General features: G+C 51.0%; 1 protein-coding gene across 1 annotated transcript; it reads left to right on the forward strand.

Annotated features, from left to right (window-relative positions):
* The first annotated feature begins 7555 nt into the window (after positions 1–7555).
* SFRP1 (secreted frizzled related protein 1) lies at positions 7556–51887 on the forward strand. Its single transcript, XM_060136260.1, has 3 exons — positions 7556–8093; positions 13247–13324; positions 48677–51887. Exons 1-3 carry the CDS (start codon positions 7568–7570, stop codon positions 48997–48999), a joined length of 927 nt encoding a protein of 308 aa, XP_059992243.1. The 5' UTR covers positions 7556–7567; the 3' UTR covers positions 49000–51887.
* Positions 51888–70671: the final 18784 nt, after the last annotated feature.

A 70671-nucleotide genomic window follows, 5' to 3' on the forward strand; every position in this document is an offset into this window, starting at 1 on the left:
CAAAGCGCATGTGTGGTCACCACACCTGACGGTGCTCACTCATCCTCTCCCCGCACCTCGTTTATACCAAACTCATGAGAAAGGCGGCTCGCGGCTCCTTGGGGAATGTGTCCCCGTTGGCCTTCCCCACCCCATCCTCGGAAGCAATCCCAGCGATTTACGGGCCTCCGAAGCCTGTGTCACTTCACTTTCACTGCCTGGATCACCGGAGGGGGGCTTTCCTAAAGAACCATTTTCCCTGCTCTGTGATGTCCAAGCAAAGCCCGGGGCTCTGAGCCAGGACCTGGCATTAGGTCCCACCCTGCGGAGCCCTCTCCAGCTTCTCTTTGCCCCTTCTCCACTCCCAGGTGCTGTCAGAGGCTCTCAGGAACCCCGGCCTTCTGGGTACCAGACCCTGTTTTTTTTTTTTTTTTTTTTTTTTTTTTTTAGCGGTACGCGGGCCTCTCCCTATTGTGGCCTCTCCCGTTGCGGAGCACAGGCTCCGGACGCGCAGGCTCAGTGGCCATGGCTCACGGGCCCAGCCACTCCGCGGCATGTGGGATCTTCCCGGACCGGGACACGAACCCATGTCCCCTGTATCGGCAGGCGGACTCCCAACCACTGCGCCACCAGGGAAGCCCCAAGACCCTGTTTTTAACAGGGTTGTGTTAGGGTCAGTGCCCACGCAGGATTTGCAGGAAGTTCTGTTCTCCGGAAATCGGCCAGTACATTCACCAACTTGCCCACCTTCCATGCCCATCTGCAACTGAGCAGCCTACTTGGTGCAGGCCCTGGGGAGAGGTGAGTTGGATACGTGTCTGTCCCCAAGGCCGGATGTGAGGATCAAAAGGATGCAGGAGAAAGGCTCAACCCGCCATTGCTGGCTCTGAGGATGGAGGAGACGACCTGGAGCCAAGGTATGTGGGCAGCGTCCAGAAGCTGGAAACGGCGGAGAATCCCAGAGCCTCCCGGAGGGAAGCAGCCCTGCTACCACCTTGATTGTAGCCCAGAGAGGCTTCTGACCTCCCAAGCTGTAAGATGATAATACATCTTACAACAGTCCCACACTCTGTTTACAGTCTTTGTATAAGGCGCTGAGGATCAGTTCCTCTGCAGACGGAGAAAACCATGTGAGTTATTCATTCTTACTTACTGCCTTGGTTCTCAGGAAACACAGTGTAAAATCGACGCTCAAGGGCATACCTCTCTTAGCCTGGGTCTTTCACACATCTGCCTCTCTCTACTGCATATTTATGCATTTATTGGGGAGTGCAGAGCCTTATTGAGCACTTACTGTATGCCTGGCACCATGCTAGATGCTGGGGATGCAAGGATAAAGGAGACAAAATAAGATCCTCCAAGAGCTCCCAGTTGTGTAAAAGACACCCCAAAGCAAGTAGTTATAAAAGGTCAACAGGAGGAGAGAGAGGTTAATCCGACTGGGGTGAAGGAGGGAGGTGATGGGCCGAGAGGGAGTCAGACAAGCCTGCTGGGGAGAAGCAATGCTAGAAAGATGAACAGGTGGGTTTGCCACATAAAATACAGGATGCCGATTTCAATTTAAATTTCAGATATACAAGAAATAATGTATAGTATAAGTATATTCCATGCAATATTTGGGATATACTTATACTAAAAAATTTTTTTCTTGTTCATTTGAAATTCAAGTTTTATGGGGGCATCCTATAGTTTCATTTGCTAAACCTGGGAAGTTTATGAGCTGGAGTTTGTACGAAGGTGAAGGAGGGTGTTACTGACAAAACAACATGTGTAAGAGGGAGGGACTGGAGGGACATTGGAGGGCAAGATCTTGATATTCTTCTGGAGTCTGGGCTTTTTCCTGTGGACAATCAAAAAGTCTGTGAGGGTTTTAATCAGAAAACCAGCCCATTAGAGATTTTAAAAAGTTATGTTAAAAATGTGTATTTTCGTTCCTTCTTTTCTGGAAGGTGGTACATAAATTCTACAATGTATATATCTATAAATAAGGTAGTATATTCAAAATTGAATACAAATTGCCAAGCCCAGTTTGACAATGCCTCTTCTGGGGAGAGAGAGGTGGGTCTATCTGAGCAGTGGGGCAGGCAGGGGCTGTGTGTCCGTGGCCTTGAGGTAGATTAGGGTGGACACTAATGCTTGGGTGGCCTAGGGAGGAGAAATTACAGGGAGCAGAATTTCCCTTCAGGAAAGGAAGAACATTCTCATGAAGTTGCCTGAACCTGGTGGCTGTGTCCCCAAGAAGTGAAAGGGTCCAGTGGTGGTGGCTTGGTGCTCAGCCAGCCCCCATCAAGAATGGTGCAGAGGTTCGGGGACTTCCCTGGTGGTGCAGTGGTTAAGAATCCACCTGCCAATGCAGGGGACATGGGTTCAAGCCCTGGTCCGGGAAGATCCCACATGCGGCGGAGCAACTAAACCCGTGCACCACAAATACTGAGCCTGTGAGCCACAACTACTGAGCCTGCGCTCTAGAGCCCGCGAGCCACAGCTACTGAAGCCCGCGTGCCTAGAGCCCGTGCTCTGCAACAAGAGAAGCCACTGCAACGAGAAGCCCGCGCGCCGCAATGAGGAGTAGCCCCTGCTTGCCGCAACTAGAGGAAGCCCGCGCGCAGCAGCGAAGACCCAGCACAGCCATAGATAAATAAATAAATAAATTTATTTTTTAAAAAATGGTGCAGAGGTTCACCAATACTGTATTGGACACTTAAGAATGCATTTGGAGGGTAGCTCTTATGTTAAGTGTTCTTAGCACAGTAAAAAATGAATAAAAAGAAAGATGCAGAGGGGTGCTTGCCTGGGAGGAGGTGGAGCTGGACTATGCCTTTAACTCCAAATGTTTATGATTCTTCCCAGACATTCCCAATCCCAGACAGCAGGTCAGGCCAATTCTTTTTTTTTTTTTTTTTTTTTTTTTTTTGCGGTACGCGGGCCTCTCACTGTTGTGGCCTCTCCCGTTGCGGAGCACAGGCTCCGGACGCGCAGGCTCAGCGGCCATGGCTCACGGGCCCAGCTGCTCCGCGGCATGTGGGATCTTCCCGGACCAGGGCATGAACCCGTGACCCCTGCATCGGCAGGCGGACTCCCAACCACTGCGCCACCAGGGAAGTCCCTAGGTCAGGCCAATTCTTGAGTCAGAGGGGATTGGGAACCTCCGGGCATTTGCACCTCCGCAGAGGCGGAGCGGAAAAGAAGCTCATCCAAGTGAGAACATTTCCGTGCTTTGTGGTATCTCGTATGGAATGCCATTTTAAACGCTGCAGACTGTAGAACACAGTTAGGACTGTGTGCCTCCCTGACACTGGATGTTGAGAATCCACATATTTTATTTCCTGAGGTAGCAGGGCAGGCATGAATAGCCCTGATCTACAGATGAGAGCTCAGCGCAGAGAGTCAGGTGTGAGTCATCCAGCCTGTAAGGAGCAGAACTGGGGCCATACTCCGTATATCCTGGGTCTGAACGCAGACCCAGCACCACCCAGCCACAGGCAGGAGACCCTCCGCCCTGCACACTCGCTCCAGGATCATGGAGAGAATGCTGAGTGTACCTCTGGAGAGTGTCATCAACATCACTGATGATATGACAGTGAAACAGAATGGGAGAAACCGGTCGGAAAGGTTCACCCCGCAACCCTTGTTTTTTTGGAAGACGGCAGGATGGAGCTCTGTGTGTAGGCGCCGGGGAGGCCCCGCAGTGACCCTGTGTAGCCTGACATTCAGCTTTCGGCGACCCGGGAGACTGAAGAATGCCTCCTTAAGCTGGGGCTATGAAGCAACAGGGAACATGCTTCCACGTTTTTTTTTAAATAAATTTATATATTTATTTTTGTCTGCGTTGGCTCTTCGCTGCTGCGCGCGGGCTTTCTCTAGTTGCGGCGAGCGGGAGCTACTCTTTGTTGTGGTGCGCAGGCTTCTCATTGCGGTGGCTTCTCTTGTTGCGGAGCACGGGCTCTGGGCACGCGGGCTCAGTAGCTGTGGCGCATGGGCCTAGTTGCTCTGCGGCATGTGGGATCCTCCCAGACCAGGGCTCGAACCCGTGTCCCCTGCATTGGCAGGCGGATTCTTAACCACCGTGCCACCAGGGAAGTCCCACTTCCACTTTTTTGAAACGAAAACCACAAGTTTAAAGGTGTATTTTGCCCCTGTTCATTCAAGAAGGAAAGATGTGCCTGGCTCACAACTCCCATACTGGAGACCCCTGGTTTCTGAGAGCTCTGTCATGTCAATAACATGTTTAAAGAACCTTTGTTCTAGAACTTTCTCCTCCACACACACACATTCTTGCCATTAGGGAAGGGAGACTGGGCTTTGAAGTGCAAAGTTTTGACAATATGACAAAGCACACACACAAACCCAACAGCTGCATATGCACCTCTAAAATATGAAGTGTTCAGGCTGTTCTGCCTGGCGCTGTTCTGGGGAGGGGGGAGGAGGAGAAAGAAGAGATTGTGTTTATTCTTAAAAAGCAGTAGGTCAACTTAGGGTAAATATTCAGGTATCAAAAACAATGGCTAGGGCTTCCCTGGCGGCACAGTGGTTGAGAGTCCGCCTGCCGACGCAGGGGACACGGGTTCGTGCCCCGGTCCGGGAAGATCCTACACTCCGCGGAGCGGCTGGGCCTGTGAGCCATGGCCGCTGAGCCTGCGCGTCCGGAGCCTGTGCTCCGCAACGGGAGGGGCCACAGCAGTGAGAGGCCCGCGTACCGGAAAAAAGAAAACAAACAAAAACAATAGCTAAAGTGTTTAAAATTTATTAGATTAACAAACTTGCTCAATTATATTATTTGATTTAATTTAAAATTTATTAACTGATAGCTGTTCCACATATTATTTTAGAATTTATAATATTTGTACTGTTTCAGTAAATTTTCACCAGAGTTGTCTGCTCAGAGCTAATCATTTATTCAATTTTCCACTTACCCTCTGAATATCTGGATTTAGAAATCATTACATCTCTTGTTATATATGAGATGACCTTATAAAAATTAGTGCTAGCTTCCTCCTCAATTTCAAGAAAATCAAGACATTTTCTTTAAAAACATTTTAAAAGATGACCTGGGCAGTCACGCTCAGTGCAGTTCCAAGCTCCATGGGCACTGATTGGTGGTGGGCATTCTCCAAAATCCTAGGTGTGAGTTAAAGTCTGTCAGTGGGACAGACTTGAGCCTTTCCTTTCCAGCTGGGCCTTGAGAGGAGCCAGAAATGTACTGAGTTTAGGATTCTGGGGTCTTACATCCACACTCCCTGTATTTCTCAGGACAGTCATGTCCCTGGCTTGCCCCAAGAGGCCTCTCGCTAAGGCCATTTGTGGGTGATCAATGAGAAACAGCAAGACCTAGGCTAGGCCCTCCCATGAACGGATTTGTGAGATTTACTCCAGACTCGAGACCCCCCCCACCCCCCCACCCCACCCCCGCCCCAGGACTGGTGGAGGTGTAGTCACTTGGACTAGTTTCCAGAATTCTCATGGTGGGCAGACCCAAGTCCTCCCACCATTTGGGGAAACAGTGCAAACATGAGTGAGAGCTGGGCAAAGCCTGGATCCAGAGGTGACAGGATGTTATCTGCTAACACAACTCTTTGCAATGAGTACGTAAACAGACACATTTGTCTTGGGACTGAGGGCCTGCCTGGAGGAGAGAAAAGGACCCCTACCAAACTGCATTTTTCTCTAACTGCCCCTTGAATCGAGTCACAGTTGCCTGGTTTCCTGAGGTCTATTCTGTGTCTGTGAAGAATGTCTTCCCCAGCTTCTGGGGCTGAGCATTACCAATTGTTTAGGGATTAACCCTTCGCCACCCAAAGTCTTGCTCTCCCGCCATCTCTTCGCCTCCACGCTGCCCCTCTCGTGTTAATGCACCTTTCATTGGCTTAGAAATGACAGGGAAGGTGACCATTGGCAGTTGCTTCCTGTGTGCACAGTGGAATCACCATCTCGTTAGGGGCACCAGGGCTTTAAGAAAATAGCCTCGCTTCTTCAGAAACTCTAGTCGTTTGACTTGGAATGTGTCCATCAAGAAATTTGGTCTGCAGAATCTAAAGCAAGCTTCCCCAGAGCTTTACAAACAAGCTGGCCCAGCAAGGCAGCGCCTCCTCCGGTGTCTGCCTTGAGCCCGGAGCTCTGTGGCCATTTGCCACCTGGGGAGGTGCCACACTGCTCAGATGTGGTCTGCAGCGTTCTTGGCCGCCCTCCACCCCACATTTCAGGACACAAGCAGTGTGGAGACCCAGTTAACCTCAGGAACTGCTGTTGCTGTCTTCTGCCCCTGGGGTCAGTTGTGGTCACACTTCAGGTCCCTGAAGCTTGAGCCTCCCTCTCAGGGTCCCGTTTGAAACATACAAAGAATCCCCAGGAACTCTGAGGTGGCAGTGGCAGAGGGACTTCATTTCCCGGGGGGCTGGATGGGAAGGATGGGCTGTTTCTGCTAAGACTTCCCTCTTGCCTCCTGCTTTAACGGAACCCCTGGTTTTTGACTTGAAGTTCCTGGGCCAGCTCTGAATGTAGCATGTGTGCCTGAGTGATGGACTTGATATTTACACAAGCCACGCTGATAAGTGCACATGTGTTTTTAATGTTTTGGCTTTCTAGACCACAAACATGTCAATGTGCATATGCGTGCACACACAGACGTGCTCTTGGGCTGGGCCTTGAGTAGGGCTCTTTTTTTTTCTTCTTCTTTTTCTTTTTTTAAACTGTTCTCGCAGAGTTAACACCTTTGTTAGCACCCTTTCCTGCCTCACTGCCTCCGGGTTGTCGGAGGGCCGTCATTCGGTTATCCCACCTGGAAAGGCGCTGCCTTTTTAAGCCAGCAAACAGCCTGACGACACCTTCGCCTGGCCCTTGCGGGAGCCGAGCCCCACGGGCTGGGGATTGAAAAGCAGACCTCCTTCGCCGCAGCCTTCCTGAGCCCCGGTCTGTCGGAAACGGCCCATCTTCGTCTGCAGCCACAGAGAACAACACCGAGGAGGTGGGCTGCTGCATAAAGTTAGGGAAAACTGTTTGCAAAAAAAAAAAAAAAAAAGTCTTGATTATCTCATGGACTTGCAAGTACTGTTAAGCTTCCTTACTTTCCTGCCATCTGACTCAAGTTAACAGCAGCATTAAACATCGTCTTTACCCACCGCACGCTTCTCTTCGTCCTCACTCTCTCTTCCTTTTTTTTTTTCTTCTTATTCTCGTTTCCCCCCCTTCTTCCTTCCTTTATTTATTTTTTGGTTTTGTTTTTAAGGGGTGTTGACCTGCGCTGAGTTCTAGGGAGCCGACCCCTCCCGCCCGCGAGCCGATTGGCCGGCCACGCGGGTGACTGACGGGCGGGCCCGGAGCGCTCGCGGCGGCCGGCGCTGATTGGCCGGCGCGGCTCGGAGGGCTCGGCCGCGGGAGCGCCGGACACTCGGGTCCCGCCGCCTCGGGAGCCGGGCCGCACTCGGGCCGCGCGCTCGCCTCCCCGCGCGAGCTCCCCAGGGTCGCCCCGCCAGCGCCTGGCGCGGGTGCGGACGGCGCCTTTTGTGCCCGGGGGCTCCTGGAAGTTCGCGGCGGGACGCGCGCGGGGAGGTGGCTGAGGACGCCCCGCGTCGCAGGGGCCGGGGCGCCGAGCATGGGCGGCGGGCGCTGGGCCGCGGCGGGCGCGCTGCTGGCGCTGGCCGCCGGGCTCCTGGCCGCGGGCTCGGCCAGCGAGTACGACTACGTGAGCTTCCAGTCGGACGTCGGCGCGTACCAGAGCGGGCGTTTCTACACCAAGCCGCCGCAGTGCGTGGACATCCCGGTGGACCTGCGGCTGTGCCACACCGTGGGCTACAAGAGGATGGTGCTGCCCAACCTGCTGGAGCACGAGACCATGGCCGAGGTGAAGCAGCAGGCCAGCAGCTGGGTGCCCCTGCTCAACAAGAACTGCCACATCGGCACCCAGGTCTTCCTCTGTTCGCTCTTCGCGCCCGTCTGCCTGGACCGGCCCATCTACCCGTGCCGCTGGCTCTGCGAGGCCGTGCGAGACTCGTGCGAGCCCGTCATGCAGTTCTTCGGCTTCTACTGGCCCGAGATGCTCAAGTGCGACAAGTTCCCCGAGGGCGACGTCTGCATCGCCATGACCCCGCCCAACGCCACCGAGGCCTCCAAGCCCCAAGGTGAGGCGGGGGGTTCCCGGGGCTGTCCGCGCTGCGCCCCGGGACCGGGGACGTGCTCTCGGCCGTGCCCGACCGCCTTGAGAGCTACCGGCCCGTCCGAGGTGGTGCCCGGCGGGGCGAGCCCCGCGCGCACCCGGTCCGGGTCCTGGAGCCGCTGTCCTGGGATCCAGTCAACGGTGAAACAAAGCCTTAGCTCTGGCTCCCAGAAGAGCGCTTCTGTCCCTCGCGAGGGAACCGAGTCCCTATCGGAGTTTTGAACCCCCCAGACGGGATGCGCCGGGGGAAAAAAAAAAAAAAAGCCTAAACCCCAGATCTGGGAAGCTCAGAAAGGCCGAGCAAATGCTAAGGTGCAGCTTTGTTTATTTTCTTAGGTTTGAGGAGGATTTTTTTTTTTTTTAAACGCTTTCCTTAGCTAGTCATTCAGCCAAGTAGCTCCAGGACTGGTTCAGAACTGGCCGAGAAAAAAAGTTCAGAAGTTGCGAGGCTTTCTGTTTCTCTACCCCTTTCAGTTAACAGCTTCGGGAAGGTTTGGGCGGGGGCGGGATGGAAAGGCTCTTCTCCCTCATTCTTGCATACCCCCTGCTTCTCTCATTTACACAAATCCTCAGGTAATTAGAAAGATAAAATTGTCATTAGCTCATGGCTCAGCTCCCCTTGGGGAGCGAGGCTCCGCAGATTGGAGGCTTTCCTAACAGCCCCAGGGATGAGCCGGAGGTACTTCTCTGAAACCCCTTCCACTTAAAGGGCAGTTCTTGGTGGGGGTGAGGGGGAGGAAAAACCATCCCGGGGAGGCAACAAAACAGAACGAAACAAGTTAACAAGCAAATAAACCAAAACAAAACCCCACAGAACAAACAAGCCAACGAAAACAGCCCAGCACTGTGGCCTGACTTTTAGAGGAGGGAATTCAACCCCAAATTCTTCGGAAGCGGAGTTGAGGCTCAAAGAGGTGGAGGTCCATACCCAGGGCGCCGAGCAGAGCGGTCCGCATCCCAGGGGCTTTTGAGGAACGGGTTTAGGGTGGGGGGAACCTGCTCATTGCTGACTCAGTTCATCTCCAAGGGATGCCAAAGCACAAAGGTCCCCCGAGGGGCGTACTCCCCAGAGTGAGGGCGGGGTAGTCCCGGGAAAGGGCACCCCGAACTTTGAATGCCTTGGCTTATTCCAGGGAAGGAGGAGGTGGTCCAGAAGGGCGGGTGTGGGGTGGCAGGTCTGGCGGGTGGGCAGGGCAGCGGCCCGCCTGCGGGGGCAAGGTCTGGGTCCCGCTGCTCCCCTTTCCTGGGGGTCTGCACAGAGTTCACCTTCGGGGAGGCGCAGCCCTTTGAGAACGGGAGCCGAGCCGTTACCTGGAGCGGACAAAGCGCTTTGTGTTCTGTCCGCGTGGAACCCACGGGATTTTCCTTCTCCCCGTCGGCACTGCCGGCGGGCAGACTAGCCCAGCCCTGCCCCCGGAGGCCGCGGCCAGCTCTGCTGGGGCTGAGTGCACCCCCCAAGTGCCCCTTTCTGGTACAATCAGCGACAGAACACTTCTGAGGGGGAAGCCCTTCTGACGGGAAGGTAGGGGTGCTGGCTGGGCTGCCTACTTGTGAAGGGATGAGCATCCTCCACCTCGATGCCCCAAAGGCAGGGGTGGCAGAGTGGTGGTAGGGGGACCAAACCCGGGCTCTCTTCTTGGAGGCTTTGACTCCTTGGCTGTGTCCCACTGGGCTGCTCCCGAAGTCTGCCCTTTGCACCATCTCCTCTCCTCCCTCCATCCCAGGAGTGCTCAGGTCGTCACCCTCCTGAGACCAGCTGCACACAGAGAACAGTTATGAAGGGACCAGTCCCGTGTGGGACTTGGGACCCGGTTGTCCCCACCGAGTCTTTGGTGACAGGCTCTGGGGGAGGCTCCGCTCCTGCCCAGGACTGCGGCCCCTCAGTGGGAGGGACCCCCTATAGGAGTCAGTCCTCTGGGGCCGAGAGGCCACTGACTGTCAGCTGAGCCCGGAGGTGGGAGGGCTGTGTGTGTGTGTGTGTGTGTGTGTAGGGCAGGTGGAGACTGGTCCTCGTAGCCTTACGGCTGGTGGCTGCAGCATCAGAACTGGTACTTTGGAGGAGACCAAGTATACATGCCCTACTTTTATTCTTTATTTCTTTTTATTCTGTAAACTTAAAATGGAATTTTCAAAGCAGCGGCACATCTCTGCATGCCGCAGGCTGGTTTCTGTTCACATACTTGGACAAGCGCCGTTTGGGGGTATTGGGCAGGCCTTTGGGGCCGCATGTTATCAAAGATAAACTTGATAATGAGACTGAGTCAAAAGACACCCCCCCCACCCCCAAAAGGCTGATGCCCAAGCTGCTTCAGCATCTGTTATGGGAGAGGAAAAGTGTGTGTTTGTTTGTTTTCAGGAAAGTTATTTCTAAATCTTGCCCTTGCATTAGACCTGTACATTCCCAGGCCGATAAATTGTCGTTCCTCCTCCCAGCCAGGTTTCACTGATTCAAGCTCTGCGAACGAGCACATACCTTTAGTTTTATTTTGTTGTTGATTAGGCATGTTGTGCGTTAAAACAGCCTGGCTGTTTTAGTCACAGATTGCAGAGGCCACGGTGCACTCATCCTTCTCGGGAGCCTTCCTTAGGGTCCCTTCCCTGTATTGAAGAGCTGGCCAGGGAAGACCTGCTCTGTGTGTGTGTGGGGTGTGTGTGTGTGTGTGTGCTGTGTGTGTGCGCGTGTGTGTGTGCTGTGTGTGTGCGTGCTGTGTGTGTGTGCATGTGTATGTGTGTGCGCTGTGTGGGGGTGTGTGCTGTGTGGGGATGTGTGTGCCGTGTGCATGTGTGTGTGTGCTGTGTGTGTGTGCGTGTGTGTGCGTGTGTGTGTGCTGTGTGTGCGTGTGTGTACGTGTGTGTGTGTGCTGTGTGAGTGTGTTCTCTGTGTGTATGTGTGTGTGTGCTGTGTGGGGGTGTGTGCCGTGTGCATTGATTTTTAAAAATCCACTTACTCTTGATTCCAGTGTTGGACTTTCCCATCCTCTCCCTTAACTACTGATGAAACACAAAACCTTTTGGTTTTTGGTTCTTTTGCTTTAAACATTATTTTAAATACACCTTAAAACAGCCATTTAGTTCTGCCGCTCTGATGGATGACTGGGTGGATTTCTCCTGCTCGGGCCGCTCGCAGGGCCCCCCAGCACGATCCAGAGAGGCCGCAGATTAATAGCGCCCTACACAGTCTAGAGCTGCTCCACAGTCGGCTGTGGGTGGGGGCAAGCCGCGCGAACGCGCAGAACTCACTGCAGCCAGCTCCTGCCCGCCTGGGAGACGCTGAGGGCCAAACGTAGCTGAGCCCGGGCCGCCAGTCGGATCGGGGAACTCAGAGCGTTCAGACAAGGTGATGTGAGCGAACCAGGGGAATCCGGTGTTTGTATTCAGATAGTCCTGCCCTGCAGGTTGTTTGGTCAAGGTCACATTCATAGAACTATGCAACGTGATAACTTCCACTGAAAAAAAATAACCCAAACAAGGAAAGCCCCAAAGCACAGTCCACACTCCCGAAGTAGATACCACGGCCCTTCCCACGTTGCGGGATTTCCTTGCCGTTTTTCTCCCCGTGGAAGCAAGAACCATGATGCAAAATTCTGGGTGAGTTTTTCCCTTTGGTCAGAAACACAACCTCTGGAATCCGATCTTAAGTTCTGGCTGAAAAGCACATTTTCAGCATCCGGGCCAAAATATAGCCCCATGGTCTCCTGCTCGGGGCGTGGCTGTGGTTCTTGCTGCAGGACTCTGGATGGAGTGCGGCCCTGGGCACAAAGTAAAGGTGGGACAGGGATCTGTCAGTAAAGACTAAGGTGTACGGCCTCTGCTGCGCCTCGCAGGGACCCTGCTTGGAAGTGGGGCAGGGGGGTCGCGCATCACCTCCCCGGAGCTGGGGACCAGCTGCGTCCTGGGGGCGGCACTGGCCACGGAGGGCTGTACAGCTCCCTTCTCACCCACCGTGGGAGGCTCTGCCTGTTTCTCTGAGCCATAGAAGTGCTCGAAGGTGAAGGAGATGCCGCCAGAGGAGCCACGAAGACGGAGGGGGAGGAAGAGGATGAAGAGCCTGAGTCGGAGCGAAGGTCACTCAGCGCCCCGTCCTCCCTGGGGGTGACTGCCCCCCCCCCAGCGTGGCCGGGCATGGCCTCCACCAGTGCTGCCGAGGTGGAGGACCCTTAGAATGTGCTCGTGCTTTCCCGCATCATGGATAAAACTCCAAGTTGTCTGATAGATGATGGAGGTGACGGTGGGATGGCGGCGGTGGTGCCAAGCCACCTTCCCTTCTGGCGATCCCACTGGGCCGCTCTCTCCCTGCCCTTCCACAGAGCCCCCTTACCTCCCAGGGGTCTCTCCAGCATCAGCAGCATTTGGCTGGGAGGACCCGCTGGCCCTGGCCTCCGAGGCCTCCCCCTCCCCCGGGGCCTCAGCTGCCCCCGGTGGCCCCCATCCCTCAGCACACACACCTCCTCTTCAAAGCCCTTCACAGTGTGAAAACGCCTCCAGAGGGTCTCTCCCATGTCTCGCCAAGTCCTTCCCTTGGGCAGCAGGGCTGGTGCCATTCCCAGCCCCCACCAGCTTCTCCTGCTTCCCGCCCCTGGCAGGAGCTTGCTGCAATAGCCCTTCTGGGGAGGGGTGTTCAGGGCCTGTGGTTGGAGTTTGTGAGTCGGGCTGATTTTCTTTCTTGGCTCCTGGAGAGCTGGTCGGACGGATCGGTCGTCTTTTGGGGAGTTTGGGAACAGGAAGTGGGCAGGAATCAGAGGGGGGTATTTCAAGGAGAGGGGAGAAAGAACCGGGGGCAAACAACTGGGGTAGAAGTGTTTGGTTACAAGTCAGCTTCTCCTAGGGACCCACCACATCCATCAAGCCACGACTCAGGACCCGCCCCATCCAGCCCCACATCATGTTGGTTTTCATAGTTGTACCATATTCAACAGCTCTAGTCCCCAGATTTTCAAGAAACTATGCATCTGTTTTGGTCTCCAGGACTCGTCTTTTCTCAAGTTGCCCTATCAGGAATTCCAGAAGACCTTTAACTCCTTCCAGCCTGGTCCCTGGGCTGATCCGGGCCCCAGGGGCAGGTCCTCCCCGCGTTCCACCGCAGTCACTCAGCTCCTGTTCTCCCCTTGCCCTTCCTAGGCACGACGGTGTGTCCTCCCTGTGACAACGAGCTGAAATCTGAAGCCATAATCGAGCATCTCTGTGCCAGCGAGTTTGGTAAGAAAGCGCCCCTGGCCGCCTCCGGGAGGTTGGGCATCCCTGGCTGCTCCCATTCTGCATCCGTGGTGCAGAGCCTGTGGGAGCATCTTTTTGGAGATGTGTATTCTCTCCCTCCATCCTCCCCGGACGGCTGCTGTTCTCAGGCAGATGGAAGGCCAGATAGGATGGGGAACCGGCCGGTTTTTATGAAAGTCAAACTTGGCTTCTGTTCTTCCGTGTGTGGGATCACTTGGCGGGTTTGGGGGGACCTTCTCGAGGAGTGGAGGGAGGCAGGCTTGGGGAGAGCTGTAGAGGAGCTGGGGGAAAGCAGGCGGCTTGGGCTGGCCTCTCGGCACAGCTCTTCTTCCATCCACCCCTAGGTGTCAGCACCACTCTGCCCAGGATCTGGGAGGGGAGTCTCCATGCGCTTAGGGCATTGCCGGGGCGGGCGGGTAGTGGGTGCGGCGGCTCTCAGGTCCTTCCAGGCCAGGAAACTGACAATCCCACAGTGAGGGGTTTTCCTTCCCTTCTTCGCAAATCACTCCGGGCTAAAAGGCAATTCTGGATGAGCACTTGTAGCCCTAGGAGAAGGGCTGGATGTGGCCCCGGGGGCTGATCTCAGGGAGCCTCTCAGGGACGGTCCCCGGTAGTCTGCCCTGCAGAAGACCGAGCTTCACACACCGTGGGCGGCTGTCCTCCGGAAAAGTAGACGTGAACTGCATCCTTTTGAAGGGCCGACTCCCTCCAGCCTCTATTGTATATGGATGCTGAGAAGTGCCTGCCGCCAGGCCTGCTTTGCCAAGGACAGGTTCTCACGATTCTGGCCATTGTGTCCCGAGGCTGGATTTCTTACAGAATTCCTCCCAGGGAAAGCATGATGGTAGGTAACGTGAGTGTTTACGTCCATCCAGGGCTACCTACTCCGGGTTTTCACTAACCAAGCATAATAAAGTACGTGAAAGGGCCTCGTGCTGGCAAAGTGCCGTGTTGGAGAGCTGCACACGTGTATGTGCGCACTTGTAAGCTGAAGGAAATGGTACATGTGACAGGTGTAGTCTCAGGTATTTGTCATTGTGACTGAAGGCGGGAAGTGGCGAATTCTGACCCTTTGCCACAGAGAGCTTCTTGAGAATGCACACGTTTTTTAGTGCCTTATTTCTGCATTGAGTATCTCTGCCTGCCTTCTTGGTTCTTGGTGAATGACCGCTGGGACGATTTCGTCTCCCAAGCATTCCACTGCTTGTGTTTGAGTCACATCCTTTGTTCTGGTTGCCATTTTAAATGAACTCAGATAAATTGTAGAGGGACCTGCAGCAATGTTCCCAAACTCTGATGACCCTTCCGTCTGACGGCGGTGACACTTGCTTGTTGACGCTCACACCCTTGCTCCATCAAGGGGAGCCCAACGCCCGGGCGAGGCTGGCGGGTCTCTGCGGCAGAGTCTGCGCGGCCCCAGCCTGTCCGAGTCACAAGCTTTCCTTCCGCAAACGGCGCGAGATTCCTTCCCAAAGAGGCATTTGGGCATCGAGAAAAAGGCCAGAAATAAAATCTCTCAGAAGTCCTGATGAGAAGCCTTTTGCTGCGTGATTGGGGGGGGGTGAGGGGGTGGCAGGAAGAATCTGCTCGGATGTGGCTGTTATCCCGAAGCATCCTTCCTTGCGGGGGGCCGGAGGCAGTGTGGATAATACTCAGGGGCCGCCTTTAGATTTCACTGACCCTCTTCCGATAGTGTATAAATCACCACACTCACTTTTAGAAGTCGACTCCCTGACGTTTCAGCAACTCCAGGCAATCGTATTAGAGCCCACTCTGAAAGGTAATATATTAGCTGATGTTCTACGTTCAGATGACTTCTCCCGGGATGACTTCTCCCGGGACTGCGTGTGCGGAGGACGCGACTCAGATTCAATGTGTCCAGTCATTGACTGAGCCACGCGTCCAGTCGGTCACTCAACATTTCTTGAGTGCAGAGCTCTGTGCTAGATACCGTGTCCTCAAATACGGACCTAGAATAGACGAAAATTTCATTAAAGAAATTTCTTCACCCCGACCAAGCACGAATCGGTGATTTCCTAGAGAATCGTGGTGTCATAGAACTCACCGCCTGAAGGGGGCGCCGTGGAGACTCCAGGCGAAGGATGTTCGGCAGCCCTGAGAAGAGAATCTGCACCTTCTCGTTCAGATTCTCAGTAACCCACCAATCTGCTTTTGTTGGGGGCTTTAGTGGCAACTTGTTAAACTAGAGCCGTTCGCTAGACATGGGCTGAAGAAGCAAACCTTGGGAAAGAATTTGAGTGTGAAGGTTGACCTTTGGGTGAAGGGGAAAGGTGTGGAGGGGGCTGCGGTAAGCCTACTGGGGAGGGACATCCTCTCCCGCGGCAGTGGCTCCCTGCGTGCAGGCGCCAGGGGTGTATCTTATTTTAATAACCAGCCAGGGCCTGGGCAATCTGATTGGCTGTTTGGGACTGTGTTCCTTTCACCGGGAGATTATCTCCTTCTTGAGTTCCTAGAACTTTTGAATTCTCCTGGATCCTCCAGGTCATCCTATCAAGTCCACTTATTTCACAAATAAGGCGTCTGACTTGCCCCACTGGAGTTCTTTTACTCGCTGTCACGCTGCCTTCCCCCCTTAGGAGAAGATGAACAGCCGCTGGGCTCCCTCCTGGAGGCATTTATCTCCTCCTTGCTTGGGTGTCCTGGACGCCAGGCTTCTTTATCTGAATGCAGGAGAGACTTTTATGGGTTTTCTGTGTGTCATGGTCTCATAAGGCAGTAAATAGGATTTTTTTTTCCTCTCTCTCTGTCTCTCTGCAGGGGCTGAGCTCAGCTCTGCCCTTCTCGGCACCCTGGAGAATGCAGCCTTGTTGAGAAACTTGTTTCCTAGCTCAGCTCATTTCAAGTAAGGGAGGTAGTCAGCCACGCTGATGGGATTCAGTTAAGAGACAAAGAAATGCAGCAGGGCAAGCTGACACACAACAGAGAAGAAAAAGAATGCTTTACTCCCTACTCCAGGGATCAAACTTTGCTTTAAGCGGCCCTGACATCCCCTGTGGGAAGACATCAGGTTGTTGGAAGGCTCCCTGGGAACTCCAGGAACAAGGGGTGCTTTCCTTCTGGGTCAGCACGCCCTCGCCCTCTCCTGCCAGTGCGTCCTCAGACCCCTGCCGCCCCCGTAGAGCTGGGCCTGCCCGGTCTATCACCGGCTCCCCGGGCGGCACAATTTTTTAAAAAATTATTTATTTATTTTTGGCCGTGTTGGGTCTTCGTTGCTGCGTGTGGGCTTTCTCCTAGTTGCAGTTAGCGGGGGCTACTCTTCTATGCGGTGCATGGGCTTCTCATTGCGGTGGCTTCTCTTGTTGCAGAGCACGGGCTCTAGGCGCGTGGGCTTCAGTAGTTGTGGCACGAGGGCTCAGTAGTTGTGGCGCACGGGCTTAGTTGCTCCGCAACATGTGGGATCTTTCCGGACCAGGGCTCGACCCCGTGTCCCCTGCATTGGCAGGCGGGTTCTTAACCACTGCGCCGGGCGGTGCATTTTTAACTCTCTGGCAGGTCTGCTTGGTTCTCTCCACCCCTGCACTGTACCTCCTCAGTTCAGAGCACATATTCTGCCCCCAGCAGGGAAAAGCCTCAGTAGAAACACCTGTGGGCTGATGCTCAGGAATGCAGCTGGATCAGCCTGGATCAAGCACCAGATGTGTGACGGCCAGAAGTTAGACGGTGCAAAGTCTGTGGATTCAACATGGCGGCCAGGCTGCCTGCTGGGCTTCAATGAGAACACCGGCCCTGCTGCTTGTTTTCTCGCTGCTTTTCCTGCTCCATGACAGCAGGATGCTGCTGTTCTCCCTTCGACGGGTCAATATATTATTTGCAAGCTGCCACACTAATAATCCTGCTGTTAACAACTCAGCACCCATAACTGTCTTTCCTTCAGCTCAGCTTATCCCAGGGATGGGGGATCTGATTTATAATGGCTGTGCGGTTAGGATCCTGCCTCTGGCCACTCTCTAGCTTCTGGATCTGTAAACACCCTTGAGCTTTCCTGGTAGAAATGTGTGGGATAATATACTTCTGCTAAGACAGTTCAGAGCTTCCTCTTGTACTGGCTTCTCCTCTTTTTTTTTTTTTTTTGAAAGTTCAGGTTCTCCTTTTTTTTTTTTTTTTTTTTGAGTTCAAGTGGCCACTTCTTTAGCCCAGTATTTTCTGGTTGTGGAAAAAGATTTCTTGGCCCCTAGAAATTTTCCTTGCCTTCTGGAAGTATTTTTTCCCCCGTTTATATGTTTCCTCATAAAGAGTAAAACTGTACACTGCAACACTAAACTGAGGCAAAGAGGAAAGAGAAAAAAATTGGCTCTCACCATTAGTGTTTGGGAGTATTTCCTAGAAGAAGCATTCTCGGCGGTTTCTGGACCTTCACTAATTTGTTCTCACTCTGGCTCACTCTGCTTTCAAGGTGTTTTGGCTGGGCTGCTGTTTGGAGGTGCATTGTTTGATTTCTTGCAAAAAGGAGGCTCAGCCTTTCCAAACTAAACCTTGGGTTTCCTCCCACAGAGGAGGAGACGGTAGCTGCCAGCGCGGTAATTGCAACATCTGTAAGCTGCTTGAGAGCAGAATCTGTCTCTGATACCATATTTTACCTAACGGTAAGACACCCATTGATCGCGGGATACACCATCCATCACGGGAGATGCCCCGCCCACAGAGAAAACATACTTCACATTAAAATGTGAAGAGAATCTGTGTCTTAGAATGAACAAAACAAGGCCTGTGTGTAGTTAAATCGTCCTTGGTATGGTGTCTTATCCGCGGTAGGCATAAAATGAAAGTTCGTTGGACGTGTGTGTGAATGACAGTGTGTGGGCAAGGTAGGGAGATGGAAATTCGCCTTTTTTTTTTTTTTTTGAGTGGTTTAATTTCCAGTTTATTTTCTGTTAAAGTAACTACAACCTGGTTTTATGTTGCATCATCTTAAAATTCACAAAGATGAATAATATAGGAATTTTTAAATCCAAAAATATTATAATAGTACGCATCTGGGTACAAATCCTAGATTTTCTACAGTGTGCGTGGAAATGCCTTTCCTTAATGTTCGCAGTTGTTAAATGGGAACGAGTACATTTATATCACAAGATCAGGTTGTATTTAAGTGAGAAAAACAATGTAAAAATTATGTAATATTAAAATGTTCCCAGATGACTAGCAATTGGGATAATTTAGACTTACCTTTTAACTTATTGTACGGGTCGCCTTTTTTTGACCTAACCATTGTATATCCTCCTTTTTCACTATTATCCCATTCCACTAGTACTTATGGAAAACCGGTGAATAGACGATATTATTCTGGCAGTAGATGCACCTTGTAGGCAAAAAGTAACAGAGCACTGGTTTTATTTTGTTTTCCAGTTTTCTTTTTTTTTTTTTAAATGAAGTATAGTTGATTTACAATGTTGTGTTAATTTTGGCTGTACAGCAAAATGATCCCGTTATATATATACATCTTTTAATATTCTTTTCCGTTATGGTTTATTATAGGATATTAAATATAGCTCTCTGTGCTATACAGTAGGACCTTGTTGTTTATGGCTTTCCTTTTTTGTAAAAGGAGAAAACTTCTTTCCAGACGAGTATGTGTAACTTGTTTATTAAATTCGAGGGAAACTGCATCCCTGTTTTGGGTGACTGAGTGTATATGTTAAAAAAAAAAAAAAAAGCCCTAATATCTAGAAATCTAGTTCAGTCAAAGTAAAATTAAATAGACATAGAGGAAGGAACTGTAACCCCGGGGTGGAGTTGGTAGGCTGAAAACAACTGGTTTTTATTGTCAGTGAAGGTCTCTAAAATACACAGCCCATCCACAGATCTGGAAATAGTTGGAAGGAGCTGTATGGCATTTCCCATTCAGGGAAACACGGGGTCAGAGCTTTAGGTGCCCTGGAAATGCCACTCCCAGCTCGTGGCCTGTGGCCCATCCTAAATCCTTTGCCCGTGATGGGGGGGGCTTGTTCCGTGCAGAGACCACTGCTGAACCCTTGAGGGCCTTTGAAGCCCTCCAATGGGCTGGGTGGGTCATGGTGGCGATTCCACGGCCTCCCAGTGGAGAGCTGGGGGCCTGGCTGGGGGAATCAAGCCCCGGGCAGTTTGGGCCGAGATCCCATGGGGACCACTCTGCGCTCTGAAGCCATGTTGAGGCTCCGCGAGGAAAAGCTGGGAAAAGAGCCAAGTTTCCCCCTCTGGTGAGCACTCTGCGCATTTAATTCTCTCTTGGCTGTACCTGGCAGGAGGATTCTTAGATAAGGCAAATGTCAATAGGAGCACTTTGCTTTAGCATATTTGGCCCTGAGAAAGTATATTGAAATGAGAAAGGACCCAGAAACCCAGGATCCACGGGTGGAGGCGGCTCCCCTGGAGCTGAGTTCATTTCTCCCTCTGCCCCTATACGTACGCCGGGCAACACTGGGAAATCTCAGAACCTCTCCAGGCCTCGGTTTCCCTGCGAGGTGACATTAATACCCAGCATCGGTTTTAGTGAGGAGCAGATGAGCTGGTGTAAGGAGCCCAGCCCTGGGCCCCGCACACCCGCTGGACTCACTACCTGTTCATCCTGGGGGGGTCTTGGCAAGGACGGGTGGCCCAGCCCTCTGTTCCCAGCAGACGAGGCCTCCCTTCACTAGAGGAGCCGGGTGCGCAGCTCCAAGGCTCTCAGTTGACACCTCTCCCGAGCCGAATCCTGTTTCCAGCCCTTCCCGGTCTCACATCCTGCTGGAGTCGTTGCTTTCTTTGACCCAAGACACGTGGCGGGGTGGGGTGGGGGGGCATGTGACTGCTCCCTCTTTGTCGATGAGTCCAGCTCCGAAGAGGTTATTCCTTGGGACGGTCAGTTGCCAGACCGCGGGGTTTGGGTGCCCTTTGAGGCGCCCTCCAACCTGCCATTCCGTGATTCTCCTGTTGAGGGGCCCCGCCTCACTGCCTTCCCCTCCTTTTTTAAAAAAAACTTATTGTGATGAAATATACATGACATAAGATGTACCCTTTTTTTTTTTTTTTTTGAGGTACGCAGGCCTCTCACTGCTGTGGCCTCTCCGGTTGCGGAGCACAGGCTCCGGACGCGCAGGCTCAGCGACCATGGCTCACGGGCCCAGCCGCTCCGCGGCATGTGGGATCCTCCCTGACCGGGGCACGAACCCGTGTTCGCTGCATCGGCAGGCGGACTCTCAACCACTGCGCCACCAGGGAAGCCCAGATGCACCCTTTTAATCCTTTTTAGGTGTACAGCTCAGTGACATTAAGCGCTTTCACACTGTTGTGCCGCCATCGGCACCATCCATCTTTGGCGATTTTTCTTCATCCCAAACTGAAGCCCTGCACCCAAACGCTAACTGCCCTTCTCCTTCCCCCCAGTTCCCAGGAACCGCCACTGTACTCTCTGTCTCTGACTTTGACTATTCCAGGTACCGCGTGTAAGTGGAAGCCTGCACTGTTTGTCCTTTTGTGTCTGGCTTATTTCACTTAGCATCATGTCCTCCTTATCATTTGATGTGTATATAAACGGTCATGGAGAAGGGAAGCCAAGGGAAGGGTTTACCCTCAAGTTCACCTCTGTTCCCTGGAGGCTTTCTGGGGGTGGGTGGAGAAGGAGGGGCGTAGAGGATGAGCTGAGACAAGGGGGGCTGCTCGCGCATTTCTCTGGGCGCTGCTTTGCTCCTCCATACCCCTTTGTCATTCTGAAGATCTGCTGAGCTGGATGGGACCTCAAAGATCAGCCAGTGCAGGGCGCTCAGCTTACAGATGGAGGAAAATAAGACTCAGATAAAGGAGTTAGTCATCAGATTGCCCAAGGCCACTCTCTGCCTGGCATCCCTTACCGGTTTTGTTCCCAGCAGCTCTTAGCTGGGTAGCCAGTCTGGATTCCACACCCTTCTTCCTTCATGTCGCCTCATGCCCATCACGTTCCTATCCTGCCAGGAATGGGAGACGAGGCTCTCTGGGAAGGGGCACTGGATGCTCTCAGAGTTTGCCGGGTATAAATGGACTGATGCCTGTGCCTGACACAGGGAAAGAGCTCGGCGATCGTTGGTTTCTTTGTGGAGGGGCAGGCGGTGCTGTTGCATAGAAAGAACATAGGCTTCAGGCCAGACAGACTTGGATGAAATCCCACCCTTATAAGCTGAGCGGCCACGAGAAAGTCTCTTAACCTCTCTGAGCCTGTCTCCATCACCTGTGGATGGTGATTCCTGTGTGACTGTGTTGGGAGGAGAATTGGGTCAGTCAAGCATGTTCCTGGAGAATTGGGTCAGTCAAGCATGTTCCTGGAACATGGCGCCTGCTCCAGCCATAACCATTATTATCTCTTCTTATTGGAAAGAATTGTTTCAGGATAGAAATTGGCCTCGGTAGGAGGATGCAAGCACTAATAAAACCAGCTTGCTTGGCACAAAATGTTAGGAAATGGAATGGAATGTCCTGATGAATTTCTGGTTAGTAGAGGATTAAACTGGAGAAATCTTTTACAAACCCCACTGGGGAAAACTTTAAAAGGTTGATGCGGCTTCAAGGTGCTGAAGTTCACAAAACCAAAACCAAACCAAAACCAAACCAAAAGCAACCCTATAAATACCAGAAGTGAGACAGTCCGGGCTTTAGTGAAATGACACCCTAAAGTCACTGTAAAAACTGGAAGTCATCGGACAGTGATGACCACAGAATACGTAGAGCTTGGATTGAGTATTTGCTGATTCTAGGACACGTCCACTGAACTTTGTTCTTTTGTTTTTGAGTGATTTTTAGAAACCTTATTCCTGATATGAGTTTTTCTGCTCATGATTTATCGGGTCTAAGAGAGACCTTAGAGCCCTCCGTGTTGTCCCCTTCTCCCAAGCACTGACTCTGGGGCAGTTTTCACGTTTTTTCCAGCAGCTGTGATATCTGTGATATGCACTCCCGTGAGCCAAAGAAATAGGCCATATTCAGAAGCAAGTGAGCATTTAAGTATTGGCAGGTTTCTTCCAGTTTTTCAGAAATGAGCCAGAAACTCCAATCTGTATTTATTTTTCAAAGGAGAGCAAATGGCCAAAGAGATGTCAGGCCCTCGCCCTGCCCCAGCCTGCGTGGAGCAGCCAATTAAACATGCATTAGCTTTGGAAGGCTTCTCAAAGCCCTATAGATTGCACTTGAAATCTTTGTTTAGTCTTTCAGGAACACTGTCACATGGATGATTTATCAAAGAAAGTTGTTTATCTGCCAGTAAAATAAACTCTGGGCCTGTTCAGACGAAGATTTCCCGTGAATTTCTACCAAGGTAAACACTGGTAACTGGCAGATTGCAAATTCTGTGTGAAAGCCAGACGCATACAATAAATATTTGAGCTACAGATTTGCTGTGTCAGAGGCCCGGCCTGTCACCAGCACTGTCACTCCCGCCGTGCCCTGGAAGACCTGGCCCTGCAGCCGGGCCGGTGGGCTGCCAGGCCCAAGGACTGGCAGGGCCCCTGTGTGCCGGAGCTGCCCCTGCTGCGTGGGCCTCCCTGGGCTCGAGTGCCACTGAGTGTGGCACAGGGAACTTCCTGGTTCAGAGGGGGCAAGCCTCAGTCCGGCTTCCCTCTGCATCACACCGACAGCCCGTCCAAAAGTGGCCACCTTAGTTTTCTTTGCAAATAGACATTTGTTGAACCAAATTGGCAGGAGGCTGGGGCGTGTTGAATGATTTGGGAGCTGGGGCCGGGGCATGGTGGTCGGGGGTGAAATCACCTTGAAGATTCTGCTGAGTTTGAAGGATGGGGGCAGAGGGCTGAGATGCTTTCCCAGGGTCTCTGGCTCTGCTCGTTGGGGGTTGTGAGAGCTCCATTTAGGAATAAAGGGGGAAGATCCAGCCCTGTGAGGGCGGCACAGGCACGTGTGCCCAGGACCTGTCTGAGGGAGGGAGGGAATGAACGGATGAATGGTGATGATGGAATGAGAGGAAATGGAGCCTTCTAGGTCTTTCTGAGGGAGACAGTACAGCGGCTATCTAGAGTGGCTTTTCAGGGAGGGGCTGCTGGGTTATATACTGCCTGTTCCCAGACAGCCCTGGAGTCTGGAGTTTCTGGGTCACCCTGGTCTTGGGGTCCTCATGGAAGGCTGCGTTTGAAGGGGTTTGTGGGTACCACCTCTTATTTAGGCACCATCCTGGGTCCTGCTCATCCTGATTTCCTTGGTGGGTCAGGGAGGGGAAGCAAGGACCCTAGAAGAGATGATGTCACCTGCGAGGGCTTTGGGGGTCAGGGTCAGGGCTCACGTTTGAGGATGGAGAGGAAACGGTGCTGGTCTTTCACGGCTGGAGGAGCCGTGGGTGTGTAAGGCCCGGCGTCCGGACAGCTCCTCAGGGATTTATGTGCAGGTACTGGGTGCTTGCTGGCCTGCGGGTATTTAGGGGAATAAAGGAGTATTTCTTCAGGGCAGGAATTGAGGGAAATCCTTTACAACAGATTCTGAAAGGATGTCTGTGAGTTGCAAAGAGATGCCGAAATAGGACTTTGGCAGAGGGAAAATTAGGAACCAGCTTCCCTAAACGACGCTCTGTCTCATTCAGGCAGGAGAACCAAGAGGGATTTTCTTCCGTCAGCATTTTCCCTGGGACGTTTCCTCTGGGAGTTCCTCAGACGTGCTCTCTGCTCTTTGTGAGCCCTTTGAAAATGAGTTCACACTGGTGTGTCTCTCACTGCAAATCCAGCTGGCTTCTGGAGGCGGCTTTAGGGCTGAAGGAAGTCCCCACCGCCGTGGCTATGGCCGCAGAGCTAGAATCGGGGCCTGGAATAAGCACGTGAAACCCTTCAGGCTCCACTGGGGCCTCTTGGACCCAGGTCTGTGTCTGTGGCAGGGACGGCCTGTGCTCCTTCCTGTGGCCTCAGCTCCACATCAAGTCCTGAACAGATCTGAGGGCCTGGAGGATGAGGCAGGCCGGAGCCAGGCTTGTCAGTCCCTGTTCTCTTGCTTTAGTGCCGGGTTCCAGCTCTCAGGCCTGTCGGAGGGCAGGGTCTCCCGTGGGGGTTGGATACATCCAGGGCGGCTCCCTAGAGTAGATGAAGGTTAATGGAGAAATTCAGGGAAGGCATCCTGGTGTCAGGAGGTGAGGGCTGGGAAAGGAGTTAAGACTCAAAACAAATAGTACTTCAAAAAAATTTTTTTTAAATTTATTTTATTGAAGTATAGTTGATTTACAATGTTGTGTTAATTTCTGCTGGACAGCAAAGGGACTCAGTTGTACATATATATACGTTCTTTTTCATATTCCTTTCCATTATGGTTTATCACAGGATATTGAATACAGTTCGCTGTGCTCTACAGTAGGACCTTGTTGCCCATCCATTCTCTATATAATAGTTTGCATCTGCTAATCCCAAACTCCCACTCCATCCCTCCCCCACCCCCTCCCCCTTGGCAACCGTAAGTCTGTTCTCTGTGTCTGTGAGTCTGTTTCTGTTTCATGGATACGTTCATTTGTGTCATATTTTAGATTCCACATATAAGCGAGATCATATGGTATCAAATAATACTTCTTAAGTTGACAAAACCCGATTCAGGTAAATCCGCACAGGTAGAGAAGGTCATCTGTTGGTTCAGGCAGCTGACTCGGCGTCCTGTTAGGACTCGCTTCGGCCGAAACCCAGGGACTCAAGGGCTGAGTTGAGGTGTGAGGAAGGAGGTGGTCTTTCTGATTCCAGGTTCCCCGCTGGTAGGATGCTGGGGCCCCAGAGGGAGCAACAGCCGGAGTGAGCAGGTGTGTTCCAGGGGTGACCCAACCAGCATGTCTGTGGGTCCGAGTCAGGGATCCTGCCAGCGGGGCATGGCTGCAGGGGGAGTGTGGCAGTCTGCCCTGGGCGACTGAGCCTACGAAGACAGCCTCTAACTTCATGTCAACTACAGCGGCTTCCACGAAAGGGAGGGGGCTGACTAGAGAGTCATGGCCTGGCCTTTGTTCTGAGATGCGGAGGCTCAGATGCCCACAGCGTGCCAGGTGCCAGCTAGCACCCAGCCTCTAGGGTGACAGCTCCTTTACTCTTGGCATGCATTCGTTTAAAAACAGGCATATGACGTGTGCGCGTGTTTTCTTTTGAAAAGTCTAACGATCGCAGAAGGTGGGCAGTCTTGCACAGATTTGATCCTACGGACGATTGTTGGGCTTCTGCTGAGGACACGGCCCTGCTTATACTTTAAGCTACGTATGCTGACTTTGGGATCGACAGACATCCAGAGACAGGAGTGTTTGTACTGTTTCTTCCCAGAGCCTGGGAGGAGGGGGGTCCGCACAGTCAAAGCCAAAGAGAGCGGCTGTCTCCTCTCTGCAGGTGCTCTGCCCTTGGCGAGGAAGGTCAGACCTCAGGCAGAAGATAGCTTTTACCTGTGCACATCAGGGGAGCTTTGTAGTGGGGGCAGTTCCGTCCATCCTTTCGTGTGCAGCCTTTCAAACTGCATTCTCAGTGAGAAGGCCTGCACTGAGCTGCCTTGAGGGGGCGAGTGGCCCACGTTATCAGGCCTCCATCCAGACGTGGTGGAGGTGGAGGGGGGTGTGGTGTGTTCGGGGGGCGGGGTTCTCTAGGTGACCTCATAGGAAGACCAGGGCCCCTCACCCTCCCTCTTCCTGGAGCCAGCTTGAGGCCAAAGCTTCATCTGGGGGCTTCCCCATGGGGCTTGTGTTCTGCCTCTCGGGACCTGGCACCCGCCAGTTCTGTACCAGTCCATATGGTGTTCCCTGCCCTTGAGAGGGAAGTGAGTGGTTGACCCAGTCCCGCACTTGCGTTAGAGATGTCATAAATGCCGGCGGAATTGAAGGCTGTATCACGTGCAGACTCAGGAGCAGTGAGTGCGCACGACAGCGGTGTGCTTTCTACCTTCAGAAGGCTTATGGTCTGGAGGAGACAGAGGGGAGAAAACAGGCAAGTATGAGATCACGTCGTCAATGCTGAAATCCCTGTAACAGGTAAGCACTGGGGCCATGGGAGCACAGGAGAGGGAGCAGGTCTTCCTGGGGAGGGGTCGGGACAGCTCCAGAGAGGAGGCGCCTTGTGCTGTCCACTGAAGGATTGGTTGGAGTTTCTCACCAAAAAGATGGACATAGGAAGAATATTCTAAGTGGTAGACCCCTCAGAGACCAGGACACATAGGCATGACGTCCTCTGTATATGGGGGAGTGGTGATTCTCTTTGTGGACGGCTTATAAGGCGTATGGGGGCGGGTATCTAGAAATGAGATTGACAGCGTAGTCAAAAGTCAGCTCAGGGCCTTGAATGCCATGCTGAAGAAAGGAACATTTGTCTTGTTGGCAATGAGGGGCCAGGAGCCTATTTTAAAGTGAAGGGCTTGGGTGGAGAGCAGAGAGAGGAGGGGGGAGGGGGAGGAGGGAGAGGAGGAAGGGAGGAGGGGAGAAGAGGAAGGGGAGGAGGGACTGGGGTAGGGTGAGGATGAGGGGAGGGGAGGGGGGAGGAAGGGGGAGGAGGGAGAGGAGGGGAGAAGGGGAGGAGGAGGAGAGGGAGGGGCTAGGGGAGGGTTAGGAGGAGGAGGAGGGGAGGAGGGGCTGGGGAGGGGGAGGAGGAGAGGGAGGGGGAAGAGGAGGGAGAAGAGGAGGGAGAGGAGGAGGGAGGAGGGGCTGGGGGAGGGGGAGGGGGAAGAGGAGGAGGGGAGGGGGAAGGAGGGGGAGGAGAGGGGAAGGAGGGAGAGGAGGGGAGTAGAAGGGGAGGAGGAGGAGGAGGGAGAGGAGGGACTGGGGAGGGGGAGGGGAGGAGGGAGATGGGAGGAAGAGGGGGAGGAGGGGGAGGAGGGTCTGGGGAGGGGGAGGGGAGAGGGAAGGGGGAGGAAGAGGGGGAGGAGGAAAACTGAAGGAGGAGGTGCTCATTCATCCAAAGCAATGATGTGCAGAGCCTCAGGTGTCAGGGGTGAGAGGTTTGGGACAAGAGGGCCTGTGGGCTCAGGGCAGCGCCGGCCGGTGCCGGGCCACCCACTGGAAGGCGCCGCTGGCGGCCGTTCTGATGAGGTTGGCACGCGGCTCGGGCAGCCGGGCAGGCCGTCTGCTGCGGTCAGGGCCCCGGGAGACCTCCGTTGGGGTGCGCGGGGCAGGAGCCCGAGAGTGTCATCAGCCCACACGCGGGTCACCGCCGAGCCGGTCATTCCCGAGAGCGGCGGTCGTTAGGAGCCGAGCCGATGTAAACTGCACACTTGCTCTCCAGACGTCGTTAGCGGCCGGGCGGGCGGCACGCTTGGCGCCCGTGGAGCCAGGCCTGTGATGGTGGGGCCGAGTCACCCCGGGGGTCTGGGGCCTCCTGGAGGGGGAGGCAAGAGGGGCTGTGGCCACACGGGGGCGGGGGCGGGGGAGGCCTCGGCTGGGGTGCGAGTGTGGTTTGTGTGTGTGCGCGCGCGTCTGAGCGTGTGGGTAGGTCTGAGCGCGCTGATCTGTGCACAGCGTGTCTGCCTGGTGAGCGTGGGTTCCAGTCACCCCTCCGGGGGCTGAGTTTCCACGGCCGAGGTCAGGGGCCTCCTCCTTTCCCCGTCGCTCCAGAGAGACGCCTTCCAGAACCCGCCACCGATTCCCCAGACTCGGGAGGGCTCTGGAGCCTGGCAGGGATTTCTGGGCAGCAGGCGCGCCCAGGGCCATCTCTGCGGGTCGGCGAGCCCTCCTCCAGTCCCCGTGTTTTGTTTATTCCTCCAGATGCCAGCCGGGCTGATTCTGTTAGGTTTCAGTGTTTGCAGCAAGTCCACTTAGAACCGCTGCTTCTCTGGGCGAGAGCCACCTCCTCGGCAGATCCCAGCGGTTCGCAGGGGTTGTTGGGAAGGGCATGGTGTAATCCCTGGGATATGAAGAATCCATCCGGAGAAACAGGCACGGCCTGAGGTGTCATACAGGCCTGAGTTCAAGGCCTGGTCCCACCACCTACTGTGTCAGCTTGGGCAAGCCGCTTCACTGCTCCATGACTCAGTTTACCCACCTGTACACAAAACGCAACAATAAAACAAACTTAAAAACTTCTGTGCGAGGAGATAGTGGGATGTGACAGACAATCGCCCCAATCCTGGAGTCCTGCGATGTGACCCAGCGCTGCCACTCGGCCAGTCGGTGACGTCTCTGAGCCTGTTTCCTTAAGCAAGTTGAAGGGGTCACCCTGGGTGACCTCTAAGGCTCCTTGCAGCTCTGAAATCTTATGGTTTTGCTCCGCAAAACTCTGTGACTTGGTTTCTTGATAAATATCTCTGCTGGCACCTCCCTGCTTGCTGGGGACCTGGGTCTCCATTCTCAGGCGCGCGTGGAAGAGCTGAGCAGTGAGTGGGAGGCCGTCGCGGAGGAGCTGGGTTGCGGTGCAGCTGTGGGACCCGCAGCCTGGGAGCGGCACTGGTCCACGGCAGGTCCGCATCCCCTGACGGGGCCTGGCTGGCTGCTGGGCACCCCGACCTCAGCCCCTCTCCTGGACGTGTCCCCCCATGCTTCCTCAGAAACCCAGGGACAGTGGGGACCCTCTCCACCTGTGCGGGGAAGACAGCCTGATGGGAGACCAATTTGCAGGCACGGTGCGGGTGATTTCCAGGGAGGACTTTCCAAACCTCAGAACCGATTTTCTATTCCAGCCCCATGATTTGTCAACCACGAGACTCTGGCCAGCTCCAGTTCTCTGGGCCTCAGTTTTCTCACCTGCCAAATCGGGATAATTGTGTATACTTCTCAGAACTGGTGGATAGACCCCATGAGATTGTACCGATGTGTCCTGGAAAGGACACACTGCAAATCCACCCCAAGCCCGTGACCTTGGCCGCGGTCCCACGTGCCATCTTACAGCTCTGCTGGGCAACCCCGCGTGGCCGCTCTTCCCTAAAGCATTTCTAACCTAAGCCACACACTTGGCTTTCCTTAAAAAAGAAAAAATAAAATGAATGCATTTTACAGATAGACCAGATCTGAACCAGGATACTTAATGGTGATGCTTTTCTCAGAGGAGCTTCACAGTAATTTTAGAGGTTATTAAAATACACACAGACTTCACCCCCCAGACATCTCTGGGGTCACAAGGGGAGCAAATCTTACCTGAAGACTAAAGTTCAAAGCATCAGGTGGAGAGGATACTCAGAACATCTGGGACGGAGACTTTGCGTCAGTCTTGTCCCCGAGAGGGGCCAGTGGCCATGGCAAGCCGGGTGCAGACAGGGCACCTCTGGGAGCCTCTGTCCCTCAGTGGCCATGGCAAGCCAGGTGCAGACAGGGCACCTCTGGGAGCCTCTGTCCCTCAGTGGCCATGGCAAGCCGGGTGCAGACAGGGCACCTCTGGGAGCCTCTGTCCCTCAGTGGCAAGTGACCCGGGGCTTTTACTGACACCCTCTGCACTGACGCCGGCGTGTGGAGTGAGCACCCAACAGCCCTTTGGCACTGGTCCTCTGCACCGATGCCGGCGTGTGGAATGAGCACCCAACATCCCTTTGGCACTGGTCCTCTGCACTGACGCCGGCGTGTGGAGTGAGCACCCAACAGCCCTTTGGCACTGGTCCTCTGCACTGACGCTGGCGTGTGGAGTGAGCACCCAACATCCCTTTGGCACTGGTCCTCTGCACTGATGCTGGCGTGTGGAATGAGCACCCAACAGCCCTTTGGCCCGTGGTGGCCAATGCTGGATACTTCGTGTGGGCAGCAGCTTGAAGTGTCAGCAGGTAGGTTGTGAGCATCACACCTAGGTGCTACAGGGTCAAAGTTGGGTGTTTCCCGCTTTCTCTGGGGCCTGGTGATTCCCTTCCCACTTCCTCCTTCAAACGACAAGGCTGTGTTTGCCCCTCAGGACCACAAGTGCCAGGAGGACAGTGGCTGAGAGAACTGGGACTGGCTTGTCCAGCCAAGGGAAGTCGTGTGCTGTGTAGCTCAGGTAGAACCCGGCTTGCTGAGGAAACAAAACCTTGAGCGACAAGGTGGTGGGGTCCCCCCTCCCCAGGGAGCCGTTCACAGACGGGATGGCCTCTTGCCTGCGGACCCGAGAGGGCTGCATCTGGCAGGAAGCGGGAGGATGACTTCTCCGGTCCTTCCAGCCCCACAGAGTCCGTGGTCCTCAGGGCACCTGCTGGCGGCACTCCTGCTGGTGGCTTCCCCAGGAAGGTGGCTGTGTCGGAGGGCGAACCTTCCTTCTCGGGAGGACCTCGCCTGATTTTCCAGAGGAAGGTGGAGGGACAGCCTGCGGCCTGGTCAAGTCACCCAGCAACCTGGGATGCCAGCCTCGAGTCCCCGCCCTCACGCGTAGACCCTTCAGGAGGGAAAGGCCGGCTCCGGTGTGCACAGTAGAACCTCGAAGCTGGTCCGAGTTGCGTGTCTTTGTGGCGAAGACCAGACGGCTTGGAGCCCCTGACTCCCGGGGACCGGTCCTCTGGTTGCCAGGGAGGAGGCCGACAGACCTGGAATGAAGTGCAGGCCCGGGCGGGCCTCCCTCCTGCCCTTTCCTTCATGCCGGCGGGACATCTGGTCCACCCCCCGCTCCGGGTATCAGCTTTCCTGGGGACTTGGCTTTCCCAGTTGTGTAACTGTGTGTGAGGGTGTGTGTGCGAGGCGCTGGGGGCAGCGGAGCCCGGGACCGGCTTCTCTGGAAGGACGGGGCTCCGTGGCTGGTGTGGGTTTGCTCGTGACTGACAGCTCTTCGCCTGCAGCCTTCTTTCCTTACAGACCTAATGTGTCTTCTGGCAGGTTTCCTTGTTTGAATTACTCAGGCCCCGCAGAGCACCGGTGCTTTCCTTTTCTTCTGCTCACCACCCCAATCTTGGTCCCCCCTTCCCGAGCGGGTTGGGGGGTGGAATCCGGTCTGGACCAGCTGAGAACTCTCTGTGCTCCTGCCTGGCCCCGGGGCCTTAGAATGAGGAACCCCAGCCAGAGTTGAGAAGCTTCCTGTTCCTCCCTGGGAGCCCTCAGCGTGGAAATTCCAGGCGGGCCCACACCCCAAAAAGCTCTGGCTCAGGAAACCGACACGCAGCTCCTTGTGCAGTGGCCTGGAGGGTCCCTGGCGTTCCCCCGGGTCTGGCTGTCACGGGGGTGTGAGGCCTGAGAGCCCATTTCCCGGGCGGCTCTCTAATGAGGGTACGCATGGGAGTGCAGCCTGCCGTCCAAGCCGCTGACTCACCCCCAAAGGCCTCCAGAGGAAGGCAGGTCTGGGACTCACGAGGACAGGCCCCAGGATGGCTCAGTAAGAGTTTCCAGGACCGGAGGGGATAGAGTGCTGGGCCGCAGCCTGCTGTTCTGCCTGATGGGTGGTCCTGGGTCAGAGTGAGGGGCCAGGCTCTCCTTGAAGTGGTGGGGGGACTGGCAGAGGGACCTCTGGCCCCGGCTTTCCTCCTCCACTGCAGCCACGTTTCTTGGAGGAAGTGACAGATGTGAGAGCGAGCCGGGGTTGTCCTCAGCCCGGCTGCAGCTTGGTTTTCCGGTTTGGGGCATCTTGTTCTGGCCTTGGAGCAGGGGGAGGGTTGTTCGCATTCGGAGAGGAGGGAAGGGGACTGTGTGATTACATGCGGTGGGAGCCCGAGGGGCTGGGGGTCCTCTTTCCGAGACGGAGTGTGTGTTGAAGGACAGTGCTTGGGGCTCGAGGCGGGGGGCAGTGGGGGTCCTGGTTCCAGCTCTTGATGAGCCGGGTCCTTGTTTCCTCTCAGCCCCGTTCACTGATCTCTGGAAGAAGGCTTTGGCTGGATGGCCTCTTAAATCCCACGTCGCTCTCAGCATGTGCTATGTCCTAACGTGGTGTTCTGTAAACACACACACCACGAAGCGGAACCTTTCTTCAAAGGAAATCTCACCCTGACTTCATCATAGAAACTGGTCCACGGGGGCCTCTACGCTGGAGGAGGGGGGCCTGGACCTGGGTTGGCCTGGGCACTTCTTACTCGCGGCGCATGACTGACCCTTACTCTTTTAAGAGGTTCCTGGGCGTGTGGAAGGGTGTCTGACCTCAAGGAAGAGGGGCTGTGATTATCTGATGAGACACTCGCTGTGTACTTTCTTCCTGGACGGACATTGGGGCCTTTACCCAGTGTCCCCTGGCCTGTCCCCTGTGGGTATGGACGATGACATTGCCGCCCACAGCGTGTGGCCCTGCCAGCCTGCACTTGCTGGGGTCCACCTGCTCACCAAAGGCGGGGTGCTCTCCAGGGGACGCTCTGGGGAGGCTCTGCTCCAGGGCCCTCTCCTGGCTTCTGTTGGCTGCCGGCAATCCCGGCATCCCTTGACTCATGGCTCCAGTCTCCGCTCTGTCTCCACGTGGCTCTTCTCTGGTGTCTGTGTCCTTTCTACTCTTCTTGTAAGGATACCAGTCGTTGGGTTTGGGATCCACCAAATCCAATGTGGCCTCATCCTAACTAATTGCATCTGAAAAGACTGCATTTCCAAGTAAGGTCATATTCTGAGGGTCCAGGTGCATGTGAATTTGGGGGCACGCTACTGAACTCTCCGTTACTCACTAGCTGTTGTCTTTTGGAAAACTGTAGCCTAAATCCTCTTGTCTTACAAGGTGAATGATAGTTGTACCGACTTTACCAGGTCTCTGTAAGGCCCTTAAGGATGATGCCTGACACTTGCGGTCAGTACCGGGGTCCCTAAGGTGGACTTGGGAGGTGGCAGCAGAGGGCGGTGGTCGTCAAAGGCGTGATGGAGTCGCAGACAAAGAAAGCCGGCTTCACGCGGTGAGTACCAATGCGCGAATCGTGGAAGGCATTTGTAAGGGATAAAAAGCCTTGTTGGTCTGGAGCACCTGGCCTGGCAGAGAAAATTCTAGATGTGAGATGGTGGCCCGCTGAGTGCCGTGTCACACACAGCAGGGCCTGGCTCCTGGTGGCCCCTGGGACGCAGGGAGCAGCTCCATACAGCCTGGCTCTGTTGTTTAGCTGCTGGGGGCAGCGGTGTTACAAGGCTGATTGCTAACATTATAGGTGAGCTTGGGAATAGAACCGCCGAAAACCAAGAACCTCAAGGTGCAGCGTCTAGAGCATCAGAGGTGAGAGGATGTCTCCCGTCAGCCAAGCCAGGGAAAGTCAGCTGCAGATGTGGGGCAAGGTCGGCTCCCAAGGCATCTTTGGAACAGGTTCTAAAGGGTGGCGGGAGCAATCGTGGAGCCCCCCTCTGTGCCCCTGGCCTGCAGTGCCCCGAGGGTCTCCAGCAGCTCCACCCGAAACCCTCCAGCTGGATGGGTTTGCCCCAGCAGCTCGTCTGAAGCGCTTTAGAAAATAAGGACCCTTTAGAAACCGCTTATTTGTTGAACGTGAGGCACGAGAACGTGAGGCACAAAATCTGCATTCACAGGAGGGAGGAACTTTGGAGAAATCGCGACTGGGGGTGGATCGGAACGCCAGAGAACGGCCAGCAGCGTTGCCCAGGGGGCTGGGTCTTGAAACCGCATCTTTCCTCACTGGCCAGCAAATGAAATTCTTCATACAGAGAGTGTGTCAGCCCCTCAGGCTACCAGGAGTAATTAGTCACGCATGCAGGCCGTGTTAAGGATGGTTTCACTGCAAACCCTCAGTTTACGACAAATTGGCACTGTAGCTGTTGGGTGTACGGTGTCTATACGTCTGTCCACCAAAGATCAAAACGGGTGCTGACAGGTGACAAGGTGCCTCCTACGTAGTACCAGCTTATCTGCAATGGCTGGGTGGTGGCCGCGAGCTCGAGCATTCTGGGTCCTGAAGTGTCTGTGCTGGTGCCGGAGCTCTGATCGTAGGCCGGGTGACATTCGTCTTCCACCATCCCTGGTCAGTGGCGGTGACATCAGTCCCCGATGCCTGGCGCGTGAGCAGGGCGGTGACCGCCGTTCTTGGGCAGATCCGGGGGGACCCGCCCAGCTTCCCGACTCCTCCTGCTTCGTCCCAGCTCTGGGGGGACAACTGGGGGCAAGCGAGTGTGTGGGCTCAGAGGGTCAGCCCTCTTGACCTCTGCCAGTGAAGGGCACGCCTGGCCAGGGAGCCGGATGCTGGGGAGCAGACTGAGCCAGAGCCATCGCCCGGAACCCCGGGGTCCTGACTGTCTTCAGCAGGAAGGGATGCACCGCACACGGGGCGTCCTGGGGCCCATTAACCAAAATCTGTCGGTTCCGGAGCCAGGAGCTTGGTAAACACGTCGGAAGCACTGGCCGCCTGAGTGGTAGGCGTGCCTTGGCAGTTGGCGCGCCGCCCCAGGATGTGGTGAGACACCTGCTGCCCAAGAAGCTCTGTCCCCGTCATCCGAGTCCTTGCCCATCCACCAGCTTCCCCAGGGGTCTCCTCTGGGCCAACTCGGCCCCGGGGCGCAGCGGCTTCCGCAGCCATGGGGGAGTTTGTTTGTTGATGTATTGATTTTTGTTTCCATCTCTTTTTAATAAGTAGTTTTCCTGAAGAAGCAGAAAAGAGCCCCAAGGGGGGCACCCAGATCTGCCCCCTTACCTGTGTGTGGGGCTCCAGGTGGGTGGAGAGAAAGAAAGGAGACCCAGTGAAGTCAGGATCTGGAAGCAGGACTCGGGACCCCCAGCTCGGGGCCGACACCACGGGCCACGTTGCGCGCCTGCTTGCTGAGCTCGGCGGGAGCAAGGAGCCTGGACAGTAGAGAGGAGGCCAGCTTTCAATGTATTGTATCTGTTGTTTTATACAGTTTTGAAAGGTTCCTTTCCATTTACAAAATATTAGCTACATTCCCTGTGTTGTGTAAGACATCCTTGAGCCTATCTTCCCCCCAACAGTTTGTACCACCCCCTTCCCCATCCCCCATCATGCCCCCCCCATTGGTAACCACGAGTTTGTTCCTATATCTGTGAGTCTGCTTCTTTTTTGTTATATTCAGTAGTTAGTTGTATTTTTTAGATTTAAGTGATATCGTACAGTATTTGTCTTTCTCTGAGTAATTTCACTTAGCATAATGCCCTCCAAGTCCATCCATGCTGCAAATGGCAAATTTTCATTCTTTTTCATGGCTGAGTAGTATTCCATTGTGTCTGTAGTATTCCATTGTGTGTGTGTGTGTGTGTGTGTGTGTGTGTGTGTGTGTGTGTGTGTGTACACCACATCTCCTTTATCCATTCATCTGGATCATTTAGATTGCTTCCATGTCTTGGCTATTGTAAATAAAGCTGCTATGAACATTGGGGTGTATGTATCTTTTCAACACACATAGTGTTTTTGTTTTTGTGGATATATGTCCAGGAGTAGGATGGCTGGGTCCTACGTTAGTTCTATTTTTCGTTTTTTGAGAAACCTCCATCCTCCGTAGCAGCTGCACCAATTTACATCCCCACCAACCGTGTAGGAGGGTTCCCTTTTCGAGAGGAGGCCAGCTCAGAGCTAGGACCGGGTGCCGACTGCCATTAACTTTTCAGATTCTTGGCTTCATCCAGACCTACCTGAGGCCACGACAGACTTCACCTTTGGGAGACCAGCATTCCTCTCCATCCTGATTGCATTACGTTGTAATCCAAGGGGACACACGTCTGTCTCTGGTGGGGCAGTGCCGGGCGGGTGGCAGGAGAACGTGTGTGCTCTTGCCCCTCCCTGGGGCTTTGGGGTGAAGCCGGGTGCTGCCCCACCTGATGGACGGGGAAGGTGTGCACGGCGGGCTGGGCTCAGGCTGACGCTCGGCGCCTCCCAGGCCGGGGTCGGGCAGGCTGCTAGGGTGCCTGGGCCTTCTGCCCTCCCTGCTCTTTATACAAAGCCTAGAAAGACTGAAAAAAAGAAACAGAAACATTCAAGTGCAGTCAGCTGGGTAGCTACGTGGTCAGGATCTCGGATGGGCAGGAATAAGCTTCATGGCGGGCGAGGGGTGGGCTCAGGTCTAGGACCAGCCTCTGTTTCTGCCTGTGCATCCTGTGATGGTTAGAATGAACGATTTTGGACATAGGCTGCTTTTTGCCTTCTTTTGAACTTGGTACTCGAGAGACATCTGTGACGAAGCAGAGAGGTACTTCCCTTTCCGAATCCTTTTATACCTCGAACGTCCTTGGGAGGGAAAGGGGGACAGTGACTCCTGAGTGAGGACGCTGCCTGCCCCCAGGCCGCGTCGGCGGAGGAGGCCCTAGGACACGGGTCTCCTGTCCTGCTTATTATTCCCGGCGGCGCTGGCACTACCGGGCCTCGCTGTCCTCACTGCACTGAGGGAACGGGACGTAGGACGTAGGGCTGTGGCAAAGGCTCCTTCCAGCCCGATGGTTCTGTATCCACTGGACTCTGCTTCCCCAGCCAGGGCCGTGGAAGTGTGGGCAGCCCCGCGGTCAGACAGGGTGCGGACCCTCTGACCTCTGCACCTGCCTGGTAGCTTTGGCAGCCAGGAGAGGGAGAAGAAGGGCCTCCGTTGCCCTCTCCTCCGCCAGGCCACTCGTCACCACCTCCATGCCAGCCACACCTGTGAAGCATGCACCTCCCCGTTACACACGGGCCACCTGCTCGTTAGGGTGGCTACATACCCTGTTTGCTCAGGAAGGTCCCCGTTTATTCCTGTGGTCCCAGCATAAAAACGAATGGCCCTCTTTCTGTCTCCGAAGTGTCCTGGTTTGCAGGCTCAGTTGTATTCCTTTCGCTTCCCTGCCCGTGACCAGGGCTTTTCCCTGCTGGCTGCCCCAGGAAGCTTCAGGGGGTAGCAAGGAATTTGATTTTTTGTTTGTTTGGGAAATCCGGTCGAATGCACACAGGGTTAATCGATGTTTAATTTGGTGTCGTGGGCTTTCTGTGAAGACCCGCTGAACACCTGCTGGAAGAGTCATGAACTGTAAGCTGTAAACTTCTTCTTTACCCAGAGTACAACAAGACTTACTTCTCTTTGGGATACTTTTTTTTCTCAGTATAAAAATTATAAAACCTGGAAAATAAAGGGAAACACAATAAAGAACTTAGACATCAGCCGTTCTCAGAGCCCAGAGGCAGCGACTGCCGCTGTTTTGGAGTATTTCTCTCCTCTGCGTCTTTGATGTGCACAATTTTGCATAGAGATTGCTTCCCAAATAAATTTACGTGGTAGACTTTTACACCCCTAAAATTGCTCTGCAGTTTTCCTCACCCTAGGCCTTTCAAAGGCAGAGATTTTTTTTTTACTTACTGTTTCAACGTATCAGTGTCCTCTTTTTTTTTTTTTTTTTTTTTTTTGTGGTACGCGGGCCTCTCACTGTTGTGGCCCCTCCCATTGCAGAGCACAGGCTCCGGACGCGCAGGCTCAGCGGCCATGGCTCACGGGCCCAGCCGCTCTGCGGCATGTGGGATCTTCCCGGACCAGGGCACGAACCCGTATCCCCTACATCGGCAGGCGGACTCTCAACCACTGCGCCACCAGGGAAGCCCTCTTTTTTTTTTTTTTATTGAAGTAAAGTTGATTTACAATGTTGTGTTAGTTTCTGAAATGTTCTCTTAATTATAGGTACCATGCAAGGGTTTCACAGGCATACCTCTGTTAGGGACAGTGATTGGGGTCGGTTTGTCGGAGAGCATTCTCTGTGCGTTAGGGAAGAATTAGTGAGACCCAGCCTGCAGCGGCCACCGGCTCACACGAGGCCTGGGTCCCCTGGACCCTAGCTGAGCGCTGTCCGTGCTTCAGGCGGTAGATGGTGGTGGCCTCACCTCCACTCCTCCTGGCACAGTGTCCCCTCGAGATCCGTGGAACCTCGGCCAGTCTCTTGAGCCATCCTGCCTTAGCCTCCCGATCAGCAAGCCAGTTATCAGGGTTGGTTGCTAGAGAATTCGGTGAGTTAACATGTAAAGGCACCTACACCAGGGCCTGATCTGCCAAGTAGCCGTTGGCCATCGTTGTTGCTGCTGAAGCAGAGGTTTGAGCGAATGATGCCCGTCTCACCAGTGAGGCTGTGAACTTCAGGGCAGACTGTGCTGTTTACATCTCTTCGTTCGCTTGTGTATCCGTGTTAGCTGAGCTCAGGGATGTGTGGGACACCCACTAGTCCAGGGACAGGGGTGGGTAGGTGGGCCAGGCCTGCAGGCTCACGGTGGGAGGGTGCTGAGAAAGCACACTCACGGGTACTTACCACCTGTGCTGAGTCCATATGCAGATGGCGGGGTGGGACCTGGAAGGTCAGGGCTGGAGAAGATCACCTTCAGGGAGAAGATGATCTGTAGTTTGGCCGGAAGGATGGGTAGGAAAAGCGTAAATTTTGTCTGGAGCACACCCTCTGCTCAGAGGGATCAACTATGAGAACAGTGAAGGGAGGAGATCTGAGGTGTGCCTGCCGCCGCTTCTCAGAGGCCTGACTCATAGCTGCTTCGGGGATCTCCCAGCCGAGGGGTCGGGGCACTGCCAGGCCTCTTCTCCTATCCGTCAGATGGGATAGTGTGAAGACCTGCCTGCCGCCATGCTGGGAGATGATTTCTGGGAGCTGTCTTTGAGTTTAGACAACTCCACAGTCAGGGCCAGGCTCTTGTGCCATTGTGTTCTCTGTGGGCTTGGGCTGTGACCACTGTCAGCAGGGTCCCCGGGCGCCGTGAGCCGGCGAGGGCACCCGGTACCATCTGAGATAGAGGCTACTTTCCCTTGGATAATCTATACTGAGTTTCAAGACAGAGAAAGGAAGTATGAAGACTTAGATAGATTGCCCGTGCTGGAATGGAAATTGAGATTCACTGGTCCAAATGGCTACATGAAGACCCAGAGAAGTAAAATGATTTGTACAAAAGTTAGTGATGGAATCCCAACCAGGAGCTGGAGTTGGCTGATTCTGGACTTAGAGTCCTTTACTCTGAAAGATGCTGCCTCTCGCTAACAAAGCCTTGGTTTTCCTGACTTTGCAAGATTCCACCTTTGCGGGGTGGGGGCCCCAGAGACCTCAGCGATTCTGAAAATGGCACTAGAACAGCTTGCCCAAGGTCAGCTGGGTCTTGGACCTGCCCGTGCTGACTTCAGCCTGAGTTTTAATGAGTTTGGAGGGCTGCCCTGGACTTCCAGTAAGTTTAAACACCATCCAAGAAAGCGTCCTCAGAATGCGTCACTGTGAATAACCAAGGTGACAGACCAAAAAGCCCACCCTCAAACCCTTTGGACCAGTGGTTCTCAAGTGTGGTCCCCAGACCAGCAGCATTAGAGTCACTTGGGAACGTGTTAGAAATGCACATTCTCAGGCCCCATCCCATTACTGCTGAAGCAGAAACTCTGGGGGCAGGCTGGCAATCTGCATTTTTTTTTTTTTTTTGCAGTACGCGGGCCTCTCACTGTTGTGGCCTCTCCCGTTGTGGAGCACAGGCTCCGGACGCGCAGGCTCAGCAGCCATGGCTCACGGGCCAAGCCGCTCTGTGGCATGTAGGATCCTCCCGGACCAGGGCAGGAACCCGTGTCCCCTGCATCGGCAGGCGGACTCCCAACCATTGCACCACCAGGGAAGCCCCCCAATCTGCATTTTAACAAGTCCTCCAGGAGATCCTGAGGACCCCTCTCTGGAGCATCTCTCAGAGCCAGGGCTAGCTCATGGCTTTTCCGATTCTTGGTTCTGAAACCCACTCCCCATCGTCTTCTTTCCAAGAGACCATTGCGCACTCCAACGTGCCGTGTGGCGTGAACACTGCGGGGTGGAATGGAAAACTAGTGAGCCCTCCGGCAGGAGGACTGTTTGCCTTGGCCGGTTGGCCCGGACTTGGAGCCAAGGTTCCATTAATCCTTTTGAGTGACTTTATTTAAGCAAGTCTCCTATTCTCCTCTGCCGACTGCTTGGGGAGGCATGGGGGAGGGATGCGGTCCTTACTGGGAGGAGAGGGGCCCAAGCCCCTGCTGCCTGGGCCGCGGTGCACACGTCGTCCCTAATAAACCCACGCCAGGCAGCCCTTTGCTCTCGAAGTGGGGTTTCCATTTTGCACCATTAGCTTCGATCAGTGGGGATTTAACACAAGCCACGAAATCAAGCGCTTAGGCAGCGGGATTCCGATGGCTGACACCGCCGCCGCCGTGCTGCGTGCGTGAGTACTTGTAAGTGGGTTGGGAGGGCACAGAGCTGCAAATTCCACCCTCCCGCCTGACCATCCCCCCACCTCCCCAAGATGTCTGGGATCCAGAAAACAGGACAATTTCAGTTAAATAATTTGTCTCAAATAAGTCACTCAGGAGCATTTTTTACATCTGCTGTTTTCTTGTAAATGAGGAAAAAAGAAAAGCTGCTTTCAATCTTTTTGTTTGTTTGTTTTGTTTTGATTTTTCTTTGTTTTCCCTTCTCTCTCTGTAGCGTCTGTCCTGTAGCCAGTAGATGCCTGTAAGTATGCAGCACGTGGTTTGTGGTCGGGGAGAGAGTCTGAGTTATTGTACCAAGCGCGAGCCCCTTTCTTTGCTAAAGGAATTAATGATGCAAACGCTGGCCCCTGCTGGGAACGGAGGTCTGTTGAGCTGCCTTTGCAGGGCCTTTGTCAGCAGGACTCATTTGGATCCCAGTGCCTGCAAGCCAGCCTGTGCCGTGCCCAGACCCTCTGCTGAGTGTTGGAAGCGGCGGCAGTTTCTCCCAGCCCCGCCCTTACCCACCGCTGTTACCAAATCTCATTTGCACAGTTGGCTTTGGGGATGGCGCTTTCTGCCTCAGGGTCGCCCACCCAAGAGATTTGTGAAAACGGGGCTGGGACGTAGAAAAGCAGGTCCTCTCTGTCTGACTGCTTAGTGAGGTCTTGCTATCTGAACAGGCTCTTTCACCAGGAGGCAGGGTGGGAGGAGGGGTGTAAGCTGAACCCCCAGGGCTGATGCTCCAGGCGCCCACCTGTGGGCTCTTCCTGGTCCTGGGGTCTGGGAACAGGCCACTCAGTAAAGAGTTTGTCCATCTGCTGCACAGATCATGTGTTTGGGAACTTCAGCCCTGTCTGTCAGAGAAAGTAATTTAGGAAAGCAAGCAAGTCAGGAGTCAGACTGTGTGGTGGGTTACCTGCCCCAGGATGATTTTTTTTTTTTTTTCTTTTGCGGTACGCGGGCCTCTCACGGCTGTGGCCTCTCCCGTTGCGGAGCACAGGCTCCGGACGCGCAGGCTCAGCGGCCATGGCTCACGGGCCCAGCCGCTCCGCGGCACGTGGGATCCTCCCGGACCGGGGCATGAACCCGCGTCCCCTGCATCGGCAGGTGGACTCCCAACCACTGAGCCACCAGGGAAGCCCCTAGGATGATTTTTTATTAGCACCTATTGGAGATAGTATATCTGACTGCTGGTCACTTGTCCCCAGAATCTGCAGGGACCCCATGCTTTCCTGCTCCTTTCTTGGAGGAACTGTGGCTGGGCTGAGAGGCAGGGAGCTGTGGGCACCTCCAGCCTCGGGCAGCCTATTCAGCTGAACCAGGTTTGACGTCCCTTTGCATTCAAAGTAAATAATCCGAATTCTAACCTAATTGGTTTTTTATCTGAAAAATGATCGGCTTGACAAGCTCTACAGGCTACCCCGTGCTCCCAAATAAACAGTGGAAAAGGCAGAATTCTTAAACAAAACCCTTCCTGAGAAGCCCTAACGCCAAGCTGCTCCTGCTGGACGGGGAGTGAAGGGCAGGAAATGTAATCTTTGTGTTTCTGTTAAGAGCTCCCATTTTGTGATTCACTGACATTTTATATACATTTCAGTTCTTTACTAGACAGCAAGCTTTTTTAAAATCTAAGTTTTTTGCTTCAGAATAAATGCAATTTAAAACATCAAATAGTATTAAAAGGCTTTTAACAAAAAACTGCAGGCCTCTGCCCCATGCCTTCCAACCACTAATTTCCACAACCCAGAGGTAATAATTTTCAGCTATTTTAGCTATTTCTTATGATAGATAGCAAAATCGAGTAAATAAATACCATACTTAATTTTGATTTTCAGACATTGCTTATTGATTTTCTATTATTGAAGACAAAGATCTGTCTCACTTTTGTTTCTTAATTTTAATTTTTACACAGTTTTAATTTTTAGTTAAATTCTTCGTTTTAATTTTTAGACACTATTTATTGCTTTTCTATGATTGACGATAAAGACATCTGTCTTATACCCTATTCCCTCTTCTCCCCATTCTTTTCAATATAGTTATATCACACTTCCGCTTAAATTGACATTCAGCGTTTAATTTTTGTAATTATGTCAATATTATCTGCAGCTGAGCCGTGTAGTGTACTGCATTTATATTTCCTTTATTATACACCATTTTGTTTTCCCTTGAGATAGTAGTTGCCTCGTTTTATTTTCCTGGCTCCTCGTGTTTGTGCTTCGAATTCTGCCCCAGACCTTCCTGCAGGTATACATCTATCCCTCTGTCCTCCTGTTTCAGTCTGGACTGATTGAGCTTTGCGCCGGCCACACAGTTGTTTGGAGGAACCATTCTAAGACTTCCATCGCCTTTATCTTATGTGAGAGCTTTAGTTTCCTGATCCTGGGTCTTGTGCTGCATTTTGGGGGCAGCTTCCTAAGAACAGATACATGGAAGATTTTTTTTTTAACCATTAAATGCCTGAAGTTGTCTTTATTTCTCCTGTCCCACATTGACTGGCTCAGTATTGAATTTGGAAATTGTTTTGGCTTCTAGTGTTGCTATTGACCAATCCAGGACCATTCTGATGCCTGGTCCTCTGCAGCAGATGTAGCCTCACTTTGTCTCTGGAGGATTTTGTAAGTTCTTTTTACCTCTGGTGTTTCTAAATGCTGATTCATTGACCCGGGCACTGTGTAATCTGAGAACTTGCATTCTTCATTTCTGGAAAATTTTTCTTGCATTACTTCTTTGGTATTTTCTCTCATTTGTCTTCTTGGTTTTCTCTTATTCAGATGTTGAACCTCCTGGTTGGGTTCTCTCTTTTATCTTTCTCTCTCCTGTTTCCACCTCTTTGTCGTTTTGTTCCAAGCTTATCTTAAAGCACGTGTGTTGCATTCTTTATTTCTGCTCTTACCTTTTAAAACTTCAAATACTCTTGGTTCTCTGAACATTCCTTTTAACAGCATTCTGTGCTGGTTTCATGAACACAGTATCTTCCATTATCTTTGTAAACAGTTTTCTTCTGTGCCATAGCTTGTTTCTGTTATCTCTGATTTCTTTTTTTCTGTGTGTTCCGTGCGTTTTGGTCTCTCGTTCACATGTAGAGTCTTTCCTTTAAAAGCCTGCTGACCTTGGCTGGCCGCTGGAGCTCAAGAGTAAAGCACTAAATTGGAGCTCTTTGCGTGTGTGCATGGCCTGTGATTTGTTGGGCCTCATTTTGGAATTTTGTTAGGGGGAGCTGTAGGTCTTCTCTTTGGGGCTACTAGTTTCTTTAGATAGAAACCCTACAATCCTCTGACTGGGGGTATTGCTGTAGTGTTCTAAGACCTGAGGGTCTCGCTCTTCACTGTGCAGACTTCCATTTAACCCTTTGGTGTCGGGGCAGCTCCCCCCTACTCCGTCCTCCTGTGAGGCTGGTGTCCGCAAGCCCAGTCTGTCTGGGTTCAGACCTTCTGTACGGAATAAACGTCTTGGCTGCCTCTGGAGTTGGTGAGGGACAGTCATCTGGATTTATGGCCAGGCTGGTGGATCTGGGTGCCCTGATGCAGACTTCTCAGTTCCTATATGTAATACAGTCTCTGTCATCGAGTGCAGAAGCACCCAATGGCCCCAGTTCACGAGCACGTCTGGGTCCTGCCATGTGGACCTGCTGCTTTCTTACTGTCAGCTCCCTCTGTTAGCAGCTGGGTTTCAGCTTTTCTCTTCTCATCAAGCCAGGACCCACCATCCATTTGCTTCCTATTATACTAAATGTGATGTCCTTGTTTCTTTACCATTTTCTTGCGTGTGTTTATAACTTTTTTTAAACTATAATTTTAGAGGGGTGGAAATGATTGTGTGCTCAATCTACTATGTTTGGCTAGAAGTGGCCAGCGATGACTCTTCACAAACATTCCAGACGCTTGGTGGTTGTCAGGATGGAAAACCTTTTCACTTCCCATTGGTTTGGAGCTCTCTGGGAGTCTCCCTCACCCCCTGGGATTGTGGCTCCCAGAGGTCATCAGCAACCCCCCCACTGCCAAGGCTGGCAAGCTGGTCCCACGCTCGTTCTTAAGCTCCTGCAGCGTTGGGGATGAAGGAGCATTTCTTCCACTTGAAGCGCCTTCCCCCTGTGCTTTCCGAGACGCTGAGCTACCTAGTTTTCCATCCGTGCCTCTGATGACTTTGCAGGGACTCCCCAGTGGAGGTTCCTCCTTCTCTTCTCGTCTCTGTACTTTATTCTTCACTGCAACCGTTATCTGTAATCAGAGGAGTCACAAAGCTGGGGACTGACTCAGCCTCTTCGGCACCTTCCCCATCTCAGGCCCTTTCTTGCACTCCTGCAGCGATTCCACACTGTCGATCGTGTAAATGCCTGGCCCTTGGCCAACAGTGGCCTCTCGTCCAGGCTCCCTGTCTGGGTATTTGGAAGGATGGCGGCCCCATTAGCATAAGCAGGTCAGGAGAAAAAGATGGTTTTGAAGAGAGTGTGGGTTTGGGATGAGTGTAACAAGCTTCCTCTGCTCGTTTCAGCCTCAGAAAATGGCCAGGCTTTGTGGGGAGGCTACCGAGGGGGTATCATTTGTGGGCAAAAAATATGGTTTCGGTGACTGCAAGTGGGATGAAACTTTCAGGGTCTAACCTGAATAGAAGGGGTTATTTATTTTAAGGTTGCGGAGAAAGACCCAGACAGCCCCTAACTGTGACCTTAAGTTTTGAGTTTTCAAAGTTTCTGGTCTCTGCATCCTCGCTGGCCCTGACCAGCAAGGTGAAAGGCAGGAGTCATATCCTACTGTTGGAGGGCGTCCAGTTGCTGCTAAGAAAAAACGCAGAGAAGGGTTTTGTTTCTTGTGTTTTAGTTCAGGGCCTGGCTGTCACGGGTAGCTGAGATCAAGGGCCTGAGGCAGGTGTAGAACCATCACCCTGTGGGAGACAGGCTTGGGGGGGGGGCAGAGAAGGACGGGGACAGGGTGGGCGCAGCAGCCTGCCTGGGATGGCCCAGCACGGGCCCCCTGCATGCCCGACCGGCCAGGCCGGCAGGCAGACTGCACTCCACGCTTTACAGCCCCCAGGAGCTCAGACCCAGGTTCTGTGGCCACCCAGCTAGAACCCAGGACCTGGGGCTCCAGTAGCGCCCCAGTCGTGAGCCCAGCTGCTGCCTGCGGGGGCTGCTCCCCGCTGCCCACCAGCACCGGTTGCAGCGCAGACACAGTCCCTGGGCGAGCGAAATCCCTGGGGTCCAGGCTGTCTGCATGGTGGAGGCCGGGTGGGGGAAAAGGAAGTGGTCAGTCTCCCCCCACCCCGTCCCAGCAGCCCCTGGGTGTATGTGGTGGGCGGCTGCACACATACCCACAAGGCAGGGGGAAGTCGACCTGGGATGGCTCATCGCCTATCCAAACATTGCTGGTAATCTGCATCCCTGAAATAAAGCCCTGAAAGATGGAAAGATGTTAGTAATTTCTGGCCACATGTGCCTCCTTCTTCCCTGCTCTCCCTACCTCAAAAAGAGAAAGGAGCCAAATGGCAAGCAACGAAGAGTCTAATGCAGAACACATTTCCATCGTTTGCTTTTCCCTCTCCCCGCCATGCTCCCACCTATGTAAACTAAATTCCTTGACACGGTCATGGCAAAGGAACATTAATTTTTGATTTGAGTTGTGATTAAAAGCAACACAATCAAAAGAGGGAAATAGTTTCCACTGAAGCAATAGCATCTGAAACCCCGTCATGGTATAGTAGGAACCAGCGTGGTCTTTGGGGTCAGGGGTGGGTTCTATAGTCCTGAGTCTCTTTTCACAAAGTGTGGCCTCGTGTTGTTCCTTAGCCTGAGTCCTTCTCCTTGATCGTCGTCAGTAATAACAGCAGTTGCTGTGCATTAAGTCAGGAGAGCCGCACAGAGAGCACCTGTCCTGTGCTTGGCACACAGTGGGTTCTCCAAAAAACATGATGGCTCACTTCTCTGCAGAAAAGAGGCTGCCCAGTTGTCACTGGAAAAGCATTCGTCCCCGCCAGTGATGTAATTGATCCCAGCTTTAGACCTTGGGTCACGTGACACGTCGGGGCACTTCTCGGAGGGTGTCTTCACCGCCTCGCCTTCCTGCAGTCCCTGGCCGCCTTCCTTGGGTCAGTCGGTTCTCGCAGTGCGGAGGGCGGGCAGAGATGGAGCCCTGATCTGCCCAGGCCTGGGCAGGGAGTCTCCTCTGGCTCAACCCCCCGGACACATTTCTAGATGAGCGAACTATAGACTGGCCCAGGTGAAGTCTTTTCTCAGGTGGCCCACCGGGTACAAGGATGGTAAGCCGACAAGGGGAGCTGAGCTGGGGTGGGAGAGGGAGGGCTGCTTGGGCAGGTCTGGGCGGAGGTCCCAGAGGGGTGGTCTCTGCTGGTTCCTAGTTGCGGCTTTCCCACCTGCTGGTCCCCCTGCCTCTGCCCTCAGGGTGGGAGTGGGTGCAGGAATCGAGCAAGATCAGAGGTGCTGGGTGGTGGCTGGTTCCGTGGGGCGGGGGGCAGTAAAGAGAGGAGCTCACTGGGAAACTGTGCTCAGTGCACTCCCGTGGGCAGGGGGGCTGGGCCAGCCTGCGAGGTCGGGGCTAACCATCTGCTGCTTGGGCCAGTCCCCCAAACCTCCGCCACCCTTGGGGGCTGCGGGCCTGGGGTATCTGTTACCCGGGGCTCGGTGGCTGCAGAGCTGGGACTCCTTCTGTAAGCAGAAGGGATGGGAGTGCATTTGATTTCCTGATTTTGACACATCCACTGAAGCTTTGTTCCTAGGATTTCTCCCAATTCTTGGGGTGGCCAAGAGTGTGCTTTCTAATCAGCTAAAGAATAAATAATAAAGCCTTCGCTCTTGCGGTGTTCCCTTTCAACCAGGAGGAACTCTTACCATTTCGTAAGTAAAGTCATTTTGAAATGTGGGTAAACCTGGGAAGAGAGCCCGAGCCCTTTTCCCGTATTGTCTTGGTCCATTTAATCAGCACTTGAAATGTCAGCTTCATTATAAAGAATTTTGCAACTCGGCCTGGATTATACGTACACGGTGATTATAAGTACACACTCAGTCCGTGGGTTTAGTTTAGGGTCAGTGACTCTGGGCAAGTAAAGGTAACCATTACGCCTCAGTTTTCTCATCTGTTCAATGGGGGAAATAATTGCACCTTCCTCGTGGAGGTATCAGGTTTCACTGAGGAAGTGCATGGAAAATACTCAGCGCTCTTGAGGGCATCCAGATGCTTTCCTAGTCATTAGCTACTGTTCTGTAGCTCGATTCAAGTCTTTCCTCATGGAATGTGGGTGGAAGCTTTGAGTTATTCAAAAGAGAGGGTTTGGTGATTTGGAATTCACAAGAATTCAAGGGATGGACACATCATCTGGTGACCAGAATCTAGAAATGATTTCCAACTCCTTTGGAACTCTCCAGGGCTGGCGAGGCTTCCAGGGGAGTTGACTGTTATAAGGACGCTGTGTTTGTGTTTCTGGTGCATTTCCGATGACTAGAACGCCTCCACGCTAATTTGTCCTCACCAATTAACCCCATGAAGCCAGCACTAGAGTGTGTGGTCCACACACTAACCCTGAAACACTGTTGACTCAGGCTCTGTAGAGACAAAGAGGCCAGAAGGCAGAGCTGGCAGAGGGCTGGCTTTCCGTCTCTTCGGGGAGCCGTGCTGAGAATGGAAGAAGCCCAGGTACCATGTGAGATTTAAGGAATCACCACCTGGATTTATCCATCAGGCCCTCACCAGGACTTGCTCGAATGGGTCGAGAGGTCAAAGTCGGATTTGGTCCTGTGGGTCTACACGGTGGGTAGGCTAGCCCATTAGTGGCGCCATCTAGTGGTTGATGAGTGGTGGACAGCACGTCAATGGTACCTGCTGTCTGAACGCCCTGGAGGCCCAGTGGTTGGAACCCTGATTTCTCTGATGACAAAGTTGGACGCTGACGTTTGATGCAGTCAGCTTTCCCTTGCTGACTGCACACACACAGGTTCTGTCTGTCTTCTTTCCAGAACCCAACTGACAAAGAATTTTAGGTCCTTTGGATATTTAAAAAAAACGTAAACCAATAACTTTCTCCTTAAAACAAACAAACGAACAAAACAGGGTAAGTTTTTTCTTTGAGTGCTGATGTTGGTAGCATTGGATTATGTGGACTTGATTGGATTAGATGATCCCCTTCTCTTAAAGCATTGTATGATAGTCTGAGTCCTGGAGTTTTAAAAAAGAGACACATGATTTGGTTTTGAACTTTTATCTGAGACTCTCACGGCATCCTGTGACAACCATTGAGATACCATCAGATACTGCAAAACCAGGGGGCAGGATTGGTACGTGAAGGTGAGCTGAGACCTTGGTCCTTATCTATAGAATAGACAGATAGGGCCTCCCTCTTTTAGGTGATCTTTGCCTTTTATGTCTCCTGCTCTTCTGCCCGCGGGTGGGTTGTGGTTTCTGATGAAAAGCCGTGTTCTAAAACTCTCTCTCTCCCTTCTCTCCTCTTCCCCTCTCTGTCCTCCCCCTCTCTAGCCCTGAGGATGAAAATCAAAGAAGTGAAAAAGGAAAATGGCGACAAGAAGATTGTTCCCAAGAAGAAGAAGCCCCTGAAGCTGGGGCCCATCAAGAAGAAGGAGTTGAAGAAGCTGGTCCTATACCTGAAGAATGGGGCTGACTGCCCCTGTCACCAGCTGGACAACCTCAGCCACCACTTCCTCATCATGGGCCGCAAGGTCAAGAGCCAGTACCTGCTGACGGCCATCCATAAGTGGGACAAGAAAAACAAAGAATTCAAAAACTTCATGAAGAAGATGAAGAATCACGAATGTCCCACTTTCCAGTCGGTCTTTAAGTGATTCTCGTGGGGTGGGTTAGGGGGGAGAGGACACCCCTGGACCCTCGGCGGTTCACACCCCCTGATCCTTCGAGGTGGAGGGCATCGTAATCCAGCTACTTTGCCCTTGCAGCATTTCCCACCCCTCCCTCCATCCCCATGCTCCAGACCCCAGTATAGCCGATATTTAAAGCCGCATGCCCAGATGAGGAAACCCATTTAGATCAGGAAGCTTCTGAAGACCTACAGTGTGGAGCAGCACGTCCCCAGGGGAAGGGAGGTGCAGCATCATCTCCATCAGAGACACAGTCACTACAAAAGAAAACGCTGCCGGTAAAGAAAGGGGGTGGGCAGCAAGGGAGAGGCGGCAGCAAACGTTAGGTTCTGCCACTCTCTTTGTGTCGTTACAGATTGCTTATGGATCTATCAGCTAATCTACGCCTTTGGAACTAGAAAATTCTAACTGTTGGTAAGATGCACGGCTTTCAGTTCCAGAGGAGTTTCTCTTTCTGTCCGTCGTGGACAGAAACAGACACACACCACACTCAGAGAGTGACAGTGCACAGGAGAAATAGTAAGAACAAAGGGAGGGGCCTGCATTGCTTGGCCCTGTAGCCATGTGTCATCTCTGATATGAACCAGCCAGTCTCAGATGCCCTGGAGGTGGTTACCGGCAGCCTCAGTTTGATCTCACCTCCTGACACGTGGAGGGCGGCACGGGCCTGCCTTGGTGTGACAGAGGTGATGATTCGTAGACTGAGAAGGCAACGGTGGTTTTCAAAAAACAGAGTTAAAGGAGAAAAACAGAAAAAATTGAGAACAGTTGAGCAAGTTGCTAGTCTAGGGTGAATTGTCATTGGGCAAAGAGCTTAGTATTCTAATTCCCTTGTTTGTTCATTTCACATTGTTTTAAAGCGACCAACAGACCCACTTACTTTTCAAGGTTTTAAAAAAAAATCTCCACTGAGCATTTGAAAGGTGTGGTAAGACTGCGGTCTCTTGGTGCCTTTGAGGCAACTTTCTAGCTGAGTGGCTGTCTCTCTGAGCATTTCCAGTGGGAGGTGGATTCTCCTGGTAGTGTAGCTGTGGGTCCTCCTTCCTGAGGGGTTCTGGCTTGCCCTGGCCCGAACACAACGCTAATCAAAACTCACAGTACATCCCATTCCTGTCTTTCCTGTGAAGAAATGGATTCCTTTGAACTTGATTGCCTAGAGAGCCGAGAAATTCAGAATAGCCTGCCTGCCTGTCCTCTGCACTAAAAAAAAAAATGTTTGTTTGGCTTTGCTTTTTTCATTTCTGCAGAGGGAAAGCTAAGCTACAAGGGTCCCAGTCCAAGGAGGGAGTTTAAAAGGCAAAGCAGCTACGGTTTTCCCCCAAGGGCCCTAAGATAATTCTCAAAGCCATCGTGTTTAATGAGTGATGTACATAAACCCATTCACGGAAGCAACTTGACTTCTGTTGTTCAATGTATAGGAAGTAATTCCTCCCAAATTAATTTCTCCCTCCAGCCTGATTCTTAATTCTCTGTAACACCTCGAGGATTTAACGATTGTCCCTCTGGGCAAATGTTTATACCCAATCCAATGCTTCAGTGGGGCTGGAAGGCGTCACCCGCATGGCCTCTGCCTGACACAGAAACAGTGGAAGATTCTGTTAACTTCCCAAAACTCCAGTCTGAAAGCCAGCCTGCCAACTTCAGTACGTTCTTGAGGGTTATCCTGATCTAATGAACCCCTGACAATTAGTGACCCATCATTTAATACTTTTTTTTTTTGGTCCTCTCTGACCTTTAATCATAAAGTGTTGGGGATCTTAAGTGATTCGCCTGTAATTTTGGATGATTTTTTAAAAATGTGTATATATATTAGTTAATTAGAGATATTCTGCTTTCCTGTTGTCAACTGAAATTCAGAGCAATTTCACGAGCGTATGGTCTTGACTGATTAACTCAAGAGTTCTGTGCTCGTATGCATCTGCTTGTTTGGACAGAGCAGGTCAGGCAACAAGGCCTCTGTCCAGGGTGAGGGCCTTGGGAAAGGCTTTGTGTGGGCCATAGCAGTTACCCCAGGAAGGTTATAAATGAACAGGTGGACTCTCTAAATGGGAATTCTCCGGTAGGAAGCAGTAAGAGAGTTCAAAATAAGTTGGAAATGTGAATTGCAATGGTAGAGTCCAACCACAGAGTCCCGGGACTGAGTTTCACTGTGGACTTGGGACAGCCTTGACTATTACACATCAACCATTGCAGGGCAAAGGGAGGCTCTGGGCCCAAAGCTGCATTTGATCACAAACCTTTGTTTTTCTCAACAAAGGATGTAAGAAAAACGATGTGCAGACTCATTGGCTTTCTCATTGGTTTCCAAAAGAGGTCTGTGTGTGATTTGGTCATTATTGCTAGTGCAAAGGTTGTATTCGTGAAGGTTTAAAATCATCATTCTGGGTGGAATCCAGTGAGGTCGTGGGCAGAACTCAGCTAAATCTTTGAAGAATATTAGTACTTATCTTAGAAGATAGAAAGTGAGGTGAGAATTCCAAGAACACTTTATTTTTAGAGCATCCTGTGTCACACTTGGCTTTGGGTGTCGGTGAATTAGCACTGAGGGCTCCCTAAGGCGCCTGGGTCTGTAAATTACAGAAACCCCATTGCCCAACCCTAGAGTCTGTCTTTCTCATCAGACTCCAAGTAACTAATGGCTTTGCTGTAACCCCGTGGTTGTGTTGGGCTCAGGCGTTCTGTTTTAGGAGAGACTGTCGTGGCATAATGTGCTGGCCCTCCTGACCTTTCACCAGCAGATGCACAGGACACAGACGAGATTCCTGTTTCCTCTAGTTCCTCCACGTAGCACTCCTCTTATAGAGTCTAAATCTCTTACAAAAGCTTTGAATACTGTGAAAATGTTTTACATTCCATTTCATTTGTGTGTTGTTTTTTTAACTGCATTTTACCAGATGTTTTGATGTTATCACTTATGTTAATAGTAATTCCCGTATGTGTTCATTTTATTTTCATGCCTTCCTGCCATGTATCAATATTCACTCAACTAAAATCACTCAATTAATCAACGGTAATGTGCATGGTGACTTTTTCCCGCCAGTGATGCACCATTCACCCTCCTCCACTGCACACATACCCCTCTCTTGATTTTTTTCGGGTCCCAGTTTAACAGCTTTCAAATGGTAACAGGGCATGGTGGGCCAGAGGAATACCTGGGGTGCCCTGCAGACACCCTCACCCCATCCCACATACACCACCTGCTCCCATGAATCATTTCCAGAAGTTTCCCCCGGCTGTGTGTTTCAGATCAGAGAGAAAGTTAAATACTTGCTCTCCAAGAATGTATTTTTCAACCTGCCTGCGTTTCTTTTCCATGTTTTTGGTTTCAGATGATCTTTCCCCTCCAGCCAATTCTATGTTAAAATTCCAACTAAAATCTGAAAACTCTTTGGGACCTGGAGTCTGAGACCCACATGAGCCGTAGAAGAGACCATGTCTGCCCCTTTAATTTACAGATGGGAAGCCAGATGTGAGATGGCTAGAGTTTCCCAAGGAGGGTGGGGCTCCCAGGTCACTGGTGTTGCTGGAACCAGAACCCAGGGCTCCCAAGTCCCAGTCCTATGGGATCAAGGTCTGAATTACAGCTGAGCCTCCCTCTGGACCCAGACTGTGTCACTTGGCGAGCCCAAGCTCTCTGATATGAGGCTATAGGCTGCTATAGGCTTCTTGCCTAAGGAATTCCTCGCTGTGATTTTTAATTCTGTGAGCGATGACACTGACAACTTCAGTTCATGTCTTTCCCTGACTAACAAGGCACTTCCAAACCTCAGGCAGTCTCACCCAGAAGTGAGCAAATACTCCAAGTGACCCCAGACCACACCTAAGCACAGAGACACCATTTTTAAGGCGTGGTATGAGGACTTGTAAAAATTCCACTAAGTCGTGCTCTGGTATCAAAAGATTTTCCCATACTAGTGGACCTGTACCTGGAATGCCAGCCCAGCCAAGGAAAATACTGGCATTTCCTTTTTATTCCTCTGTGGTTAATAAGAAGGAAAATCTCTTTTAGGCTGGGCGTGGATATCATTGTCACCCCACTGAACCCTACCACCACGACCCATATGTTCTCACTGCTCTTTTGCATTTTTAAAAATCAAATCAGTATAACTGAGTCATTTTGCTGTATCGCAGAGACTGGCACGACATTGTAAATCAACTATACTTCATTAAAAAATTAAAAAAATTTAAAAGTTAAAATAGAATTATCAAAAAAAATCAAATCACCAAAAAGATGATGAAGTGTGTTCAAAGGCATCCCGACTTCAGCAGCTGGCGTCGCCCTGGAGGTTGGGTTGTTCCAAGTGTCAGGACTGCCAGAGCCGCGTGACTAAGAGAGGGTTGGCAGGGCTGAGAACAGCAGCCTTACGCTCAGGCTCCATAGCGCTCACACCTCTTGAAGAGATTGTACAGGTGCAGAAACTCCAACTCAGGGGCAGAAAGAGATCAGGGTCACAGTGTCATCCAAGTTAGGTGGGTCTTATTTCCAAGGCAACCACGGATCCAGAAGTGCTAGCAATTCACTTTCTCTCTGGAGGAAGAGAAATCCGTACCAACAATCCAACAGTACTTAAAGGAAATAGGGAGGCTCATTCTTAAATGTTAGCATGTGTCCCCGAGGGGAGCTTACTAACGTGCAGTTTCTGTCTTCCATTCCCAGAGATTTAGATTCGGGAGGTTTGCCACGGGGCCCTAGAATCTCAACTTTGAGGTAGTGCTCTAGGTTTTCCAGATGCCAGCAGTCCTCTGGGTCTACTTTGCATGACTTTCTAGTAGGACATACGTGGTGGCTTGGGAATGAGAGGCAGACGATTATTTTGGTATCTCTTTTCCCTACTCACACACTTCATATTGCTGCAGCCCCTTCTGAAGTTCTGTGAGTTATTCTTAACTAGGTATTGATTAACAGAGGTAAGTTAGATACACGAGGGAGGGGATGAACCTAACTCTTTACTGCCAGGTACATCCTGCTCTCCAAGGAGTACTTCTCAACCTCTAAGATGCATATAAGTCACCAGGAGACCGAGTTAAAATGCAGGTTCTGATTGGATAGATCTGAGGGCGGGTTGGAATTCTGCATTTCTGATTGGCTCCCGGGTGAGGGGCGGAGCTGGCGCTGCCGGTCCTCGGAGGCTCTAAGCGGCACATAGAAGAAGGGCTGCCCGCTCAGCAGTGTCCTGGCTCCCTGCGCTACTAATGTCACCTCTGGGTCCCCACGCAGCGCCCATCTCCTCGGAACTCAAAATATGAACCATGCTTTGGGGTGGAAAGAAAATCAAACTGTGGGAGAGTCGCAGTTCGAAACCCAAAGCTGGGGGCCCATCCTCTCCATCCACTCGTTAGGGTTCTTTGTCCTAGCTCTCCAGGGTTGATTCTTCCCCAGACTCCTTTCCCTTTTTTTTTTTTCCTTCCTCAGCAAACTATTAGCCATCCAGACCTGTCCTGTCCAGGTCTGCCTTTGGACCTCCCCGCCATCCCTCCCCCCAGCCCCGCCCACTGGGGGGGCCTTGGAGTTCACCTCTCGATGGTGTTCCCCTCCACCGCCAAACAGAATCAGAATCTGACAACAGAACGGGGGCTTTTCATGTTCCGATGTTCACACCTGGGCAGCTTCAAGCGCAGGTTATGGGAGAGGCCACGAAAAGAGGGGTGGCGGGGGGAATGAAGTATTTGGAGGGGAAATCCCACCTCTTTGATAAATTGAGGACAGCCTGCCGAGCAAGGCTGCTTTACCCGGGGAACAGGCGTGAGGAATTTCTGTCAGCAAAGGCCGAGGAAGGCTGCTCTTTGTAGGTTTGGAGAAGACGGGAGCCAGAACAAGCTCCGAATAGCACCCGAGAGTGCCTGTGTCTTTACAGATCTGTGGACTATTTAGATAAGCGGGGGCTGTACTTAATCACAGAGAGAGTTGTTTGCTTAAATAAAGGGAGGGAAGGTTGCATGTGTATGTTTAAGGAGAGACAGAGGAGATGGGAGGTAGGAGAAAGGATCCAGCAATTTTTCCACAGCTGAAACCCCACCACGTGGCTTTAATTAGGATGACCTTCCCGTCACCTGAGCACCAGAGTTGGTGGATAGGGCGGGCGCGAAGGATTCGGAGTTCTCACGGTCCTGTCCTCGGCATTTCAGCTAAGCTCTGCTGTAGGCATCCACGAGATGCAAGCAATGGTTTTACCTTCTCTCTTCCCTGGATTTCCTGAGTCCTGGGCCCTGAAACTGAGCACACCGCAGAAGCCTGTCCATCAGCTAGCCAGGTGGGATCCTGGGCTAGGGCTGCTCTGAGATTCCTTGGATGTCAGGACTTAGAGATAAATAAAGCCATCAAACCCCAGAAGTGCACATTTGATTTCCTTTCAAAAAAAAAAAAAAAAAAAGAGAGAGAGAGAGAATTAGAAAGAAAAGAGGAGATGCTGCTGCAGTGTTTTGTACATGATCCCACCTCTGTTGCACTTTTTAATAATTCACACCAGCATCACCGTCACTATTTGTACCTGGGAATGGATTGGGGGTGGGAGGTGCTTTAAGGGCCTCGGTTTCCAGTTTTGCTGTTGAGTCCTCTGGAGAGTCTGTAATGACCAGATCTGGGTAATTTTGCCTCTTTGCCTAGAAGATTTAGCCCATCAGCTGAAGGAATAAAGGCATCGCATGCCATAACCCGAGTGTGTGTTTCACAGTGTGACCCAGAGACAGCCAGGGTGGGTTCCACAGAACTGACTGGATTCCTGGGGGGTCAGCACTCCCTCCAGAGGCTGGCAGCTGAGAGCACGGGAAATCCAAGTCTGGCTGCCCATCCCGCAGGCTACTCAGTGACTTCTAGCAACAGTAGCTCCCCTCCAGCATGCAAATCAGGCCCTGACCTGGGCCAGGCCTGGGGGAGGCCTCAAGGCCCCTGCAGAGAAGGAAGAGGTGTGGGAAGACGCAGCGTGGAGCCGGCTAGAGGAAAATTGCACCCCAGTCTGCAAATGGCAATTAATGGCAGCAGGAAGCCTCTCTAGCTCTGCCCCTGACTTGCCGACCACTGTCACAGCTAAACTCTCCGAGCCCTCTCCACTTCTCCGGAGCTGACTCCTTACTCTTGGACGTCTCCTCTCTTCAGGCTGTTTACGAGGTGGGGGCTGGAGAGGGGTGATCAAGGCGTCCCACGATGTAGGGACAGTTGAGACGGACAGCTGGACCCAGAGACTTACTTTTATTTCCGTTTAGTGAGTGGGAAGGAAAAGAACTCACCTTTAAAACCCTAAGAACTAGCTCGACTGTGCTGTGACTCTTGATGAAAAAAAGGACAGCTCGTGGTCAGTGAGGCTCCTAGCAAAATATTTGCATCCTAGACCCTCCTCGCTGTGATCCGACCTCCAAGCCTGAGCTATGCACTGGGGACCGTTCTTCTCGGGTCTGAACGCTTCCAATCAGGACTCCACTGAACCTACAGCAGGTCCAGAAAAATCCTCCCCTCTTTTCTGACTCACTATTTCCTCCCCTCCTGGTGGATGGAAATGTGTTTGTTCAGGAGAAGTGGTTTCAACTGCAGGGGAAAGAGATCCAGTTTTAAATCAAGTCAAATGAAATTCATGTGTTTCAGAAGCCCCCCCCCCACCACACACACAGTCACACACGTGCCTGAGGACAGACAGCTCCGCCCCAGAAGGACCGTTTTCTCAAAGTGCAAACAGCTCCGGGTCTCAATTTGTTGCTATCGTTTTTATAATCACTGTTATGTGTTGGGATGATTGTGAGTGGCGCTGGGAATGTTTGTTCTCGTGTAATTGCTTGTTTCCTACTGAAATTTCCATGTCAGACCCTTTCATTGTTCTCATTATCCCTTGCCTCCTATTCTACCTGCCTGCCCCTCGGGGAGGCCATCACGGGCGGGAGCGGTGGGAATTGTTGGTATCCATCATGAAGCCCGTGTCCCCCAGCCCTCCCCAGGCAGGCCGTCAGGCAGCTGTCACCCACCAGCACAGGAATTCAAGGCTGTGAGCCCCTGCTCTGTCCTGACCATCTGGGGTCCTGGGTGCTGAGCCAAACCTGGGGACAAGGGAGATGTGACAAGGGCCTGGCCTGCCACCTGATTTGGGATTAGGCTAAATGCACCCCGACCAAGTATTTCAGAGGAATGTGACCCCTGTGTTTCTCACTGTGTGCTTAACTCCTTAAAATGTTGATTTACAAGGGGTGGGTGATATCCAAACAAACCTCAGGGCCTCTATTCCAAGCCAACCATTTTTTTTCCTTATGACTTTTTGTGAGGAGGGTAGGTGGGAAAAAGGAATCAAGGATCTTCACTTTGAACCGGGAAGCGACGTTCCATTAGGCATGAAACTTGACCGAGGGGCAGGAATGCCGACCTTTGGAAGCCCCCGATTCTCTAGTGGAAAAGCCAGGCGTCTCTAGACCTGATCAGAACCACCTGGACTTGCTCACGGCCCAGTAACTGTCTAGGCAGCATAAAGCATTTGAACTTGACCTGTGCTGGAAACGAGCCAGAGTCCATGAAAAGAGAGGCCAGCGTCTGTTCATGGGATAAACGCTTAACCGCAAGAGCGTTCGAAATTCCGGGATGAACGCTTCGCACTTTTCTCTTCTTCACCTGAAATTCCAGCGACCACCTCCCGTGGACACTAATTTACTCCTTCGAAAAGCCCAACCCTTCCAGGAATTTAGGGTGCATTTTCTTATGGATTACTTATAAAGCCTGTTTGGAATGGGGCAAAAGGAGGATGACATTATACATTTAGCCAATGGAGAGGTTGTGAAGAAAAGGGAACCCTCCTACACTGTTGGTGGGAATGTAAATTGGTGCAGCCACTATGGAAAACCGTATAGAGGTTCCTTAAAAAACTAAAAGTAGAGTTACCATATGATCCAGCAATTCCACTCCTGGGCATATATCCGGAGAAAACTCTAATTCAGAAAGATACATGCACCCCAATGTTCATAGAGGCACTATTTACGATAGCCAAGACCTGGAAGCAGCTTAAACGTCCATTGACAGATGAATGGATAAAGAAGATGTGGTAGATATATGTATATGGATATTACTCAGTCATAAAAAAGCATGAAATAATGCCATTTGCAGCAACATAGATGGACTTAGAGATTAGCATACTAAGTCAGACAGACCAAAGCAAATGTGAATGCTATCACTTATTTGTGAAATCTAAAATATGATACAAATGAACCTATTTACGAAATAGAAGCAGACTCACAGACACAGAAAACAAACTTATGGTTACCAAAGAGGAAAGGGCGTGGGGGAGGGATAAATTAGGAGTATGGGATTAGCAGATACAAGCTACTATACATAAAAGAGATAAACAACAAAAGTCCCACTGTATTCAATATCCTATAATAAACCATAATGGAAAAGAATATGAAGAAGAATATATATGTATATGTGTGTGCATATATATATATATATATATATATATATAACTGAATCACCCTGTTGTACAGCAGAAACTAACACAGCACTGTAAATCAACTATGGTTCAGTAAAAAGAATTCAGCTGGGAGTGCCTTCTTCGGCCACCCAAACTTCTTTAGAAAGCTACGTGCTTTTGTCCATTTCTCATTTCTTTCAGCAGAGGAACTTAAAAACTATTACCCGGGGCTTCCCTGGTGGCACAGTGGTTGAGAGTCCGCCTGCCGATGCAGGGGACACGGGTTCGTGCCCCAGTCCAGGAGGATCCCACATGCCCCGGAGCGAATGGGCCCGTGAGCCATGGTCGCTGAGCCTGCGCGTCCGGAGCCTGTGCTCCGCAACAGGAGAGGCCACAACAGTGAGACGCCCGTGTACCGCAGAAAAACACAACAACAACAACAACAAAAAACAATTACCCGTGAACTGGTGTGCGGAGAGCACATCTCTTTGCAGGGTGTGGATGTGTATGGAAGGCGTGTGTGTGTGTGAGTGTCAGAGCGAGCAGGAGCTGATGTTGGGACGTGTGTGCTCGCCTTGGTGTTGGTGTCTGTGTGTGTAACGTGGCTCTACTACCAGACCGTGGGGTGGGGGTCCCCTCCTCACAGGCCCCTCTTCTTTGAGCACCCACCACGCCTGATATATAATGGAACGTTAAGTGGTGCGGTGACAAGTCTCTCTCATATGGGTCTCTCTTGTTCCTGGGATGTCTTTTAATCCCTTCAACCTGTTTGTAGCACATGAGGTCTAATACTAATGTAATATGCATTACACATGGTAATAAGTTATACCCGCATTATACCTGTGTGATACTAGTTTTGGGTCACCCCCCTCCACTGCCTTGCACATGGCCTGTACTCAGGTAACTTGTCCACATGGGTAACTTGTTTTTATGGTTAAGAAACAAGAGGGATGGGTGGAAACAACGGGACTTCCGAATCTGCAGATGGGGGCATGTGTGAGGCCTCCCAGGAGGGAGGAAAGTGAGTGGAAGGGTGAAGAGGGTGGGCAGTGTGGCAGTAGCTTTGCTGTCCCTGCCCTGGAGCCCTTCCTCACCTCCTGTGGCACCATTTGAAAGTGTCTTCAATTAAACGAGCTTTGCTTTTTCCATTATGAGAGGAAGGTGGTGAGTTCATGCCAGTAGACTGGAATGTATTAAAGGCTGGTCTGGCCTCACAGAAGGTGACCTTCAGCTGCTGGCGTACCGAGGGAATTAGGGAAAGCTGGCTTGCCAGTATTTCTTTGGCAGAGGACTCGGCAACTGACACCGATCAGAGCTAGGACTCATAAAGCACAGAGCCAAGACCTGAATGCTCAGCGCTTTCTTCTAAGATGCTTTCAGCTCCTTATCTTTCAGAGCAGTTAAATGTTCGCATTCACTGCCCTGGGGACCCTTTATTGATTTTTAGGGTGGTCCCGTCGGATGCAAGTCATGAAGATCTGAACTGGCCAGAAAACCTGGGATATTTTCTCCTAAATAAGTGGCTCATTTTGGATCTTGTATGTGAAGTTAATTCTTTAAGATTCCTTGCTGTACGACGGGAAAATGTGTACCCAGAAGGCAGGGACAAAAAAACACCCAGCGTCGAAACAAAACCCCACCAGCAACAACAAAACAAAGAAGCCAAAACCCAAACCCCTAAGTTTAGCATAGGTCTGAAAAAAAAAAAATAAAGATTTCTTATAACCTCGTACAAACTCTGACTCGGAAAGTAACAGGAAGGGAAGGTCAGCTCCTGTCCTGGTCCACACTTGCTCATTGTGGCCACTGAGATCCAGGCCACCCATTATCAGCACAGGGTTTTATCTTGTTCTCTCACTTAAAGGCATCTTGAGAAGAGCCGTGGTATTGAAATTGGCTAAAATACTCTTCTTACAGGAAACAAAAGAAAAAAATGGATGAATTGGATTACATCAAAATTAAAAACTTCTGTGCATCAAAGGACACAATCAGAAGAGTGAAAAGGCAACCCATGCAATGGAAGAATTTGCAAATCATGCATGTGATAAGGGTTTAAGACGCAGAATGTATAGAGAACACATACAACTCAACAACAACAACATAAAGAACTTGAGTAAGAAATGGGCAAGGGACTTGAATAAGCATGTCTCTGAAGAAGATATACGAATAAGCATAGGCAAAGATTCTCAACATCACTAATCATTAGGGAAATTCAAATCAAAACCACAACAAGATACCACCTCACATCCATTAGGATAGCTACTATCAAAGCACAGAAAATAACAAGCATTGGCGAGGATGTGGAGAAATTGGAACTTTGTGCACCGCTAGAGAGAGGGAACCATAGCACAGCCGCTGTGGGAAATAATATGGCAGTTCCTCAAAAAATGAAAAATAGAATTACCATGTGATCCATGCAATTTCACTTCTGGGTATGTACTCAAAAGAACAAGAGGTTGGGCCTCCCTGGTGGCGCAGTGGTTGAGAGTCTGCCTGCCGATGCAGGGGACGTGGGTTCGTGCCCCGGTCCGGGAAGATCCCACACGCCGCAGAGCGGCTGGGCCAGTGAGCCATGGCCGCTGAGCCTGCGCGTCCGGAGCCTGTGCTCCGCGATGGGAGAGGCCACAACAGTGAGAGGCCCGCATACCGCAAACAAACAAACAAAAAAAGCCAGTCACAAAAAGAAAAGTACTGTGTGATTCCACTTAGATGAGGTCCCTAGAATAGTCAAGTTCATAGAGACAGAAAGTAGAATGGTGCTTGCCAGGGGCTGGAGGCGGGGAAAATAGAGAGTTGTTTCATGGACACAGAGTTCAAGTCTGCGAGATGAAAAGGGAACAATGTGAATGTACTTAACACTACTGAGCTCTACACTTCAAAATGGTTAAGATGGTAAATTTTGGGCATAGACTGGTGGTTGCCAAGGGGGAGGAGGGGAGGGAAAGATTGGGAGTTTGGGATTAGCAGATGCAAACTATTATATATAGAACAGATAAACAACAAAGTCCTACTGTAGAGCGCTGGGAACTATATTCAGTATCCTGTGATAAACCATAATGGAAAAGAATATAAAAAAGAATGTATATATGTATGTATAACAGAGTCACTTTGCTGTACAGCAGAAACTAACACAACATTGTAAATCAACTATACTTCAATAAAAGATAAAGTTTTTAAAAAGTTGGTCAATTTTGGCATGTGTAATTACCATAATTAAAAATAATTTTAAAAAATACTGTTCCATCTCTCCTGGGCATTTCCGGGACAAAATAGGGTTTCCAGAGCCCAGGACGATGTGAGTCGGAAGCTACGGGTGCAGCAGACCCTTATTTCTGAGCTCCTCGTGCAATTTCGTGGCCTCCGTAATGGAAAAAACCTCAGGGGTGCTTTTTCCACTTCCTCTGCTCACCACACTGGGGATTACAAGAGGAAACCAGCTTCGCCCAAAGCAAGAGTGAGCAGAATTCTCCGAGGGGCGAGATTCTCCAACCCGGGCAGGCAAGCTCCTCAACCGTCCCTCCACACAGGCATGCATGCTCACAGGCACACACTCACATGCACACACTTTCCAGCCAGCTCAGCAGATGTCCTGTGTGAAATGACACCATTTCCCAGTGCCCCTGTTGGGCTGGAGTGGAACCCTGAACTTGCCCCCCCACCCCGGGCCCCCAGGACTTGTACTGGGAGGAGAAAGGGGATGGGGCTGCTTTGGGCTTTGCTGAGAAACTCATGGCTTCACCTATGTGGCCCTGCTCCTTGCTGGTGTGAGAAGATGGAGTTTGGACCAAAAGCCCCAACTCGGAGGGAACATGTATCCAAGCAACAGCGCCCATCAATCCACGAGGCTCTGCAAACATTATTCCCTATTTGCCTTCTCTTCCCCACCCCCCCGGCTTTTAAGATTTCTTTATTTTCCTTTCTTGCTGCTCATTCTTTCCTTTTTTCTTTTCCATTCTCTTTCTTTCATCATCTTCCATTTTTAAAATTGAAGTAGAGTTGATTTACAATGTTGTGTTAGTTTCAGGTGTACAGCAAAGTGATTCAGTTATACACACACACACACACACACACACACACACACACGTATAGATATTCTTTTTCAGATCCTTTCCCTTTGTAGGTTATTCCAGGATATTGTATATAGTTCCCTGTGCTATACAGTAGGTCCTTGCTGTTTATCTATTTTATATATAGTAGTGTGTATCTGTTTATCCCACACTCCTAATTTATCCCTCGCCTTTCCCCTTTGGTAATCATAAGTTTGCTTTCTATGTCTGAATCACCTTCCATTTCTACACGTTTGGCTTTTTTAGATTCCACATTTCAGTGATATTATACAGTATTTGTCTTTCTCTGTGTGACTTAATTAACATAATGTTCTCTCAGTCCATCCCTGCTGTGTGTGTTGGGGGCGATAGCACAGAGGTTTAAGGGTACAAAGTTGCAACAAGCAGTGAATAGCCCTAGAGACCTAATGCCCAGTATAGTGAATACGGACAAAAGTGTCGTGTTATAATCATCAAACTTTCTGAAAGACTAGATCCAAATTGTTCCACCCACTAAAAAGAAACTATAATTATGTGGCATGATTGTGGTGTTAATTATTGCTATGATGGCAATCATATTACAATATATACATGTATCAAGTCAACATGTCATATGCATGAAATTTATACAGTGTTACAGGTCAAATATATTTCAATAAAAATATTCAAAGTCACAAAAAATCATCTTTCCTCATAGCTCTGCCTCCGGCCCCTCCTCCACCCTCAATCTTCCTACCTGTTTTCCGAGCTCTCCCCTTGTCTCCCCTTGCTTTCTCAGCTCCCCTTCACAGCCAGATACAATCCTTGGCTCGGGGACTTGTGTTCTGAGGCGGGATGCAGCAGGGACTCTCCCGCAGGCTGGAGCACACTCGGGGACTCTGTCCCCGCGGTACCAGGTCAGGCAGCCTCCTTTACAGAGGCTGCCCTGCTCCCCACGTTCCTCAGCCAGCCAGTTCACACTGCCTTTGACTTGAGGGCGTCCAAGCTTGCTGTGCAGCAGGGTCATCACGGCAGAGTTGAGGGGACGGCAGCCTCACTGAGGGACAGGAGGGGCGTGGTCCGTTCCCGTAGGGATGAAATGTGGCACGTTTTGCCTGCGTGCTGTCCTTGGGTGCAGGGAAAAAAACAAGCCACGATGGTTTTCCAGCCCAGGTGGCGCATTCCTCCCATGGTTCATCACCCTGTAATCAAGACTTGTGCTTGCTGTGCACGCGAGGCTCTGAACAAAAGTGCTTCCCTTCACACACAGCTGACCCGTCTTCCATCTGCCAGATCTGCTTCCCCGGCTTGGGACAACTGGCTCTGGGCTGTGACACCCTGCTGGGCAGGGAGAGGCCTGAGTGAGATGAAAGGAAACGTCCTGCCTGACTGAGGCAGGGGACAGCTGGTGGCCTCATTTTCTGAAGAGCTTTGAGAGGCACAGAGCCCTTCAAAAGGGTCCCCTTAGCAATCCACTGCTTTTCTTAGTGCTGTTGGGATTTCCCTGGCCAGGGGCCTTCAGGGCCTGGACATTCTTGGCCCTCGAGGTTAGGAAGAACAGACAAACAACCATTTCTCTCTGCCCAGCCTGCTCCATCCAGACTCTGCGAGACAGTTCTGTTGTTGCCAGTCACTGATAAAAGCCAACTTTCTCGGGTAACCACTGGCTTGGAGGCAATTCACTATTTGCCTGTATGAAGGCCGCCAAGATCAAGCAGAAATGAATCCTTCCCCCAAGTATCCTATGGTCTCCTAGGGAAGGGAAGACATGGACTTGACCACAGTGCTACGTAGAAAGTGGAGCACCAGATCAGAGAGGCCTCAGAGCAATGCTGTCCAGGAGGATGGAGAAAGTAGGGCAGGTGGCACTGACACTGGGCCCCAGAGAAGAGTGACGATGGGATATGCCGAGTCAAGAAGAGGGTGTCCCACGCAGAGGGAACAGCACGAACATTGAGAGAGAGAATCAGGGCACGGAGCTGATGCCGCGGGACCCACCCACGCTCTGGAGATGGACCTAATCAGAAGTTGCTTCAAGGAGCCTGGAGAGGCCATCAGGGAGGAGGACAGACACAGCCTGGCTTGAGCTGCTTGAGAAGCGAGTGGCTGCCATTGAACTGACCCGGCTAGTGCTGTTCAAGAGCACGACCATGGAGGGCTGTCACTAGACACGTGAAATACGAAATGCGTGCAGAAATCGCTATTTGATGGAGTGATTGCATGTCGAATCTAATGATACAAAATCGCTATTTGATGGAGTGATTGCATGTCGAATCTAATGACACAAAATTGCTATTTGATGGAGTGATTGCATGTCGAATCTAATGATACGAATGTTGAACTTGGATTTTGTATGCTTTGCTTTTATTCAATTTTTTCCTAACAATTTGTTTTTATTGTATCTTACAATATATAGAGTTCTTGGACAGACTGGAAAGAAAAACCTCACGAGTCTTTCATGACAGAGAGTTGGGGGAGCAGTCCCTTCACTTACCGCTGTGGTCTTTCCTGAAACAGACCCCATTCTCCCTCACACCGTTTGCTGGGGTCTGTCATGTGAAGCCCAGTCTCTTTCCTCTCTCCAGATGGACCACACGTGGCACCTGCTGTGTCTGCATAGCCATGTGAAGCCCACACAGTGGGGCAGGACACGGGTCTAAAGTGTCCACGACAGGAGTGGGCACTCTGGGTGGTAAGGTAGATCTGGACCCTGGTTCGGCCACAGCAAGGCCACCATCATGGGCTCAGGGGAGGCCCGGCAGCAGCTGGCCTTTTTCTTTGACCTTTGGAGCCCCATCTCTTTTCCTATAAACTATTTTCACATGTTTAGTATTTGTACCTGGTTTATTCCATGAACTGAACTTGGCCTGAAATGAGGAAACAGTACTCCCTTTTCCAGCTACTGCTTTTCCCACCTGCTGGGTTGGATCCCGATTCCGAGAACTCATGCACCTTCCATAGTTTTCTGGTCCTTGCAGGTACTAAGGAGGAATCTCGTTTTCATGGACCAAAGAGTCCAGACTACCTAAAAAGTTTTAAGTTCTTATTCAGGCTTGGCGTCTCCCTCCCTCCCCCCTCCAGCCTCTGAAACCTACAGGGGAGAAAGGGGAGGTGGTCTCTTCCTCCCTTTGTCCTGCACCCCCCTGCACTGGGAGCCCAGCGGGAGAAGTTCTCATTCTTCTAGCAGGTAGTCGTCTGGACTAGAGGCCACCTAATTTGGATGGTGCCCCAATCTAGATGCTTTCTCTCATGGTTTTTAAAATATTTTTTAATAAATTATTGGAAATCCTCCCTCCCTGCCCTGCCCCCCACCCCATAGAGATACCTCGATATCTCATCTTCCAGCTGACAATCCCAGAGCTGTCTGCCAGGATCACCTGGGCCTTTTAGATGGGCTCCTCCCAGTCATCTGTTCTGCCCCAGTGGGAAAGCCTGGCCCTTGAAGCCACTCCCAGGGCAGCCCTCTCATGACTTTGGCTTTCCAAATAACCACCCACCTGCTGCCTTTAGAGGTCTACTGTTGAGAGTCAGACGCATGACCCTAGGACTTCCCAACTCCAGGGGACACTTTTATTTATGCTCCTCTGGGAACTCTCCTGCTGACCTCTGCTCTAGTCCCAGGGCCCCTTGGCCTGAGGTGGTACACAGAGAGATCACATCTATATCTACTTTTATGAAGCCACCAACCTTCTTCAAGAAATGTATTATTTGTACAGCAGAAATTAACAGAACATTGGAGATCAATTATACTTCAATTTTAAAAAAATGCATTATCACCAACCCTCTCCCTCCATCTCTTTCTTACCATTTTAAACTGAAGGAAGGAACTTCCCTGGTGGCGCAGTGGTTAAGAATCCGCCTGCCAATGCAGGGGACACGGATTCGAGCCCTGGTCCAGGAAGATCCCACTTGCCGCGGAACAGCTAGGCCCGTGCGCCACAACTACTGAGGCTGTGCTCTAGAGCCCACAAGCCACAACTACTGAGCCCATGCATCACAGCTACTGAGCCCATGCGCCACAACTACTAAGCCTGTGCTCTAGAGCCCGCGAGCCACAGCTACTGAGCCTGTGTGCCACAACTACTGAAGTCGGCACACCTAGAACCCACGCTCCGTAACAAGAGAAGCCACCGCAATGAGAAGCCCGCGCACCGCAACAAAGAGTAGCCCCCGCTCACCGCAACTAGAGAAAACCCGCGCGCAGCAACGAAGACCCAACACAGACAAAAATAAAAATAAATAATTAATTAAATAATAAATAAATAAGTAAATGGAAGGAAGGTGATTGGCAGAAGACAGAAAACACGTTATTTTGATGGAGAGAGTATAATATAAATAATTATTAATGATACAATTTTCCAGTTGTATTGGAGAACTGAAAAGGCAAAACCAACTACTAAGGTATTATGAAAGTTGTAACCCTAGAATGTAGCTACCCTCAGTTAGGGAACTGAGGGAAGAGATAGGAATTATGGAAGTTTCGAAGTAGTTCCTCACTGAGTAGTGAGGAACTGTTAGTCAAAATATTCCCACACCCCACACAGAACTGGGAGTAATTCAATTCCACCAGACAGTGTGGAGAGACATTCTTCTATATGATTAAGGCCTCAGAAGGGACATACCTAACAGAAGGACTTAATGAATCTGAAAAAAGACTCTCTAGACGTCCTGAAAAGAGGTTTAATAAAAGCCCAGAAGATTAAACTGATGTGCAAATAGCTTACTTGACTGCCAGAATAAAGTCCATCACTCTTTAAAGCAATGCAACAAAATCTAGCATTCAAGAACGTAAAACTCACACAATCACTAGATTTGCAAAGGAGCAGGAAAATCTAACTCATAACTAAGACAAAAATATTACTCAAAGGAAACTCAGAAACAGACATGATGGAAAGAAATGTCAAAACAATACTTCAGCTTTCCCCACCTCCACCGCCATGAGTGTGGCTGGACTTGGAAGCCACTCACTTCCAAAGAGCATGGAGTGGGAAAGGTAGTCATTTACAGCAAGAGACATGGCAGCCTTACTTTAGTCAAGCAACCGAGGTTCATATCACCAGTGATATTTTATTATCTTTGATCTCCTGATATGATACCATGATAAAGGCATTTCTCCTCTGTGGTATTCCTCCGAAACACCCATATAACCCCAGTCTAAACATGAGAAACACTAATGGAGAAACATTTTAGAAAATATTTGACCAGTACTTGTCAAAACTGTCAAGATCATGAAAACGAGGAAAGATGGAGAAATAGTCAGAGTCCAGAGGTAACTAAGAACCATGATGACCATGTGCAACGTGGTATCCTGGATTGGATTCTGGAATAAAGATATTAGTGGAAAAAACGGGTGAAATCCAGTAAAGTCAAGTCTGGAGTTTAGTTCATAAAAATGTACCAGTGTTAATTTTTTAGTTCTGAGAAACGTACCATAGTTATGTAAGATGTTACTATTAGGGGAAACTGGGAGTTGGTTATATAGGAATTTTGTGCTATCTTTACAACTTTTCTGTAAATTTAAATTGTTCCAAAATAAACAGTTTATTTAAGTAAAAGAGCTATTGATAGAACGCCCAGAGATAAACCCACGCACATATGGTCACTTTATCTTTGATAAAGGAGGTAAGAATATACAATGGAGAAGAGACAGTCTCTTTAATAAGTGGTGCTGGGAAAACTTGACAGCTACATGTAAAAGAATGAAATTAGAACACTCCCTAACACCATACACAAAAATAAACTCAAAATGGATTAAAGACCTAAATGTAAGACTGGACACTATAAAACTCTTAGAGGAAAACATAGGAAGAACACTCTTTGACATAAATCACAGCAAGATCTTCTTTGACCCACCTCCAAGAGTAATCGAAACAAAAATAAACAAGTGGGACCTAATGAAACTTACTTAAAAGCTTTTGCACAACAAAGGAAACTATAAACAGGATGAAAAGACAACCCTCAGAATGGGAGAAAATATTTTCAAATGAATCAATGGACAAAGGATTAAGGTCCAAAATATAAAAACAGCTCATACAGTCAATATTAAAAAGACAAAAACCCAATCAAAAAATGGGCAGAAGACCTAAATAGACATTTCTCCAAAGAAGACATACAGATGGCCAAGAAGCACATGAAAAGCTGCTCAACATCACTAATTATTAGAGAAATGCAAATCAAAACTACAATGAGGTATCACCTCACACCAGTTAGAATGGGCATCATCAGAAAATCTACAAACAACAAATGCTGGAGAGGGTGTGGAGAAAAGGGAACCCTCTTGCACTGTTGATGGGAGTGTAAATTGATACAGCCACCATGGAGAACAGTATGGAGGTTCCTTAAAAAACTAAAAATAGAATTACCATATGACCCATCAATCCCACTACTGGGCATATACCCAGAGAAAACCGTAATTCAAAAAGATACGTGCACCCCCATGTTCATTGCAGTACTATTTACAATAGCCAGGTCATGGAAGCAACCTAAATGCCAATTGACAGATGAATGGATAAAGAAGATGTGGTACATATATACAATGGAATATTACTCTGCCATAAAAAGGAATGAAATTGGGTCATTTATAGAGACGTGGATGGACCTAGAGACTGTCATACAGAGTGAAATAAGTCAGAAAGAAAAAACAAATATCGTATATTAACACATATATGTGGAATCTAGAAAAATGGTACAGATGAACCAGTTTGCAGGGCAGAAATAGAGACACAGTTGTAGAGAACAAAAGTATGGACACCAAGAAGGGAAAGCGGGGGGGGTGGGGTGGTGGTGGGGTGAACTGGGAGATTGGGATTGACATGTATACACTAATATGTATAAAATAGATAATAACCTGCTGTATAAAAGATAAATAAATAAAATAAAATTCAAATAAAAAATATTAATAATAAAAAAGTAGTAATGGACTTCAGATCTCTGTTGGTAGTCTTTATGGGAAGAGTTTATCCGTGTGTGTGTGTGTCTGTGTATACATATACATATAAAAAAATAATAAATATATAAATAAATAAAAGAGCTATGATAAATATGCTCAAAGATCTAGTAGAAAATATGGAGATAATGAGGAGAATGGAAGATATAGAAAGAAACCAAATAGAACTTCTAGAGCTTAAAAACTATATGCTATCTACAAGAGATGCACTTTAAAAAGTACCAAGGAAAACTGGAAAGTATTTTAAACAGAATGAAAATAAAACCAAAAAACACCAAAATTTGTGCGGTGTAACTAAAGAAGTACTTGGAGGAAATGTTATAGCTTTAAATGCTTATGTGAGGAAGGGAACATCTAAAATCCTGGACCTAAGTGTTCATTTTGAGACTGTGGGAAAAGAGTAGCAAATTATCCTCAAAATAAGTAGAAGGAAGGAAATAACAAAGGAAAGAGTAGAAACTGATGAAAAAGAAAGAATAAAAGACAGTTTGACATAAATACACTACCGTGTGTAAAATAGCTAGTGGGAACCTGTTGTATAGCACAGGGTGCTCTGTGGTGACCTAGATAGGTGGGATGGGGGGTGGTTGGGAAGGAGGTCCAAGAGGGAGGGGATATATGTATACATACAGCTGATTCACTTCGTTGTACAGCAGAAACTAACACAACATTGTAAAGCAATTATACTCCAATAAAAAATGATAGTGAAATATTAATAAACTCCAAGCTGTTTCCTTGCATAGAACAATACAACTGATGTACCTCTAGTTGGACTGATCAAGAAAAAAAAAAGAGAGAAGACAGAAAATACCAACATCTAGTATGCAAGAGAACACATCATTATAAGATGGCATTATAAGAATAATAAGAGGATATTATTTTTTAAACTTTATGTCAATAAATTTGACACCCTAGATGAAAGGCGAAGTGCAATAAAAAAATCACCAACAGGGCTTCCCTGGTGGCGCAGTGGTTGAGAGTCCGCCTGCCGATGCGGGGGACGCGGGTTCGTGCCCCGGTCCGGGAAGATCCCACATGCCGCGGAGCGGCTGGGCCCGTGAGCCATGGCCGCTGAGCCTGCGAATCCGGAGGCTGTGCTCCGTAACGGGAGAGGCCACAACAGTGAGAGGCCCGCGTACCGCAAAAAAAAAAAAAAAAAATTCACCAACAACCAAAACTGACTCAGGAAGAAGGGAAAGTCTGAGTAGACCCAAATCAATGAAAGAAATTGAATTCATAATTTAAAGCCATGCCACAAAGAATAGTACTCCAGACCCAGGTGGCTTTGCTG

This window comes from Lagenorhynchus albirostris, chromosome 21 (genome assembly GCF_949774975.1).
Source record: "Lagenorhynchus albirostris chromosome 21, mLagAlb1.1, whole genome shotgun sequence".
Taxonomy (NCBI): Eukaryota; Metazoa; Chordata; class Mammalia; order Artiodactyla; family Delphinidae; genus Lagenorhynchus; species Lagenorhynchus albirostris.

Excerpts from the sequence above, each read along its gene's own strand:
- SFRP1 (XM_060136260.1), top strand. The coding sequence starts at position 7,568 with ATGGGCGGCGGGCGCTGGGCCGCGGCGGGCGCGCTGCTGGCGCTGGCC. Across the intron at positions 8,094-13,246 it reads CGAGGCCTCCAAGCCCCAAG|GCACGACGGTGTGTCCTCCC; the intron begins GTGAGGCGGGGG and ends TGCCCTTCCTAG. Across the intron at positions 13,325-48,676 it reads TCTCTGTGCCAGCGAGTTTG|CCCTGAGGATGAAAATCAAA; the intron begins GTAAGAAAGCGC and ends CCCCCTCTCTAG.